General features: G+C 48.1%; 7 protein-coding genes across 9 annotated transcripts; 1 reads left to right on the top strand and 6 right to left on the bottom strand.

The window, feature by feature from the left end:
- Positions 1-9,305: 9,305 nt before the first annotated feature.
- si:ch73-389b16.1 (coiled-coil domain-containing protein 18) lies at positions 9,306-11,424 on the bottom strand. The gene is made up of 2 exons (XM_049721151.2): positions 10,579-11,424; positions 9,306-10,066 (listed from the first exon to the last, which is right to left on the bottom strand). Exons 1-2 carry the CDS (start codon positions 10,733-10,735, stop codon positions 9,849-9,851), a joined length of 375 nt encoding a protein of 124 aa, XP_049577108.1. The 5' UTR covers positions 10,736-11,424; the 3' UTR covers positions 9,306-9,848.
- Positions 11,425-11,558: 134 nt separating this feature from the next.
- Positions 11,559-14,983, top strand: LOC125969215 (ras-related protein Rab-3A). Of its 2 annotated transcripts, none has more exons than XM_049721071.2 (5): positions 11,559-11,968; positions 12,823-13,060; positions 13,645-13,763; positions 13,936-14,060; positions 14,524-14,983. In XM_049721071.2, exons 1-5 carry the CDS (start codon positions 11,712-11,714, stop codon positions 14,709-14,711), a joined length of 927 nt encoding a protein of 308 aa, XP_049577028.1. In that variant the 5' UTR covers positions 11,559-11,711; the 3' UTR covers positions 14,712-14,983. The 2 variants fall into 2 exon arrangements, with proteins under 2 accessions (XP_049577028.1, XP_049577039.1); XM_049721082.2 differs by having other exon boundaries at positions 11,819-11,968; positions 12,836-13,060.
- Positions 14,984-16,893: 1,910 nt separating this feature from the next.
- LOC125969057 (nardilysin) lies at positions 16,894-25,445 on the bottom strand. The gene is made up of 31 exons (XM_068652119.1): positions 25,084-25,445; positions 24,049-24,228; positions 23,724-23,961; positions 23,416-23,497; positions 22,880-23,033; positions 22,524-22,597; positions 22,358-22,453; positions 22,157-22,279; positions 21,891-21,948; positions 21,759-21,832; positions 21,572-21,641; positions 21,423-21,500; positions 21,210-21,330; positions 21,054-21,112; positions 20,931-20,985; positions 20,650-20,754; positions 20,443-20,566; positions 20,209-20,295; positions 19,999-20,118; positions 19,877-19,928; positions 19,578-19,728; positions 19,363-19,490; positions 19,087-19,249; positions 18,980-19,011; positions 18,471-18,609; positions 18,337-18,384; positions 18,066-18,118; positions 17,907-17,990; positions 17,459-17,666; positions 17,274-17,360; positions 16,894-17,195 (listed from the first exon to the last, which is right to left on the bottom strand). The coding sequence occupies exons 2-31, from the start codon at positions 24,216-24,218 to the stop codon at positions 16,965-16,967; spliced, it is 3,264 nt and encodes a 1,087-aa protein (XP_068508220.1). The 5' UTR covers positions 24,219-24,228; positions 25,084-25,445; the 3' UTR covers positions 16,894-16,964.
- Positions 25,446-27,943: 2,498 nt separating this feature from the next.
- On the bottom strand, positions 27,944-32,797 carry pde6d (phosphodiesterase 6D, cGMP-specific, rod, delta). 2 transcript variants are annotated; one of them, XM_049721140.1, is made up of 5 exons: positions 32,462-32,797; positions 29,926-30,014; positions 29,721-29,846; positions 29,356-29,461; positions 27,944-29,195 (listed from the first exon to the last, which is right to left on the bottom strand). In XM_049721140.1, exons 1-5 carry the CDS (start codon positions 32,509-32,511, stop codon positions 29,192-29,194), a joined length of 375 nt encoding a protein of 124 aa, XP_049577097.1. In that variant the 5' UTR covers positions 32,512-32,797; the 3' UTR covers positions 27,944-29,191. The 2 variants fall into 2 exon arrangements, with proteins under 2 accessions (XP_049577097.1, XP_049577089.1); XM_049721132.2 differs by having other exon boundaries at positions 27,944-29,172; positions 32,462-32,796.
- A 4,786-nt stretch (positions 32,798-37,583) lies between these two features.
- lonp1 (lon peptidase 1, mitochondrial) lies at positions 37,584-46,990 on the bottom strand. The gene is made up of 21 exons (XM_049720794.2): positions 46,457-46,990; positions 46,198-46,286; positions 45,984-46,103; positions 45,709-45,844; positions 45,520-45,627; positions 45,262-45,323; positions 44,981-45,110; positions 44,787-44,870; positions 44,638-44,706; positions 44,383-44,534; positions 44,134-44,272; positions 43,870-44,048; positions 43,702-43,789; positions 43,284-43,406; positions 43,095-43,211; positions 42,855-42,995; positions 42,493-42,658; positions 42,301-42,384; positions 38,342-38,469; positions 38,106-38,270; positions 37,584-37,991 (listed from the first exon to the last, which is right to left on the bottom strand). The coding sequence occupies exons 1-21, from the start codon at positions 46,946-46,948 to the stop codon at positions 37,842-37,844; spliced, it is 2,922 nt and encodes a 973-aa protein (XP_049576751.1). The 5' UTR covers positions 46,949-46,990; the 3' UTR covers positions 37,584-37,841.
- A 264-nt stretch (positions 46,991-47,254) lies between these two features.
- Positions 47,255-55,294, bottom strand: rsph4a (radial spoke head component 4A). Its single transcript, XM_049720944.2, has 7 exons — positions 54,890-55,294; positions 54,056-54,281; positions 49,716-50,003; positions 49,005-49,454; positions 48,711-48,852; positions 48,523-48,640; positions 47,255-48,322 (listed from the first exon to the last, which is right to left on the bottom strand). Exons 1-7 carry the CDS (start codon positions 54,976-54,978, stop codon positions 48,088-48,090), a joined length of 1,548 nt encoding a protein of 515 aa, XP_049576901.1. The 5' UTR covers positions 54,979-55,294; the 3' UTR covers positions 47,255-48,087.
- A 465-nt stretch (positions 55,295-55,759) lies between these two features.
- On the bottom strand, positions 55,760-62,889 carry dohh (deoxyhypusine hydroxylase/monooxygenase). Its single transcript, XM_049721097.2, has 6 exons — positions 62,733-62,889; positions 62,336-62,442; positions 61,804-61,971; positions 61,631-61,707; positions 61,173-61,428; positions 55,760-57,877 (listed from the first exon to the last, which is right to left on the bottom strand). Exons 2-6 carry the CDS (start codon positions 62,439-62,441, stop codon positions 57,567-57,569), a joined length of 918 nt encoding a protein of 305 aa, XP_049577054.1. The 5' UTR covers position 62,442; positions 62,733-62,889; the 3' UTR covers positions 55,760-57,566.
- Between the last annotated feature and the right edge of the window lie 5,008 nt (positions 62,890-67,897).

Raw genomic sequence — 67,897 nt, 5'->3', positions numbered from 1 at the left:
TCAAAACAACAGAATTTGATTACACATCAACTGCGACTGATTTATAGGATGCATATTTCAGCTTGAAGGGGTGAGGGGCCATAAGAAAGTTGGAATTCTGGATAGTCAGCAAAATAGTAATACAGTAGGGCTTTAAATAACTAATACAATGACATGACCCTTGCGACAATTGATTTAAATGGCAATTTATGATAGGCACTTGGGGTTAGGATTAACAATCCATCCATCCATCCATTACTGGTGCGGCTTGTCCTTACGAGGGCCACGGATGATTAACAATAATAACTAGAATTATTCATTTCTGTAGAAATTGCGTGTGAAAGCGAAGACGCTGAATAAAAATTCGGGGAAAGCTACAAGATTATGTTTAAATTTGGAACGTGTTGAATTGGTTAGAAAATTGATAAAAATATAGAAAGAATTTTGTAAAATTGGGCGTGAATTTTAAAGTTGAAAATTTGAAATTTTCCACAAGTGAGAAGTTTTGGAATAGGTAGTCATAAGATGAACAGTTAAAAAATTTAAATGGGTTGAGTCAGTGGAAAAAAAAAAAAAAGAAAAAAGGAAAACTAGAAGAAATTCGAAGGGAAAAAATGAAATTTTGCAAAATTTTACCGCAATGTTGGAAGTGAGGATGTGAAATTTGAATTTGAATCTAGGAGGTTAAAAGTGTAATGGAATAAATCAAATGAATTATGTGGAAGTAGTTAAGATAAAAATAAAAAAAAAGGAAGAAGAATGCAGAAGAAGTTGAATAATAATAAAGTCAAGGCAATTCAAATTTATTTATATAGCCCACAAGCAAGTCTCAAAGGGCTCCAAATGTACAAAAATTGCCAATTTAAAATACAAGAACAATAAGTGTGAGGGCCACAATGATGATCATGACAGCAAAAATATTTCTAATTGGTTTTGATAGGTACAAAGGGGGAACATGGAAGAAGGTTTTCAAAATTTGTGATATAGCGTGACTCAATTATCAAGTGTAAGTATTTCTTTTTAAGATTCAAGATTCAAGAGATTCAAGATTCAAGAGTTTTTTATTCGCTATGTTTGAGCGTGCCAAACAAGGAATTTGACTTCGGTAAATCACAGCCTCTGTTCAACATTTAGGTGACTAACAACAACACTCAGGACATGTGAAGAACGAAAGATATTCTCAAACACCCCCTGATCTTAAACTCCCAAGAGGGCAAGGAAAAACTCAAAACTCCAGCTAGGGGAAATGAGAAACCTTGAGAAGAGACCACAGATGGGAGGGTCCCTCTTCTAGGATGACCAGGCTGCAATGGATGCAGAGAGGACACATAGTACAAACAGTGTAGACAAAAAAGATGTGGCAAGCTGGATGTTATTGCACAGTAATGACTCTGAGACTCTAAGAGTGGTGTGAGTTCATCAGAGCGACAGCCTGGGGGAAGAAGCTGTCTCTGTGTCTGCTGGTTTTAGTGTCCAGAGCTCTATAACGGCGTCCGGAGGGGAGTAGTTCAAACAGGCTGCAACCTGGGTGCGAAGGGTCTGTTGAGATGTTACTTGCACGTTTCCTGGTCCTGGACAGGTACAAGTCTTGGATAGATGGGAGGTTGATTCCAATTATCTTTTCTGCAGTCCTTATTGTCCGTTGCAGTCTGTGCTTGTCTTGTTTGGAGGCCGATCCAAACCAGACAGTGATGGAGGTGCAGAGGACAGACTGGATGATGGCAGTGTAGAAGGTCTTCAGCAGCTCCCGTGGCAGGTTGAACTTCTTGAGCTGTCTCAGGAAGTACAGCCTCTGCTGGGCCTTCTTCCGGACAGAGTCTATGTGGCCGGTCCATTTCAGGTCCCGAGAGATTGTGGTTCCCAGGAACTTGAAGGCGTCTGATGAGAGAATAGTATTACTGCGGATAGTGAGGGGTGAAAGTGGTGAAGGGCCTCGCCTGAAGTCCACTGTCATCTCCACGGTCTTGAGCGGGTTCAGGTCCAGATGGTTTTGGCTGCACCAGTGGACCAGCCGCTCCACTTCCTGTCTGTACGCAGTCTCATCACCGTTCTGGATCAGTCCGATGAGAGTGGTGTCGTCTGCATACTTCAGGAGCTTCACGGAAGAGTCACTTGCGGAGAAATCGTTGGTGTAGAGGGAGAAGAGCAGTGGGGAGAGGACGCATCCCTGAGGGGCTCCAGTGTTGGTGGTCAGGGTGTCAGATGTGATGCTCCCCAGCCTCACACGCTGTTAATTCTAAGAATTGGCATTAACAAAAATGAGAACGATAATCCAAGGTGATAGTGTAAGTGGCAGGAGGAAGCTGTGTATACTTTTAAACATTATTTCAGTATCATTATTTCTTAGGAGGGTCAGTAATGCTTGTGAGGAGATGAATGAAGGAACAGGGCAACAGTGAAAGGGAGTGCTCTAAAAATTTTTGGTTCTTTGCCAGAGGTAGTTATTTGGAGGGATGAATTTAAACTGAAAGCAAAATGGAACTGTTTAGTGGAAGAAATATGGGAAGGTGGAAATATTGAAGTTACAGCTCAACACAAAGTGTCAAATAGTCTAAGCGTGAGATGTGAGCAAACCAAATGGGGAGTTAAATCATGTTCTAGTATTATGCATATTGGCAAACGATGTGAGGACAGGAGACCAGACAATTAGATATTAATTTTGGATTTAAAATAAAAAAGGGACATTTTAATTGAGGAAAAAATTTTGCGTAGGGAGGGTTCTTTTTACAATTTAATATTGTATGTTTTATGTGTGTGTTGTGGGATGACAGTTTGTCTGTAATGCTGTATGAATGTCAAGTCTGTACTTGGGATGGGGTTTGTGTATTGTGAATGGTTAACATGATTCAAGGTTGGGGTGATGTGATCACAGCAGAGGATAACATTCCTCTCACCTGAAAAATATAGAGATACTACAGATTTGAAAAAGCAAGATTGATCAGGGCTCATTTTGGACTAAATATGGGTTTAGGATTACTCTGGGGCACCATTGACAACAAAAGACTTCAATGGAGAAGGCCCATTTCAAGATTGTGACCAGACGTGACTATACCAGCATTGACAGTCAAGACTCTGAGCCAAGACAGTGTATGACAACAACTCTGGACTTACCTGACAATGTGACGAAATGTATGTGACGGAATTTGTGATGACTTGCTTTGTTTTGATGTTTTACCTAATTGTATTGCAGCCTCTAACAGCAACCCAGGGAGCAGATTGTGCTTTATTTGTTAAACTTGCATTTACTTTGCAGGTTGTCAACTGCAGTCTTGGAGAATTTTGTGTCATGTCTGTGAACATGCATTAACAACTAACCCCTTACTTTTCATAAGGAGTTTGTAAATGTGATCGGTTTCATGACAGGCTCGGCAGGCTCCAATTTTCTATTTCATGCGTTTGACATGCGCCCGTGTGTGGATTATTATTTTTATCATTATGAATTTTATTTTTTGGTATTATGGATGTTTATTGTACGGAGAGCTGCATGCGCACCTACAGGTGGGTGGTGGCTTTTGTTCATACAGCCATGTGAGATGCTGCCAGTCGAGTTTCAGGGACTGAGAATTGGTGATTCCAGGCTAGGATGGCATCTGGAGGTACACCGAAGTCCAACTGGCGATGGGTATGTCACCATGGACATTGTTATTTTTACTTTTTAACAATGTGTCAAAAGGGGGAGGTAGAAAAACAAAACAAAAAAAAAAACAAAGGGGGGAATTGTGAGATTTTAAGTGTTTTCAGATTTGATGGTTTTTAAGTCTTCGACATGCTGGACGGAGGAGAAGAAGCAGCTTGGCAGAAATGAAGTGAATGGGAGACAACATCATGAGATGGAGCCAAAGCCTGGTAACAAGTGTGAAGAGTTTCAAAATAGCTTATAATAAACTGTAGACCTTCACAAGATAGGATCAAATAGGTGGGAGAGTATTAAATGTAAAAAATTAGAACAATAACATACAGACTCCAAACAAATTGGGAACAGGTGGATTATGAACGTTAAAGTTTGAATAACACATTATTCACGTGATTCATTTGCAGGATAAACAATGGAAGGGATTGATAAACTGAACAAATTTAAGATGATTGCGGAAGTATTATGTCGGGAACAAATAGATTCAACAAGTTTTTTCCCTATAAAATGGTGCTGTTTGGGTTTGAAGAACATAGTCGCTTCAAAGGAGGAAAAGCATGATTTAAGATACGTGATTGACCAATGAGAAGGCTATCCCTTGTACCAGGGGGGTCAAACTCATTAGTTCACGGGCCGCAGTGTAGTCATAGCTTCTTTCGGAGGACCGGTATGACTGTCCTACCCAAATAAATGTGTGAGCACCTCACATTATATAGAGTAAAAGCTACAAAACAAACTGGCAAGTAACTTGCTTTCAAATCAGACAAATAAAAACTGGTCTAATATTTAAAAATCAAATATTATTAAAAGTGAAGACAATTTGCAATTCGAGTAATGACACGTGAATAAAAAGCACAATTTGTCTTCGCGGGCTGCATAAAATCATGTGGCGGGCTGTATCTGGCCCCCAGGCCTTGAGTTTGACACCTATGCCTTATACAAAGGTAAAGTAGGATTAGAATTTGATAAAACAGATATGGACATCATCATATTCCATTAGAGTTCAAATTGCTTGCAATACAATTACAAATTAGTTAACACCTGATTGATTGATTGATTGATTGATTGATTGATTGATTGATTGATTGATTGATTGATTGATTGATTGATTGATTGATTGATTGATTGATTGATTGATTGATTGATTGATTGAGCGATTCATTGAGCGATTCATTGAGTGACTGACTGAAGGGCTGAGTGACCGAATGGGCAATCGTTCGATGTCTGTCTGTCTATGTGTATGTAGTATATATGTATGTATGTATGTATTTCGTTATTTGTTTATGTATTTCTCTTGCACATTTTCTTTCTTATCTTCCACTTCTTTCGGCTGCTCCTGTTAGGGGCCGCGACTGCAGAGCGATCGTTTCCATATCTTTCTGTACCACCAACCATCTGCATGTCCTATCTTCGTCTCTGCCACACTCTCCATTATTTTGGCCAGTAGATTTCCAAGCCTCGCTTCTAACATTCTTTCCGATAACTTCATGCTTTGCTTAATCAACATAACAACACCTCTGTAGCTACTACAGTTCTGCGCATCGCCGTGGTCTGAAATAAGGAATACAAGTCAACACCTTTCCGGGGAACTTCTCGCTTTTTAAAAATCTCCCCTGCCATCTCTCCTTGATAGTTCCATGCTGTCGCTGGAATGTCGTCTAGGCCAATTGCCTTTCCACTCTCCATCTTTTACAAATGTCTGGGTATGAATTTTATCTATATTTATTTTTCTCACTCATTGGCGGCTCCACAGAGGGACGTGGTGTGCCAACAGAGGGACCCTGGTGGCATCAACGATTTTGGTGACCTCAGTTAAACTGAGGTCAACAGAGGGAGTGAAGGAATGAGGTCGAAATACAAAAATTCCTGCCTCGCTACAAAAACAGATATGCTCAAACCTCATTGAATAAAGTACATAAGCAGACAAGTATATTCACATATTAAATAAATAAATAAAAGAAATATTTTAAGCATATAATTATACCTACACACCAAATCAATAAAGAAGACATAACTAGACATTTTTGATAAGTGGTGATGAGAAAGGTTTTTATAACTTTATGATCTGATATATTTCTGAGGACTTTGAAATAACAAATGACTTTTGATATATTACCTAAATAGCTTAATGACCCTTAAGGAACTGTGAAATGCATGCCTGATGTTTTTTCTCTGAATCATGGACACAGCCAGAGTCGTCTTGACCGTTCAGTACTTGATTGTATCTTGTGTTTTGACTAATGCTAGACGCCAGTTTTTGATTACTAGTGAACGTTCTGCACAGAGGGAAATATTTTGGCCTAACAAAGAAAAGATACGGTTGGAAACATGATTAAACTAAGAATATAATGACGTAAGCAAAGACATGAAGTATCAAAAGCACAAACTTTACATAGTCAGGTAAGAGCAATAGATTAATGATGTCACAGCCAAAAGCTAACATAAATTCACACAAGATGACACAATTGGAAGAATGAGGTACGATAGTCTATGTCCAAGATTGGAGGAGAATGTTCACAGGAAGGTCACGTGGAGATAAAACCAGCAGGTGCCAGAAGGAGCCACCCGAGAACTCGGCCAAAGATGATCGCCAAGGCCGAAAGACGGGAGGGAAGACAACAGCCCCCACCCGAGAACTCGGCCAAAGATGATCGCCAAGGCCGAAAGACGGGAGGGAAGACAACAGCCCCCACCCGAGAACTCGGCCAAAGATGATCGCCAAGGCCGAGAGACGGGATGGAAAACAACAACCCCCTCCACACACACACACACACACACCAACAGCCCCCCACCTACACACCGAATCGCCCATAACCAGCACCACTCCCATGGAAGCAGACTCTCCTTCGAACTTGCCCCACCCCGAAGACTCATCGCCCATCAATCCCGGCCCACAATGTGCTACTGAATATAAAACTGATCTACCGTATTTGTCGGTGTATAAGTCGACTCGGTGTATAAGTCGACCCCCTAAAATTCGACGGAAATTTACGATTTTATGATATATCCTTTGTATAAGTCGAGCTCAATTGTTGCATTATATTAAACTTCAAAATTCAATATGCGAAATTTATTGACGAAATGTGTTCAAATTCCGGGAGGCCGTGCGCATGCGGCTGTTTATAAGCACCGCGGAGGAGATCGCGGAGCCTCATTCGACTTCCAGCGGCCGGCGAGCTCGCGCACGCCGCCCGGCACCACCGGGAGGCCGGAAATAGCTCCAAGCCGAGCGGATCGGCACTTTATAAGCACCGCGGAGGAGATCGCGGAGCCTCATTCGACTTCCAGCGGCCAGCGCACTCGCGCACGCCGCCCGGCACCACCGGGAGGCCGTGCACACGCGCCAAGTGGCCGGAAATAGCTCCCGCCGAGCGGACCGGCTCTTTATAAGCACCGCGGAGGAGATCGCAGAGCCTCATTCGACTTCCAGCAGCCGGCGAGCTCGCGCACGCCGCCCGGCACATCCGGGAGGCCATGCGCACGCGCCAAGTTGCCGGAAATACCTCCCGCGGAGCGGATCGGCTGTTTATAAGCACCGCGGAGGAGATCGCGGAGCCTCATTCGACTTCCAGCAGCCGGCGAGCTCGCGCACGCCGCCCGGCACAGCCGGGAGGCCGTGCACACGCGCCGGGTGGCCGAAAATAGCTCCGGCCGAGCGGATCGGCACTTTATAAGCACCGCGGATGAAATCGCGGAGCCTCATTCGACTTCCAGCGGGCCGCGCACTCGCGCACGCCGCCCGGTTCTAAAGTGTTCGCCTCGGCTGGTTCCCCATGTCGGCCACCACAAGTGAAAATTCGGCCTCTTCCCCTGGAAGTCCGGCCAAGTTTGGCGAATATTTTCTAAGTGCCAACGACTCAACCGCCGTAAAGTGTCCGCCTCGGCTGGTTCCTCCGGTCGGCCAGAACAAGTGAAAATTTGGCCTCTTCCCCTGGAAGTCTGGCCAAGTTTGGCGAATATTTTCTAAGTGCCAACGACATTCATTTAGACATGGCGATTGAATGTTTACGTACCGGTAGTTATTGTCGTTGCTTGACGCGCGATGACTCGCACATTCGCTCAATACCCAGTACTTCCCCCTAGCAGTCATCGTCGCTGCCTGGCTTTCGATGTCCGTTATTGAGGTGAGAATATTTGAAATTGTTGCTGAGGATGCGTGTTAATGCGACGAACGCTTTATAATGATTCAGTTTCTCGCTGTTTGATGAGCCTGACGGACGCACACCCACGCACAATGAGATGCATGAGAAACAGCCTTGGTTACCATCACATTTGAAGCGATGAATACGAAGTTAAATTTTATGACTCGGTGTATAAGTCGAGGTCGATTTTTTTCGGTCGATTTTGGATCGAAAAAGGTCGACCAATACACCGGCAAATACGGTAACAACCTTGGACTTTGCCTTTTCTGAATGGAGACTTTCCGCTCTTGAAGGGCCCAGCGCTGTATTGTACTTTCCTGAAAACAGAGCTTTTTGAACAAGAATTGTGATTGAACTCAACCAATCTGTCTAAGTCTAATTTCTGCTTCAGTGTCTTTGCATTTTCCTAAATCTGAAAAAATCAAACGAGCACGCAGTGAGTAAATTGGATAACAGGTGATTGGCAAAGGCTTTTGCCGTGAGGCGCAGATAACGCGCTCCCTAAATTGTGGACAAAATCCAACAGCATCTTGCCGATGTTACGAGCTGCTTTGTGTCGTGTGCCACAAGCCGCTTTCAGAGAGTTTAACCCGTTTGGACCAAAGGTCACGCTGACCGTCTCGTGCAGGAGGTTCTGCCGAGCCACCAAACAGTAACCGGGCAGGGTGGCGGGATATGAACGCGACAAGTTGGCTCAAGTCAGGACGGAAAGAACTGTGCTCGAAAACGTGGTGCAACACATACACATGGGTCACGGCGAAGCCCCGAAGAAACGGCGCTTATATACAGAGAATGAAATGACAAAGGTGAAAATCTTCGGGCAAAGCAGCAGGAACACAGTGTTGCGGTAGCCTGAGCCAGCAATCCTGTGACTTTTGTGAAATGATCTCCATTGAAGAGGCTTCTGTGTTTTCCGCTTTCTGCTTTCCCTCTGGCTGCTCAGACTCAAATAGATTATCAGAAATAGCGCATGAAAGCATTCCACCCAAACAGAACATGCAGATGACTGACCACAACCTCAAGACACTTAGAACACGCTCCCAGCACACACGCTAACAAGAATCAAACACGAGAAAAAGTCAAAGGCACAAAATAGCAGCAACAGGTTAGCAACCAGAAAATGGTCGCAGCCAAACTAGCGAACCTGCTCGAAAATACACAAGCTAATGGTCAGTTTATGACAACATTAGGAATTGTGCTCCAAAAAGGTTAATAGAAGTGCAGTGCATTGCAAAAGTTTGGTTATTTTGATACACTACAATCGCTAATTTAGCTAATACTTCAAAGATTGTAATGTAACAGAATGGGGATGAGCACTTTTATAAGGCACTACAAATGCACTGAAGAATTTGAACATGTACGAGCATGTTTTAGCCAGATGATAATGAACAATCACGCTAACAGAGTGTACAACACAACAATCTTTTTTTTTTTGATGAGGCTAAGCCAATGATATAGCCAAAGCAGCTAACAGGCTAACAACTGAGCAGCAATAGCAAACTGCTTGATAAACATCAACAATGTCAACAAAAACAACATGGAGAAAGGCAAAAAATGTTTTCATTTTTATTCCAATGAAATTGTGCAGGGATAAGAGTAGTCATTTAGTTAAATGTATCATCTAGTTTTATCTTGTCTAGTTGAGTCTAGTCTAACTACACTAATCTAGTCTAGTACAGTCGACTATTCTCGTACATACAATGTAGGCCTAGATTATAGTCTACAATAATCTAGTCTGGTATAATCTATCTCAGAGTAGGTGAATCTAGTTCTTCCAAGTAGAATCTTGTCAAGTCTGGTCAAGTTTACGTAGTTTAAGCAGACTAATGGAAGGTGGTTTCACTATTCACTTGCAATTTCATTCAGTCTACATCATCTTAATGTAGTTTACACTTGCATAGTTTAGCGCAACGTAGTCTACTCTTGCCAAGCAGAGACAAATCCAGTCTCGCAGAGCTGATTTACTAGCATGTCGCACAGTCTGGACCAATAAAATGTAGAAGGAGGAGGAGGAGGAGGAGAAGAAGCAGCTCGTGATCATGCTTTCAGTCTGGGCCTGGCTGGGGTTGTGCTCTGTGGTCCTGGTGCCCGGGCGTTCACCTGAGTCCAGCTGCCAGCTTCTCCATGGCGGCCTTGCGCTCCTCAGCTTTCTGCTGCGAGCGACGCAGGACATTGCGCAGTTCCTGGAGGTGGTCCAAAGTTCCCTCCAGCTCGCCCTTCACCGTCTTCATTTGACTCTCCAGCATCTGAGTGTGGTGCAGAGAGTTCCGCCGGTGGCGCCGACTTGAGCGCACCTTCTCCTCCAGGTCCTCCACTGCGTAAACACACATCAGCGCTCACAACCAAGCTCTGCCAAGGAAAACGTTTGTCATTTCCACAGAAACACTGTGTGATATTTATCCATCACATCCACCGGGGAATCATGCTTGCTTGCTTTGTTTGTTTGCTTTGGCCACCAACCCTACAATCTGCCTTACCCGCAGCAGTAAACAAAGCGTTTCTTTGACACAATAAAGCTGACAACATGCATGCGCTTGTTTTTTGAAGCAGCAACAGCGTCAACACGGCATTTTGTTACTTTACACAGCGACACTGCTTCGGATTCACCTCCACCAAGAATGAACGCTCTTCATTTGTTTACGTGACATCAAGCAACAATTAACAAGACTACTTTGGTGCGCTACCCTCACCAAGGAAATGACCGCTGCATTTCGCTGCCACACCTTCCGACGTTACCGCCACCAAGGAACAACTACTCTTCGTTCACTTGCTCCATTTTGCAGATTCGGATGGCTCGCCGGAGGTCTAAAGAGAAAGGGGACGCACCCATGTTTTCCTGGACCTTGTCCGGCTCACTGCGCTTGTCCATCAAGTCTTTGGTCTGCTGCATGAGCTTCTCCATCTTGAGCAGCTGCGTGGCCTTGCTGTCGCTGTCCCGCCGGATCTTCAGCAGTTCTCGTTCTCTTGGGCTCAGTTCATCCATCACCGCTGACCAGGTCTCCGCCGAGGCCGCTCACACATGTGCATGCATGTTCTTTAGCACTTCACCCTTTTATAAGCGTGGCTCCACCCCCTCACATGTCCCCTCGTCCCCGGGCCCGAGAAGACAGGCGGTGCTCAGTTCTACTCTATCACGAGGTAAGTGCCTTCTTCCTTGCAAAAACCGACCGGAACAAGAATGGCCCAATGACACGTCGCAGTTTTTCACGGCTCCTGAATGTCCCTTCACGTTGCATCAATATTCCCGAGTTCATAAGGGTTCTTGTATATTGGAGATAATTCCTGAAAGTCTTCCAAAGTTCCCAAATTTCACCAACTGTCCTGAAAGGGTTCCTGAACATTCCCAATTTTTTCTGAATGATCCAAGTGGTGCCTCGAGGTTCTCAATGTTTTCAACCGTCCCGGAATGTTTTTGACGGTTCCTGAATTTTCTTGGCTCGTTCTGAAATTTGTGAAGAAAGCAGGCGAAAACTTTTGTCGTTGACTGAAATGTATCGAATGCAACAGCAGTCAACAACATGTGGAGGTTTGTCTGACTTCAGGGTCAAACTAAGTAATCAGTAGATGGATTTCACACCTGCAAGACTTTAAAGACGAACGCCCAGCAGTTTCTCCTGAGAATTACTCTTTGCACATTTGCACTCTTATTTTCTTTTTCGTTTCATGCAGTGTTGAGTACTGAAACCCCTCTGTGGTATCCAGTTCATTTGTTTTCCACAGGGGGACGCCGTTCAGCTCTCTGTTGCTCTCTCACTGGGATCTTCTGTTTGGCCACTTTATTAGGTAGACGAGCATGGCGAGATCACTATGGAAACATCAGCAAGGAAAAAGCCGACCATTGTTATTTTCGATTCCTTTGAATTGACAGCCGTGTTAGACACGTGTTACCAGCACGCGGCCGTTGCTCTGCACGCACCTCACGCGCACGCAAGAATGAGTCATACGCGCAGGCGCGCACGATGTTCCGCCCGGGCGGGGAGTGTGTGCGTGCTCGCGCGCGCTCGTGCAGTGACAGTTTACATTCGCGCGTCACTGATGCGTGCGCGCGACCCTTTCTTGTCTTCTTGCTTCGGAAGCTTTCCCGCCCTTTCGACGTCGCCGCTGCCGCGCACACTTTTAACGCTGTTGTTGCCTTCAAGTACCCGAAAAACAGACCAGAAACGGACGGACAGACGCCTCATCGGACACGCGCGAGCCCCAGACCCGCCCAGCAGAGGTAAGCAAAGGTGCACGCGCAGATGCGCGGTGATAAGCGTGATCATCTTCATCGTCGTCATCATATATGAGTTAGTATCATGCTGTCATCATGTAAGGCGATGATGATGATGTCATCTGGGTTATAGCGGCATTTGGAAGAAGAGCCTTAGCAGGTGTTCTGTTGCCATGGAGACACTATAGGCTGTCATCAGGCGGCAACAGCACACGCACACACACGCTTGCACGTAAAGCTACACGCCCATACACACAAACAAATTCAATCAAAACACACACACGCATTCACACAAAAAACATACAAACACACACATGCGCGCGCACGCACGCCCATACTTAGAAACAAACTCACGCATAATCAAACACACTACACACACGTACATTAACCCTCAGAAACCCACTGTCATACACGCACTCGTGCAAGAACCTTCACTCACTCGCAAAAACACGCGCACACGTTTGCGCGCACACATTTTCCGAAAATAAAACCTAACACACTCACATAAAAACAGACACAAAGTCATGCTCACAAAAACACGCACGCAACCTACACATTTATTCCACATATAAAGAAACACCAAAGGCACAAACTCAAAGACACGCACAAATTCCCAAAGAAATACACAAGGTAAACTCACACTTTTGTCATCATCTGAAACGGTTACCGAACGACCGTGCTAGCTGCAGGCTAATTTGGGCCATTTTTATTTGGAATGAAAAAAGACGTCAGGCACAGGTGTCAAAATCGAACCCTGGGGATCGGAGGCTGGATCATTTTATATGGCGCGCGACAAAAATACTTTTGACAGCACTGACTGATCCAAGACAAAGTAGCACAGATGACCGGAGCGAGCGCAGCGTTTGCGTTCAGATGGCGAAAGCGGACCAGCGCTACGGCCAGCGGGACGGCTCGGACCAGAACTTCGACTACATGTTCAAGCTGTTGATCATCGGCAACAGCAGCGTGGGCAAAACCTCCTTCCTGTTCCGATACGCCGACGACTCCTTCAGCAACTCCTTCGTCAGTACTGTGGGCATCGACTTCAAAGTCAAGACTGTCTACCGCAACGACAAGCGCATCAAGCTGCAGATATGGGTGCGTGCACACGCACATGTGCGCAAGCTGTCGACGTGAGACGCTGTGACGTATTGCATAATCTTATGTTGCTCTTGCGTGAAACTTTGCCAATGTTGCCGGGATCATTGGCAGCGCTCGTAACGCAAACCCAAAACTTCTCTGTAACATTCGTCGTGGTGCGTCGCTAATGTCGCAATGACGACGTGCAAACCGTGCTCGTTTTGCTAATGTTGGTAATGCTGCTAAAGTTGTGATGTTGCTAACTTTAGTAGCATACGAAATGTCGCGAAGGTAACGTCGGTGCAGCCATTTCAGTAACACCGGCAGCGGCACCGATGTGACATGGCGATGACGACCACGAAGTCGACACGGCCACCATGTTGTCCATCGCTGGATGACGAGAGAAGCACGTGTTTTCTTCATTTGCAAACATACCGTAAACTTCTGTCAGCAAGAAGACGAGGCTACGCGGGTCCTATAGCACATAGTTGTGGCTAAGTGACTGGCTGCTAAGCAGAAGAGGACAGCTAACGTAGTGATATCACCGCCGCATCGAGCATCAACAAGGACGAACAAACACGCATGAGCTGGTCTTTGCGCAGGACACGGCGGGCCAGGAGCGCTACCGCACCATCACAACGGCATACTACCGCGGGGCCATGGGCTTCATCCTCATGTATGACATCACCAACGAGGAGTCGTTCAACGCTGTGCAGGACTGGTGCGTATGTGTGCACATATTAATGTTGCAAAACCTGACATGCAAATTGTGGCAGGGCCTGCTTCTTACACTTGTGCACACACGCATGAGCGCACACACGTGAGCATACACACACGAGCGCACCCTGTTGCCATCTGTGCTGCTCTATTCTCTTGACTTTTTTGTTTGTCAGGGCCACTCAGATCAAGACGTACTCGTGGGACAACGCACAGGTCATCATGGTGGGCAACAAGTGCGACCTGGACGAGGAGCGAGTGGTTGCGCTCGAGAAAGGAAAACACCTGGCGGACCAACTTGGTGAGCATATGGGAGTGAGGGGTGGGGGTTCTATTCTTCAAATAAGTTTATTGACATTCATCTCACTACTTTGTTTCCTAAAATTGGTTGGTGAAAATGTATTTATTCATTTGGATTCATTATTTAGTCACTCTATCTCATGACACGATTGCTCGATTGATTTTGTTCAAATTATGATCGCAATCTCAATTTTCACGTTGACTTTGCAATTTGCCGAGGGGGAAGCCGTTTGCGAGGGAAATGTTCTGTTTGTCAAGTGGGAAGAAGAAAGTTCTGCATGCAAATGGACAGCAGAGTCAAACCCTGCCCTGGGCCTGAGAAGAAGCTCACAGACTTTTTTCTTGAGATGTGCATCACCAACATAAGCCAAACAACATAGCGCCCCCTGGAGGAGATGGCTCGTTTTCCCACCGTAGCCACCTCATGCGGTTCACTTGCCATCGGCGTCTTTGTTGTGCGTCAGGGTTCGAGTACTACGAGGCCAGTGCCAAAGAGAATGTCAACGTGCGGCAGGTTTTCGAGCGCCTGGTGGACATCATCTGTGTCAAGATGTCAGAGCGTGTGGACGTGGAGGCGCCAGCGGCCTCCGGAACCAAGACCGCCAGACTCAGCGACAAACCGGCTGGCCAGCTTCCTCAGAAGTGTTGCTGATAGGCCGGCCACATTTACTCTTGAAAAGTTGGAATTTGGAGGATTTGGACAAGCTCAACAGGGTCTTGAATCAAGTCATTGATTATGGAAGTATTTCTCCCTTGTTTAGAAAAGGCATTAGTTGTTGAGAAATTGTGGCCCCTCTATTTGCCATTTGGATGACCTCGACTGCTGACGTTTTTTGTGACCATCCGACATTTTGGCGACCGACGACGTCACAGTCGCGAGTACGACGGCCGCTCACCTCCATGAGCGCCACCTGCTGGGTTTGTTTCGCTTGTGCACACGTAGCGAATCCGTCCTTTAGGCGTCGACGTTTCTTCCCCATTCTGCGTGTGTGTGTTACATTTGATATTCATGCTATTCTGTGTTGTGAGTGCTTTTGTGTTTGTGTTTGCTGTTTTGGAGCCAAATGTGGCATTTCCAGATTGCGTCAAGGCACGACGCACATGTTTGGGTGCGTGCTAAAAATGAAGGGAAGTCACACAAGTGCTGTGCAGTCGTGCTTTTTGTGCAAGGTCGACGACGACCTGCCAAATGTTTGTAAAGCGATGGCAGCCGACCGCCGTTTTGTGTGCACCTGATCCTCCGCCCGCCCCCCCACGTGATGCCATTCTTGACCTCATTGATGATTTGTTAGTGACTTTGGATATGATTGCTTTAGAAGTTAGGAAGTGTGACATTTTTCATGTTGACAGATTAGACTTGATGTGAACTCGCTGTCGTACACTTCACTGTTTGGAAAAGCACAAAGTGATTGTACAAACTGTTGTCAATCTTTGTATTATCATAGATGCAATTTAGTATAATAATAAAAAGTAATGATTAAAAAACTGTCTGTCTGATTTTACACATCATCATGGAAATTTAACATTGGCTGCGAATCGTGCTCAAGGCAGGTGGAACTTGCCCAACGATGCCATCGGAGCGTATCGTTCGTGACATCGGTCAGACAAAAGGTTTTGAAGTGTTCTTGCATAATTCATCTTTGCAAATGAATCAAATGTCGTCAATCTAAATCTCTTGTTTGAGAATGGAACCTGTTAACTTTAAGTCAGAAACGCTTCACGAGTGATATGGATGACTTGATAACAACAATGCGGAAAATCTTCAATTTGTGTCATAATGAAACTACAGAAAATCAGCTGATAGTATGACTGATCTGCGATTGGCTGGCAACCGGTTCAGGGTGTCCCCTGCCTATTGCCCAATGACCTCTGGGATAGGCTCCAGCATGCCCGCAACCCCCGTGGGGACAAAGCGGTACAGACAATGGATGGATGGATGACTGATTGTGATGACGTCACGTTTTCAAGCAATCTTATCGATCACGGGTTGTCTTTTAAGCTCTCTGACGTCAAGCATCACATTCACTCACACGAGGCGGGTTGAACGTCATAGCTGATACGTTACGTCGCCGCTAAACACGTCTTCGCCTTGTCTGTTGAGGTGCGTTCATTGTTTCTTACGGCGACAAGAAGGAATTTTCATCTTGCATTGTCATTTGCTTCCCGCACATGCGTGTGCCCCTTTATGCAGTCGACCTGGAAAGACGAGCTTGAGCTTCATCGCCTTTTCTCCTTGCAGATAGCCGATGTCACCAGTCAAAAAAAATAAAAATGAAAGAGCAAAGTTCATTGCTCTGTCGAACACAAATAGTGACGATGACATCGAGGGTGTTCGTCAAGGCGCCAAGTGCCAAACATCTTAAGGTCCCTTAACTCTATTGGAAACATGTGGCACTTTTCTTTTTTTTTTTTTTTTATAGGAACATTCAGGTGACATTTGACCTTAGCCAAGAATTGCCACGCCTCCCCACCGAAATAAAAGCTGTTCAACTTTTCTCTTGAATATACACTGATCTTGACAGAATTGTATGCGAGAACAGTTAACTTTTCTGTGTTTTCTGTAAATTTAGGAAAATGTTTTGAAACTGCTGGTTTTTACCTAAAAATTTGTTTCCAGAAAATGCTATCCATCAAACATCTAAAAGCAAAAAGTCCAATATTAAGAAAGCAAGTTTGTTTTGTGTTCTTTATCAGATTTTATATTTTTTGCCTTGTTACGTTACTTCGTATACTAGAAACCAGTATCTTGTAAAGGTCCCTTCAATTTTGCTGTTCCTGCAGTTTGTCTGTTGTTGAGGCAAAAGTGGGAGAAAATGGGGACAGACAGCAGCAGGAAAGAGCGAGAACATAGAGCCTTTTAATGGTCTGCGGGACAACAAGATGAGCGACGACGCCAGAGTGCCACCTAGCTGAGGACTTTGTGGTAGGGGTGAAGGGGGAGGGCGGAGGCGAAGGCTCGGATGTCGCAGATGGGCGTGGCGGAGTCCCTCAGGGTCGGCGAGAAGAGCGGCAGGAAGTTCAGCGAGCTGACCTCACCGTAGGACGAGGTGGCAGCGGCTGCAGGGGCTTCCAGGTCGCAGGCCAAGTCAGGTTCGGGTCGCGGGGGGTTGCCCTCCTCTGTGCCGAAGCCCACCACCTGACCCACAACATGCTCATGTCAGACACACTGAAAGAAAGTACCTCAAGACAGTTTGTTTTGACTTGGTTTTCTTACGTGCACGCTCAACTTCCTGGCGCTGTCGCGATGCTTGGTGAACCAGGAGAGCAGATCCTCGCGCGTCAGATCTTTCAGTGCCGAGATCTGCCGAGAAGAATGCACAGCGCCGGATGGGCCTTTTGGCCTTCCGGGCCCGCGGCGGCGAGCCTGCTCGACTCTGCGTGAATGCGGCGGCCGCTCACCTCCATGTTGAGCCTCTGGAAAAGGAACTGCCTGGTGAGCACCTCAAACCAGTTGCGGTCCACTTCCTCACCCAGGTGCGCGTCCTCGCACTCCTTCAGCTTGATGAGCGCCGTCACCTGCGTGGAAAAGGCCTCTTCGGTCAGCGCCCACAGACGCTCGCCAAACGAGTGCAGGAACTCCTCCACCTTGGCCTCCACAAACTCAGTGCTGAAAAATTTGAGCAAGTCACAGTTTATGGGGTGGGCCTTAGCCTTTTAACAACCAGATGAATATTGACCAAAAAAAAAATCTTATTTGAGACAGCTGCATCATTTTTGGGGGATCTAAAAGGCGTTCTTTGAAAGGGTTGGATTTTCCAGCCAAACTTCTCAAGTAATAAGAGATCCAAACAGTTTGAGCTTACTGGTCTCAGAACCAGGGGCCACGCGGCCGGGGATGGGCGCTCACCTGAACTTGGTGGCCTGCGTTTCCACGGTGACGGAAAAGCCCAGGACGCCCGAGGTGTTCCTGCAGGTGGCGTAGACGTGGTAGCTGAAAGACAAACACGCAATGTCGATACTACGGCCAAGCAAGACGCAAGATGGGATGCCCACACTGCCCACTCACCCCAGCGTCTCTTTGGTCCGAAGGAAGTCGAAGCACGGCTCCTCCATGTGCATCTGAGACGGACGGACGGACACAGACACACACAAATCTTGCCTCTCAAATCTTCTTTCTCCATTGAAATGAAATTCAATGTTTGGAATGTGTGTTGTTATTTTCCAAAGTAAAAGAAGCCGATGGTGACATATTTTTTGGAGGGTATGAAAGGCATTTGCTAATTTTTCATGCGCTTTGCGGGAACGCAGTGGTGTCGGCAACATGGCACTGAACTCACCACCAGCAGCTCCATCAGGGTGTGCTCACGCAGCTTCTTCAGGCCCGACTGACACACACAAAAACAAGCACACACACGAGCTCACTTGGAGGCGCAATCGGGAGGTTTGCTTCTCTTTGTTTTGCGGGGTGGACCTGGTAGTAGACGGTGACCTCCGAGTTGGCGTCGCCCTTGTTGAGGGACTTGACCTTGCACAGGTGATGAGCGACTGGCAGCTCTGCCACCCGGAAGGATACAGGGACCTCAGCCGGCAGGGGCCGGAAATGCAACTGCCTGTGGGAGGGACGGCGTCAACGCAATTTCTCACACCGTGACTTGTGATACATTCTGATCGCTTGAAGTCGTGCGGCTCCTTGAACGTTAGCGGTGGAACACCGCAATCAAAGCAGACGTTTAGAAAATGAGCAAGTGACACTTTCTGCCTTTTGCACTTCTTGAGTTGCTGCGCGATAGTACAGAGACGGCGCAAGGCAACATAATCACTGCCGGAGTGCGTTGACAGCACTTGGAAACGGTTCTTGAAACAAGTCGCAATTTGAACAGCCTTGATGTCGCCGGGCACTCAGATCGGAAAGTTGCCCTGCCTGGAGCTGGAGCGCATGCCCCCGCATGAAAGGAAGACCGCGACGAAGCGGCCACTCACTCAGTGAAGTAGTGCAGGAATTCCTTGGACTCCTGCAGCGGAGGAATACACGCTTAGACACAACCGGTGGGTGCCGGAGTGGACAACGTTTGACAGCGAGAACTGACCGTGCTGGTGAAGTTGCCCTGCACCAGGCCCTCCACGTAGAGCTCCGCCTTCAGCTGGCCCGCAAAATCCAGCAAGTCCTGCAGGCTCAAGCCGGCTACAGCGGCCCGGTACTTCTCGACCAGTGACCAGCGGGCCTGCTCCAGAATCAGCAGACGCACGTCCCTGTGCGCAAGCAAAGACCCAGGCTGCATCCGAATGCGAGATGCTGCCACATGCGATTTGGCAAAGTGCTTGGCCAAGCTCGGCATTAGCGGCACGCGGACGTACGCACGCACTTGCCGAGCCGTTCTGGCTTGATGAGGATGTTGAAGTAAGTTTTCTTCAGCTGCTCCAAAAACATGGCAAAGACGCCCTCGTCTGAGGTGAACTCAGCCAGGTGCTCCACCAGCAGCTTCAGCAGCAGCTGCACGGGCCCGGGGGAAGCCAAAAAGAAAAGAACGAGTGAACACATGAGCGGGCGACTCATGAACGCCAACGTGGCCGCGCTCACGGGAAGCTTGTGGTTGAAGCCTTTGAGGCGGACGACCAGGCCGTGCTCGCCGGCCACCAGCTTGTACTCCAGCTGAGCCACGTCTGCCTCGTATGCCGGCTCAGCCAGGTTGTGCGCCAGGATGTTGACTAACAGGTCGAACAGCACCAGACTGGACGAGGACAGGCTGACGTTACGACTTTACAAGCCATCAAATCATCAGATCATAACATGAAGACAAACAGGCAAACAAATGGACAGCGTGTGGAAGAAAGTGGAGAAAGGAGACCATCTCTCCATGCTTGTGTGCTCTTGCTTACTTCTCTGGACTCTTCTGAATTACAGGCGAGATCAAATGGAAGCGAATGTACGCTGAAAGCAAAACCAAAAAGAGACTCAATGGAGAATAGGTCCACGAGATGGTGCTGTCGCTTGTGCTAACCTTTGGGGATATTGAACTTGTTGTCCTTCTTGTACCACAAGCAACCCAGCTGGTTGTCCAAGATCTTGACGGGAAACTCCGAGTCTGAACAGTCAGATGGTCTAAGAGTGAAATCCGAAGCTGACGAAGGCAGAGAGGAAAAAACATATATTAATAAGGGCGTCACACAAATGCAAAGGTGTGTGGCTTTTTTGTTTTTAAATGACACACCGATGAACTTGTTTTCAGCGGGAAGGTGAAGTTCGGGGTTAAGTTCAAAGTCGGACGCCCAGCGTTGAGCCCACTCAGCTGGGATGTCTGGCGACAAAATGGGATGCTCAACTGGAGAAGAAAATCTGCAAGAGGATTCGCTCGCATGTACCAGTGTGTCAGTGCGTGTGCGTGCAGCAACTCGCAAGTGTGTGCGTGTCCGTTTGACTTTGTGTGCGTGCATGTGTGTCCTACCCTCCACAGTGTAGGAGGTCCCAAACCATTTCTCCCTGAGCTGGCAGTAGCCTTCGTGTTCCGGAGACAGGAGCAGCAGGTTGGCTCGCTCGGGAGTCAGCGAGGACAGGGCAGCGCCGATCACCTGACGGACACGCAACGCATAACCCAGCCAGCCGTCTTAGGCTCCGCCCCTAAGCAAGAACCTTGGGAGGTGGCGGCACTGACCTCAGTATCAAAGTGAAACATGAGCTGGTCTCCGGTCAGGAAGTCTTCTTTGGGAAACAGCTGCATGTTCTCGCAAATGTTCTCCACAAATTCGATGGGATCAGTCTATGGAAAGAAGGAACGCTCAGTGGGTGCCGATACTTCCTCTCAGCCCTTGAGTCAACTCCACAGGACTCCTTCGCAAAAGAGGTATTGAATCTCAAGGGAAATTACTGCTATGTGCGCCAAAATCGCTAAAATTAGCTAAAATCGCTAAAATTAGCCTTGGTTTGCTTGCTTGCCTGCTCCTGATAGTGGAACTCATTATTTTCAATCTTCTGAATTTCCTCGTAGATCCTGAAGAGCAAATGAGGCTGTTGTCACCGCGTGTGCGTGTGTCCATGCGTGCATGAGCTGAATCAGACCTCTGCTGAGGCCCGAGAGTCTGCAGCATCTTCAGGTACTGGAACACCAAGTGGACCACCTGCTCACAGACGCAACATGAAACGGACAGCAAGCACCAAATCAAATCCTGACTGAAGGACAAACGAATGTGAACTTTTGGATGGGACCAAGTTGACCTGCCAGAAGTAGCAAAAGCCCTGGTCGGTCAGCGTGATGGAGACGGAGAAGATGGAGTAAGTGGTGTTCTGGTCGAAGCCCGTCTCGCTGTTCCCCCCAAACAGAGCCAGCGCCCAGCACCTGAGCACGCGAGGCAGCACCCACGTCAGTCACACTTAGGCGGAACCACCGCAGGCAGGCGGACAGACAGATGGAGGGACGGATGGCCTCACTTCTTGCGCAGCAAGGACAGGATGCTACCACTGCCCTCGTGTCCGATGAGCCAGGAGATGTAGTGGAGAGGCTTCACTCTGACGCCAGTGACACAAGGCGTTAAGTGCTACCGCTGCGCAAATCAGTATCTCTAACACTCAAAAGTCACCTGTAGTGTTGGCCCTGAGGCGGCAATGCCCAGCTGATGGTCAGAGCGTGCACCTTCCTCACAGGGACCACTGCAAGACACACATAGAAGACGTGCTCTTATGTGTTCCTGAAAAAGCAGTCTACTCTTTTGAGGAAAAGTGGCACGCTTCCAAAAACCTGAAACTTCCCATATGCCTTTTTGTTACCTCGGTAGAGTTTGTTGAAGGCCGGCGTGTCGAACGGCCTCGGCAGATGCGAAAAGTCCACCGCTGGTTCAGCGCTGAAACAACAAAGCTCAGAGGGTGCCATCTTGTCTCAGATGACGAGGAGGAGCTTACTTATTGGGGATGTGGATGAAGATTTCTCGGACCCACTGCTCCAGGGTGTCCAAAGTCTCTGACCAACAAGGAGGAGAAGAGCATGTGGGGAGGGAGGATGGATGGAAGGATGGGGGGATGGAAGGAAGGAAGGAAATAAGGGAGGGAGGGCAGTCGTCAACTATATCCAAAGTGGCGTTTGTGTCGTGATTGCGCGCAGGGAGGGATGGAGGGGAGGAGTCAAGTGTATCCAAAGTGGCGTTTGTGTCATGTTTGCGCGCAACAACCTTTGGACTGGACGGCGAGCGTCATGTAGTGAGCTGAGTAGAAGCGCGCCCAGAATTGCTGCAGGCATTGGTAGGTGTTGACACCTCGCTCTTTGGGATCGTGCTTCAACGTTTGAGCGTTTCCTGCGGGGGCGCCAACAAACAAGGTCAAGAGCACGCTGGCACGGCAGCCACTCTTCCTGAAGACGGCTCGGCCCCCACCCCAGCAGAACTTGCTCATGGGATGTCCTGGCACGGCCAGGCTGCCAAACAGCATCTCCTTGCGGTGGGAGTCCGAAGGCTTCGCCAGCTGGTACTCTGTCGCAGAACAAACGGAGACAAAGAATCGGGTCCGGGTCAGGAAAGCACCGGTGGTGGCGGCTCTTACCGCTGTCGACAGCCTCCACCTCTCGGTCCACCGCGTCCTCAATCATCAGCGGACAGATGAAGAACTGGGCCCACCTGAAAGTTGCGCTAAAATCAGTCCGGCCTACCAAACATCTGTTGGCGGACTAACTCGCTGTGTGAGCAAAGCAAGAAAGCAACCCTGAGCAAAGCGACAACGTAACCCAATTAGCAAACTCGCCTACAAATTCAAAATTGAAAACCAAACGGGCTCACTGGCAAGCTCACAACGTCTCATGAAAGACTTTTTGGGAAGTGACAAACTTTTTCTTCGTACACTAACTCCTCATGGAACTAATTGACTTGAAAGGAAGAAATACTTTTGGCAAACGGGCACACCTGTCGAGCGCCTCCCTGAAGTGTTTCTTCTGCACATCGAACTGGAAGACGGTCCTCTCACAGTCGGTGGAGGCGTTGTCGCTGCCGCCGTGCTTCTTGAGGAAGACGTCGAAGCCGTTCTCGGCCGGGTACTTCCGGCTTCCCATGAACACCACTGTGCCGCGCCAAAGGGCCGTCGCCGTGACAACAAGACACGCTTGTCAGTCAGTCGTCCGGTCAGGACCTCGGGCCGTTGAAATGAGCGCAATGAAAATGTCGCACAGCTCTTTGAAGAGCTCCGCGCGTTTCGCTTTGGTGGGAAATGGGGCGGTGTTTATGCAAGACCTGGCCCGGCGGACCGGACCCGTCATTTCCAATGAATTTGGTTTTCTTGGCGTCCGTGGGGTGGCAGACACGAGGCCGATGCTGCACTGAGTCTAGTCTCAACTCGTGCGCATTTGCGGGAAATGATTGGTCCGCCAGCGCCAACGGAAAGATTGCAAACAGGTTTGGGTTGGCCACTTTTGCAGCAGCGGCTCCAGTTGGCCAGGACTTACTGTGCTCCAGGAAGTGGGCCAAGCCGGGAAGTTCATCGGGGTCGCTGAAGCTACCCACACTGATGCACAGGGCGGCTGCAGCCTTCACACGCACGCACACACACACACACGCAATTGAATAAATTGAAAAACCACATCAGATAGTGTGCTTGAAGGAGAAATGTATTCAAAGCAAGACAAGGTGGGCTTTTTTGCATTTTCATAAAACTTTTTTTCATTTATTACATTTTAAAAAGAAAGCGTTGCTGTTGTTATTTTTTTTAAATTGTGATATAAAGAGGCTTTCCCGAAATTGTAAATGTCAGGACCTGCTTTTCGCTGCTCTTCTTCTTCTTGGCTCCGTTGTCCTCATCCAGCTCTTCAAAGTCACTGTCCTTCTCTTCCTCTTCGTCGTCCTCGTCGTCATCGTCTGAGCCCTCACCCGAATCTGCCACGTCTTCGTCATCTCTATTATCTTCATCTGGGCCAGCGTCTTCCATCTTGCCATCAGCGGCATTCAAGTCGGAGATGAGCAGCGCCCGGAGGCCGTTGGTCAGCCGCAGGTACCTGAAGCAAACAAATTGACATGAGTCTTTCGCTATAAATATGTCACAGAAAAAGTGCACGTTTGTGCCAAAGGACAGGTGAGCCCACCTGTATTTTTTGGGGTCACTGGGCGACTTGATGATCTCGGGGTCTTCCAGGTCCTCAGCAGAGTCCTGCGAGGTGGCGAGGTCTCGTGTGGGCGGCGGCTCACCCTCATCCAGGGCGCACACCTGACCCGAAGCGTTGCCTGTGCTGACTGACTTGCTGGTCTGAGGCATGACGACGATGCTGGCGGGACAACAAGTAGCGTCCTTTTTTCTTTATTCTTGGTCCCAACATGGTCCCGGAAAACACAGAGCGACACACTACCAGTTTCACTTGGCTGCACTGCTCTCAACTTGTGGACGTTCCATTTTTGGATCCATTCGCACTTAAGACCAGTACAGTTTAGGTCACCAATCTAATCTGCCTTTGCAATCGGTCTAGCTGCTCCTCATCACAAAGCATCAAAACAATGCAAAATCGCAGCACATCATCTATGGCAATTTAAAACTATTTAGATGATAGAACCTTGAACAAATGAATAACAAATAATGGCCACTGCAGATTAAATATTGATAGACGCAGCATTGGTCGGTAATGGGCCCTGAGCAGATTCGGTCTACATAGCAATAAAAAGGGGTTGAAATCTTACTGGACCAAAAATCCACATTCACGTTCTGCGAGCAGAGTAACAAAGACAAACAAATACAATTTCTCGGCATAGGTATTGAAATGTGGCTGGTAAATGTAGGTGCGCGTTTGTGATAGTGTTTGAGGAGGCCTGAGCGACAACCGCCGAATTGGGTCTTGTTCGCCTGCTGAAGGCAACTCAAGTTTCGCACACCGCATCGATGGCGACATAAACAAAAAGATGTCAAAATAGTCAGACCGGCCAGCAGACTCTTTGACAAGCGCAGTCTTGCAATGTAGCGACCGGCCGGAAAGGGTTAGCATGCAGCCACTAATCCGGTTCGTTGAGCTCGTCTGCGGGTTCGGCGGTTCGCCAGTCCGGCAACCCGGCCGGTAGGCCAAGGACTCTCTCCGGAAGACCATACGCTGAAATGTTAATGGTTTAGACGCAAAAGTTTAACGGCCACTTACTGGCGATAGTTTCAGCTTTAGCCCAGTTAGCACAAGTGGCGACTCTGAGAGGGTTGCAGGTCGCAGACGAAGTAACGCCACACCACGTAAAAACGCACCACCGGTTACACTCCGCAGACAGTTACGTTCTAACTATGGACGCGAGATGCACACGACAATACGACCCTGTACGTAATACGCACGTTTTTTATTTTACGGCGAGCTTGCAGTGGCTCCCAAAACAGGTCCGTGTAGGAACATCAAACACGCGTGACATTATTCCGCTTCTCTTCTTTGGTAAGTAATGGCGGTTTTCACGGAGCATTACAGCTACCATCTTAAATACATAAAGTCCAAGCCATAGCTCTATATTCTGTGTAGTAGACCCGTAGTTCTCAGATACCTAGGTAGGTGTAATAAATGCCTCTAGTCCCAAACGAAAGTGTGGTCTGTCGGGAAATGACCACCTGTCTTTCTCGCAGCAGAGCGAAAAGTAGTTGTCTAGCATGATGATAAGTTGGACAATTCATATTAACGTGGTCTACGGTCGCTTGAGCGCCACCACATAGACAGGAACCATCGGCATGTTTTTTTTTTTTTTTTTTAACTTCCATACATTGAGCGATTCAGCGCTGTGTGGCCAAATCTCGAGAGGACATTTTCAATTGCAGTATTTCTGGTGGTGAACCTTCCCCTACCAACTGTACCCTGGATGTTATGGAGAGGACCTGTATTTCCACTATTCCACAAGCATTGCCACTTTCATCTGGCTCCAGCCTTGACCGTACTTATTTCCGCCTTACTGTGTCCAATCTCAATATCCACAGAAGCCCTATTTGCAGCCTACTTGGCAAGCTTATCAGCCAGCTCATTGCCTCTAACTCCCACATTGTTGTAGCTTTATGCTCTGATGAACTATTGTAGTGTTGTCACTTATAGTGGGTTGCTTATTGATTGCTCAAATAATAACACACGGAGGCAAGGATGCAGTGCGAGCCGATCTTTACTGGGTGCTCTGTTACGACTACACACAGACCTGACCACCCGATCCCTGAACCTGCCAGTATTGACAAACACAGTCGAGCACCGAGTGGTCGAACCAATCTACCCACACACATGGGCTGGGACCCATACATAAGACAAGCACCAAAGTTAGTGAGGGTATTAGTCAGCAATATCTTTTAAACTAGATTTTGTCAAGTTTCTGAATGCATGGATTTTAGCCTGGTTAAGGCTGTACTGGAGTCTAACACAATCACCATTTTCGCCGTTTTACTGTCACTCACCCAGCGTACTGCCTGCCAAATAGCCAGCAACTGTGCTGTATAAATTGCCAGACCATCACTAAGATGTTTAGCCTCCGCAATCCTTAGGCTAGGAATAGCATAGGCTATTCCCACCCTAAGGCCTAATTTTTTCGACGCGTCCGTCCGTACAGACAACAGTTGTGTCTGCGTATTCTCACATACAAAACCCAAAGCCCTACCCGCATCAACAGCACAGACCGGCTTCTCTCCCAATAGCTCCAGATCAACATTTAGGCATGAAAACATCCATGGGACTATTGTTGGAAAGACTACAGCAGGTGAGATCTTAGGGTGTATTCAGACCTGACTGTTTGGTCCACTTTAAAAGTACCAGGGTTCGATTGTAACGCTGGTCCGGAACTTTTATGCAGGTGTGAATACACTCAAACAAATCCAGGTGCAGTTTAAAAAACCGGACCGAGACCCACCGACTTTTTAAAGTGGGGTCGGTTCGCTTCCAAACGACCTCTAGTGTAGTTCGCTTCAGGCGTGAATACAAACAGCGTAGATCCGAACCAACAGCACAAATATCCAGAGCAGGAATGCAGCGCGTAGGACTCGGATGTTTGCCTCCATTTCTGGGTCTGTGCTCTGTGTGCCGCCCTGGTCATTGCTGTCCAATGGGAGCACAGATCGTCACAAGCGTGGATGTGTTAACAAAATATACTGAATTTACAAAATGTACACTCTGGCCTAAGGCTCTACTCTTGTATTGTAGCTAGGGCTTCCTGCATCTTAGTCATAATGTAATCTATATTTATACCCCTTTTCCAAATTGCCCCGTCATCTGCAAACAACGCCAATATAGCTTTGAATGTCCTTGACCATCCCGTTAACCATGATGGAAAACAGTAAAGAGCTAACAATACTCCCTTGCGGGGTACCATTATCCACTCGATAGCAATCATTCAAGGTCCCATCCACTTTCACCGTGATCAATCTATCAGACAGAAATGCCTTTACCCACTGTAGCATTCACCACTTAATGCCCAACTGGTGTAATTTAATTAGAAGCCCATCCGTCCACAGCATGTCAAACGCCTTTACAATGTCCAAGAACACTGCTAACATCCATCCATCCATTTTCTATACTCTGTTAACCTGCGCCTTCCTCTGGACAAACATTGGGGTCCGTGCAAGGGCGTAGGTTTGGTCTAAGCCATAACTTAATCGTATATTACGTGTACACAACCAGACACACTCATACGCAGCATATTCACATTTGTTTCTTTGCAGAGGAAGGACGTCAGTTTGTGGCGCTGCTTTGATAAACACCACCGATGAGACGGTACATGAGGCATTGTCATGTTTTTCCTCGTTGGCAGGTCATGTGGAGAGCAAATGTCACGGTGTTTTTTGACAGTGAAGTGCAGTTTATATAAGGAATCGTGCTAAATATATACTTTGGGTGCACAGGATGGTAAAGAAAAATTACATTCAAACGCATTTCGATGAGGAAAGATGATTAGAGGGACAGGCATGGGCACTTTTAACTTCAACACCACCATCAATTTAAAAAAAAAAAAATCTTTTGACTTTTTCATGCATAAAATAAGGAGCAAAGACATGTGCAATGACATGTATTACAACAAGATGGTTTTAATCCACAAGTTCAGTCTTATTAAAACAAGTCTATATTACATGGATAACGTAGCAGCTAAGGAAAAACAAAACAAAAGAACAAACAATGACTGGCTGGGAATGGAGCATAACAACACTATGGAACATGGCGATCCAGTCCGGGTCATATGGATGTGTCATATGACGAGAGAACACAAATTGAAACCCACACCTGGCTGACAAAAAAGGTCACTTTACATTGGATTGGCCCTAAACCTCAAGGACACATCACACTTCACAAGTTTCCTCAAATATTTTGTTTTGTTCATCATATATCAGGTGTGGGCAAATTTTAGGGCTCTAGAAAGACACATGGGTCTCATCAAAAGATCTCCTAATGTTCCTAATAAATAAACATGAACAAATACAGTATTGGGTGGATAATAATTTGAAGCCAGGTGTTTTCCATTTATAACTGGAAATAATGTGCCCACTCTCACCCAAAAAAAAAAATCAGTAAATAGCCAAATTTGCAAGCACAAAGTTCACCTCTACTGCAAATAAGCGGGGAGTTTAAGGGGTCCTTACTTTTCTTCATATCTTATTGCTTACATTTTAAAAAATTAATATATACACTTCTTTCTACTCATTTTTGGACAAAGAGTACATGGGATGATTGAATATTATCAGTCAGCCAGTTGTGCTTTTCAAAATTAAACGTTCAATTACACAAACAGAAACAAGCATTTTCATTTACTAATCTGAGGAGCGGATAGCAAAACTATACGCGGGCTGTGCATTCTACGCCCCCACGCCCGATGTTTGCATGGTGTCTTGTCTTTTCCAGAAGGAAACAAATCACAGAGCCACCCCAGCAGGTGCACTGATCTACAAGATGCGGGACGAGCTCCGAGAGGGTTTGTGAAAGCATTTTGATTCCTGAGTGAATGCGAACAAACACAGAAAGCTTCGTTTGTTGGTTCAACGCACAAGAGGAGCGAGCGGCTGGCTGACTTGGGATCAGTGCTCGTGTAGTTGCGGTCACAAACAGACGCCGCTTGCACTCCCCCGGTGATGGTCGGGTCCGCGTCGCAGAGCGTGTGGCCTTCTTCCTTGGCGGCGGGGCGGGACGAGACGACGATGGCGGGACTGCGGAGGACGTCAGACGTAAAAGAGGCGTACCCGCGACGTGCTCACGTGCAGGTCGTTGTCGAAGAACTTGGTCTCGATGATCACGTTGCCGCTGGGGGGGGAGGGGTGAGTCACCTAAGGGCTTGCCGCAGTACATTTCAAACAGGTTCTGTGGCATCAAATACTTTCTCGAGCAGTAGTCATCCGACCAACAGGGGGAAAGGTAAGCAGTTTTGTTTGATGTCGTTTGGATGAAGGAACGGGAAGTGCTCGTGTGATGACATCACAGACTCACGTTAAGACGTTGGCAGGCATCATCTGCGACTCGGGCGCCGCTTCTATCAGAGACTGCCACGTGTTGGTCGAGTTGGGGATGACGAAGCCAAACTCAAAGAACCACTCTGGACACGGAAACACATATTTGAGTCTTTGTATCTAAATGAAAAATCTCAATTTGTCTCAATTTGTCATTTTAAATCTGTTAAAAATGTGTAACAGATAAGCGCAATCAATGCCATGGAAACATTTTGGGGGATTGGCTTCATTTCAATATGAACACAATTAAAATGTTTGATTATTTGGGGGAAAAGTAAGAAAATTACACAAGCACATTTCTTGTCCTGGACTGAGGACAACGAGGTAGCTCAGGCTGAAGTGCACCTTCTAGACACTGCCCCTTGAAGAAAACCTTCTGCTCCAGACGGAACTTCTCCAGCTTCTCCGAGGAAGAAAAGTTGAGCTCTCGGGAAACCGCTTTGCACTTGAGGATCTTTTTGGGGACGCGAGCTGGAGGAGCAGCAAGACCAGGACACAGATGAGCATGTGAAATGAGACGTGCACTTTCAGGTGCAGACCGAAAGCGCACCTTCGTGTTCCACGCCGGGAATGGACAGGTCTTCGGTTCCCTGCCACAGAACCTTACCCGTCTCGGCATCCCGGAGGTTCATCCAGTTTCTGACAGCAGAAAGTTAAGCGCTGTGCACGCAAAAATATAGGGGAAAGAGTCATGTGGAGACAACATAGAGTTTGGCCAAAAATATTGGAACACCTCAAGCTGGCCACCATTTCTGATGTGCCAGACCCTCCTCAGCCACTTGGGCGTCCTGTCACCTTCAGACGGCACTTGGTGTCAGGCGCAGCAGACCTGAACCGCAGCTGCTGGGCCCTTCGCGGACCCTTACCACCAACAAACAAGCGGTTCCACACCGGCTGGGTTTGACACACACACAAAAGCATCTGCTCAACTGCCGCGTGGGCTGAATATGGGTTAATAGATTCAATCAATTAAGTCCATTTGGCTAATTCTTTCAAAATGAGTCTTTAAAAAAATAAATAAATAAATGTTTTCAGTAAGTGGAAATTTCATTGCTATTTGACTTCTTTGCTTTGGTAAAAGCAAACAGTGAAACACTTGAAATCACCAGGTTGTCGAAATCCTCTCAAGTGGGGCTCAAGCCATTATGCGGTGGCCGCAAAGGGCAAAACGTCTCGTTTGATTGACGGGCGCCCAACTCCCAGACATGATTTCTGCGATTAAGACAACGGCGATGGGGTCTTTAGAATGTTCAACGATGGCGGCTCGCTGGGGACTCATTAACACTGTGGCAGCGCGCGCATGCACTCTGGGGAGGTGACCGTGTCGGGGTGCAAACACGAGGGACGAGCTTGCGGGACAAAATAAGAACAACTTTCTTGATCTCCAGGAAAGAAGAAGAAAGCAAATCGCTTGTCAAAGTCACACCAAGACGCTCACCTCAATTGTGTTCAATTTCATGGCGCTACGTTCGTTAAACTGGGAAAGGATGTGAAAAATACTCAAGCGTGGCAAGAAGCACCCGGCTAACTTGATTGTCAAATCAAAGATTTCTGACACCTCGTTTAACTTGAAACTGTCCAAATGGTCAATTTCAGGACAAAGTATTCTCTCATTTCTGTCATTCTCCACAAAAGCAGACCGGCCACGCTTGTCAACAGCAAATTTGAATCAGAGACAGATTTTTGCATCTCTTCATGCATTTTTTATGCTTATTACTAAAATGCCTTTACTTTTTTCCCACGCCTATCATGTTTTTGAGATGTTCTTGTAGGCGCTAAATAAATCCTGTTCCGCTGGATTTAAGTATTACCTTGCTGCCTGCATCCACAGCTTGACCTCGCTAACACACACCCACGCACACATTTGCACTGATCCGGGTTCAGTTGCTGCGCTTCAGGCACCCAAAAGCAGGAAATGAACGGAACTTTCTCAAGTGAGAGTTCGCGCCAGAAATGTTTCTCGACAGCCGCGCAAGGCGGCATCAGGTAGAGACATTTGGGCGTGCGAGTTCATTTAAAGATGAGGGGGGGGGGGGGGGGGGGGGTGTAAAATAGGCCCTGTAAAAAGAAATTTTAATATTTTAATAATGAACTAATGAAACAATTCTCTAGTGAAATAGGTAGACCACCTATACTCAAATTTTTTTTCATGACTATTATATGGGGAAGCCCCCATATTATCGGTTAACATCCATATTACAACACACATGGATATGCAAATTATAATTGACGTACTGTGCTTATTATGCCAGCGAGTCTCAAATGCAACCTATCAGAAACGCAACAACACCCGAAGTCCAAAAAGTACAATTAATCGTCACCTAAATTCATGCTGACCTCAAGCTCTGAAAATATTACAATAGCTGGCCCAATATTTCAAACTTAAGCAAGTGCAAGTGATAAGGCCACAGATTGGCTAGCATTTTCGTTGGAATCCCATTTATCCTTTACTGACTTCTGTTTACGCCACACATGAATATTTTTTATTCTTAGTTTTCGTAGTGAGCGCTTAATAGACTGCAAAAGTGTTACTAAGGCAATAACTCTAAAGTAGATAAACGTCATTTGAATTCATGGTTCATCTGCCTTCATTTTGGCGTAAGACAAACCTGTAAGACGAAAAAAATATGTATAGTAAATCTGATTCGTCTAGAACAAAAGTTTAAGGTTTTCTCGCGTCTTTATAACAAAAACACAAGGGAAGAAGGAAACAAAGTAATCGCATATTAAATTACTTTGATAATATGCAGGGAGTTGGGGATGGAGGGGGGGTCGCGATCAGACTCGTCTTTCAAATCGTTTAGCCATCCGTAAAAGTGGCGCTACAGCAGCACTTGTCACGTCATCGCTCGCGGAGAGGACAACAGGACCGGATTCGGAGGCCCCAAAACGAAGCGGACACAGTCACCAACCTCAACCATCTGCCCGACTGACCACTATTCCAGTCTTCGTTCTCACTTATGCACTTTCGCATCATGGCTAACTGGCTAGTTAGCTTGCGGCTAATCCAATTCAAACGCGAGCCCTTCCCGCGCGATGGCATTTAACTTGACGTCAGTCTATCTGCTCTAGAAGGAAAAGGATACAGTTTGAAACCCTTCAGAATCTCCTTTGCCCTGCCTTCGTCTGAAGACATGGCTTCTCTGTGGCCTCTCTCCCACTCGTTCGCTGTCTCCCTCTCTGGCGAATCGTCCCGCGAAGGTTTCAGAAAATCTCGGAGGACAGAGGTGCTGTCTGTGTTAGGTACCCGTGACGTTAGCTAGCCAGTAGCCGGGCGGCCGCTCGCCTGCTCGCTGATGTCCGAATGTGGCCGAAAACGAGGTTGCACTGGAAATGCGCTTCTGTACACTTTGGCGTGCGTCGCGGCGTTTGGCTCACTGTAGCAGCAGGCTCAAACCTGAGCTGATAATGCAATCAGCTAAATATAGCCCATCCACTTGATCGACGGCCATTCTGGCCAATCGTAGGCGGCGCTAAACTCTATCCGGCCAATCGGGCCCCGAGTGGCAACACAGTGAAGGGGCGGGGGCGAGCGAGCTCGAGACGCGTCACCAGGGGCAACCGCACACGCACGCGCTTATACGCGCTTTTCAGGCAGTGCACTATAAAGGGAAATGTACCAGGCACGTGCACTCATGGGAGGCAGGTGAGGCAGTGCTTCACTTCGCCACCAGGGGCGGTAAAGGGCTCAACATGGTTTCCTCAGCTGTCACCATAAGTTGTTAAAAAATGAATAATATAATAAAACATAATATAACATCTGTCCTGTGGTCTATGCTTTTAATACAATTTTGGTGTGTTTCCTATACATTTGGATCATTTTCATAGTCAAAATAGCTGTATTTCTTGTTCAAATAACAACGGGAGACGAGAATTAGAGAGGCTGAGGCAGTGACGGGTAGTGCCTCTCAGGGCGTGCATGTGAGCGTGTGCACTACTCACACATTGTACTGAGCGCGCGCAAACGGCGCGTGCTTGCAGTCAGCGGGAAAATATAATAAAACATAATATAACATCTGTCCTGTGGTCTATGCTTTTAATACAATTTTGGTGTGTTTCCTATACATTTGGATCATTTTCATAGTCAAAATAGCTGTATTTCTTGTTCAAATAACAACGGGAGACGAGAATCATAGAGGCTGAGGCAGTGACAGGTAGTGCCTCTCAGGGCGTGCGTGTGAGCGTGTGCACTACTCACACATTGTACTGAGCGCGCGCAAACGGCGCGTGCTTGCAGTCAGCGGGAAAATACGGGCCTTGAGGCAGCCAGTACTTTTGCCTCAAAGATGGGGCGATAGTGAGCCTGCGGCTAATAGTTCACGACACGAGTAAATGCGAGTGTATATTAAGAAGAAAAAAAAAGAAAAGAAAAACAACCAACAACATTCGGTGCTAATGCGTTGCTATTTGGCTTTATTTTCCCTGAAAATGGAGGATATAATCTCGAAGATAAGAAATTTTTCAAAACTTGACTTTCAGTCAAAGCAAAAAATCATAAGTAAGGGAAGACCAACGCCAGATTTGCGAGGATTAATTCAAACCGGGACGGACTACAACACGTTCGTTTCAAAAGGATTGGTACTCTAAAAAATACTTCATTTACAAGTAAAGGTAAGAAAGAATACTGCAGGGATGTGTTTAAATGTATAGTGGTGTGTTTAAAATGTTATTAAATTTAATCAAGAATGGGATAACAACCATGTATGCTTGTAAATCTGACTTGTGAGTCAGTGCCTTAGCGTCATACAGTACGTTTGTAAATCTGACTCTGTCAGTGCCTCACCAACCCCAACCCTCACCGCACGTCACTGAAATGCACGCTATTTTAAAGAACACTTTTGTAGTGTGTGGATTGTATTTCGCAATGATTATTTCTGTGTTGGATCATGTTTATTATTATACATCTGTTATGACGATAAATAAAAGAACGTGTTCACAATTAAAGTTAAAAAGCTTTATATTGGACTGATTAATTGGCATTTTACTGTCTGCCATAGGTGTACTAACAATGTGAATGGTTGTTCGTCTCTGTGTACTGGCAACGATTGGCTGGCAACGTTTTGAGTGTCCCCCGCCTACTGCCCGATGACCGGTGGGAGAGGCTCCAGCACGCCCGCGACCCCCGTGGGGACAAGCAGTATAGAAAATGGATGGATGGATTAATCGGATAAAAATCACTCAATTTTCCCACCTTTACTGAAAAATAACAATATTTCACATTAACTGCACAGAGAATGCACAAATCTAAATAGACTATGATTCAGTTAATAGTTTGGTCAGAAATCAATTTTAAGTTCAGCAACGGTGCCAAACAATTAATCCCTTGTCAAAGTTGTTGTCTATTAATGTAATAATGATTAGTTGTTGACCCGCTGGTCTGTCCTTTCCCGTCGCACTTCCTAGTGGTGCCGCACTTTTGTTCTGTGGCGTCAACTTGCTGCAAATGTCTTTCTTGCCATGCAACTGCTTTGGGTTTGGGCATGGTTTTGCGATTTGCAACCTTTTTCTTTTGCATCTTTTTTGTGGTTCGTAGGTTTGCTTCCACTTCCTGTTTGTCATTGCAGCCTTTCTTTCTTGCAGCAATGGCTATTGTTTGCATTTCTATCTGAAAATGTTTAATTAGTGTGAAGGCGAAGAATAATGTTATTCTACACATTCACTTTATTATTAGTGTAAAGACGAAGGCCTTCACACATATGTCATTCTACAGTGTAGAAAACTACATACAGGTATGGGCAAACTACGGCCCGCGGGCCACATCCGGCCCGCGGGACCGTTTAATCCGGCCCGCCAACCCTAAATAAATTGTATTATTAAACTTTTTTTTTTTCGGTCATTTTGCCTGCAATGACTGCGTTTCCCCAGTAGATAGGGAACCACTCGCCTGCGCATTTACTACCGGAAGCCGTGTCAGAAAGCTCGGTGCACACTCACAAGTGCGTGTACGTACTCAGTAGTACGGAAATGGCGCACTCGCGCTCTATTTGTAGCAGTGCCGAATTTAGAGTGTGGGCTGTGACGACAGCATTCTTGTAATTTGCGCGCCGAGTTTTCGGATACAGTTTTACGCTAAAGCCACCCACAAACCTTCCCCTGGAATCCTTCCATTAAAATGAGTCGCCCAAGGAAAAGCAAGGTGGGCACTGAGTGCCGAGTGTTTAAAAAGAGTGGCCAATTTGGCTCGACGTACGCGACGTGACGTTCAGCCACATGAACATCTACATCAAATGAACACTGAAAATGAAGGGGAGGCTTTCAAGTTTGTTGTAAAAAAATGCATTTTGAATATGATCTGTACAAATAGCAGGGATTGAAACTAGCGACCATTCTCATTTTCAAACAATGCAGGATGCTCAAGGACATTGATCCACCATCTGTTTGTAACTAATCTTAACCTTTAAAGTTCATAAGGCTTACTTTAAGGAAGTGTTTTCCGTTTCCTCACCTCTGTTACCAGGTGTTTGTGAGTTAAAACTCTGCTCTGATTTTCAGATACCCCTCACCGTGTTGCCGTTTTGATTACTTTATTTGGATGTATGCTTTCACCGATTCTTCAAGATGATATATTTGGTCAAAATGTTTGCCGTTTGATGTGATCTCATAAGATAAACATACATCTTTCATTAATCTGACCTGCAGACACTGAAGTGATGGAGACTGTTATTCATAATAACAGTGTCATATTTTATGAGAATCACTGATAGCAGTTTTTCATGGATGTTTTTTTTTTTAATGCTGTTAATAAATGCATTTGTTTTCAAAAAACTTTTTTTGAATATCCATGCTTTACTACCTACTAAAGGCCAAAACCTTTTATGCAATGACCTTTACAGGTCGTTTATATTACTTCACACAAACACTACATCCATCTGCTCCTGGTTCGGCCCCCCGGTCAAAATTTTGAACCCAATTCGGCCCGCAAGTCAAAAAGTTTGCCCAGTTAGGAGAGATCCGAGGTGTTGGTCCGTTTACCTAGATCTGTGACGGGTTGATGTTGATGTTCATGTGGCTGAACGTCACGTCGCGTACGTCGAGCCAAATTGGCCACTCTTTTTAAACACTCGGCACTCAGTGTCCAACTTGCTTTTCCTTGGGCGACTCATTTTAATGGAAGGATTCCAGGGGAAGGTTTGTGGGTGGCTTTAGCGTAAAACTGTATCTGAAAGCTCGGCGCGCAAATTACAAGAATGCTGTCGTCACAGCCCACGCTCTAAATTCGGCACTGATACAAATAGAGCGCGAGTGCGCCATTTCCGCACTACTGAGTACGTACACGCACTTGTGAGTGTGCACCGAGCTTTCTGACACGGCTTCCGGTAGTAAATGCGCAAGCGAGTGGTTCCCCATCTACTGGGGAAACGCAGTCATTGCAGGCAAAATGACCGAAAAAAAAAAGTTTAATAATACAATTTATTTAGGGTTGGCGGGCCGGATTAAACGGTCCCGTGGGCCGGATGTGGCCCGCGGGCCGTAGTTTGCCCATACCTGATTTAGCACATTCCAATCACATTGGGGAGGATTCTAAAATTTCCACGTCTAAAAAAAATTTCACCTTAAAATTTCCCGTATTATTTTACTGAATTTAATTTTTCTCTTCTAATTTCGAATTTCAACCGATTTAACCTGTTCCAACTTTAAATTGTTCATCTTGTGCCAACCTATTTGAAAACTTACCACGATTAAAAATTTTCATTTTCACTTTTAAAATACGCGCAAAATTCCACAAATTTAATTTCTCCCTTCTAATTTCTACATGTTTCAACCAATTCAACCCGTTCAAACTTTAAACTGTTCATCTTATAACTATTCCAAAACTTCCCACTTACCAAAAATTCCAAATTTTCAACTTTGAAATTCACACCAAATTGTACAAAATTTTGTTTTTCCCTTCTTATTGCTACATTATTTGACCGATTCAACCCATTCCAACTTTATACATCATTCTGTATCGTTCCCCAAGTATTTATTCACCTTTTTCACCTTCACACACAATTTCTCCACAAATTGCAATTGTTTTTGTCATTCCTGTGTTGCCAGCGCGTGTCTGTGAATATTGTGAATAACCCCCTGGAAAATTTGTCTCCATTCTGAATGTGCACTATTTGTAATTAATCAGAAATTTCTTTTATAAAAGTGCAAGATCTTTAGGAAATTTGTTTAAATTTGTCAGTGACAGTGGCAACCTTGTAATAGAATGAGATTAGCATATATATATCATAAATTTTATATTGCATTTTTTACTCAAGCATACATTGACAATAATATAAAATAAAAATAATTATAATCATAGATCAAAGTGTTTGTCCGCAGCAAGCAACATGGCAGCCACGGCTGGCCAGGCTGGCTGGCAGCAGACCAGTGACATCCCCTCCTGTGCTCATCCCAGCTTGTCGTCGGTCCGTCGGTGGCGGGCGCTTCGGCCGTGGCACTGTCCGCCGAACCGGACCGAGTGGACGTGACATGCACTCAAGACTGAGGGAAGACCACCGGGTAGATCTGACTGTAGTGGTCCACAAAGTGAACCTCCAGGCCATCCGAGATGTAGTCCGGAAGGTCAGAGAAATCCTTCCTGTTCTCCACCGGCAAGATGATGCAGGTCACGCCAGCGCGTCGGGCCTGTCAGCAAACAAAGTCAATGTGTCCATGCGGCTATGCGATGGCGGCAGGGAAGCCGGCATGACTTGCTGACCAAAGGCAAACGTCATGCGAGCGTTTGAGCGGGGCACTCACGGCGATGGTCTTCTCTTTGATGCCTCCCACAGGAAGGATCTTCCCTGTCAGGGACACCTCGCCGGTCATGGCCACGTTTGGACGCACGGGCCGAGCGGTCGCCAGGGACAACAGGGCCGTGACAATGGTGCAGCCGGCGCTCGGGCCGTCCTTGGGCGTGGCACCCTAACGCAAGGAAATCAAAGATGAATGCAATCCGGCGGCGAGCTCTGAAACCTTCTTGCTTTGGTAGCCACCTCTGGAACATGAAGGTGCAGGTGAGAGTCGAGCAGGAAATGGTTTTCGGGTTCCCGCTGCATCAGGAAGGCTCTGGCGAAGGTCGAGGCGATTTTAGCGCTTTCCTTCATGACGTCACCCAGCTGACCTAAGGGAGGGAAATATGAACAGCCGGTTACGCTTCTCTTGGTGTCGAATCTTGAGACCTTCAGCCCACTGCGTCAAAGGATACAAAGGTGCATTTAACCATCAAAGAACAAAAGTGAAAAACTGAGTGGAGAAACCGCCCCGTGAGTCGTCACCTTATCGTGGTGGAGGGGTTTGCGTGCCCTTATGATCCTAGGAGCCATGTTGTCGGGGGCTTCATGCCCCTGGTAGGGTGACCCATGGCAAACGGGTCCTAGGTGAGGGGCCAGACAAAGCACGGCTCACAGAAGCCCCTTATGACGATTGAAATAAATGGACTTCGTTTTCCCTCGCCCGGACGCGGGTCACCGGGGCCTCCCTCTGGAGCCAGGCCTGGAGGCGGGGCTCGAAGGCGAGCGTCTGGTGGCCGGGCCTTCGCCCATGGGGCCCGGCCGGGCATAGCCCGAAAAGGAAACGTGGGTCCCCCTTCCCATGGGCTCACCACCTGTGGGAGGGGCCAAAGGGGTCGGGTGCAATGTGTGCTGGGCGGCAGCCAAAGGCAGGGACCTTGGCGGTCTGATCCCCGGCTGCAGAAGCTGGCTCTTGGGACATGGAATGTCACCTCTCTGGCTGAAAAGGAGCCCGAGCTGGTGTGCGAGGCAGAAAAATTCCGACTAGATATAGTCGGACTAGCCTCCACGCACAGTTTGGGTTCCGGTACAAGCCCTCTCGAGAGGGGCTGGACTCTCTTCCACTCTGGAGTTGCCCACAGTGAGAGGCGTCGAGCAGGTGTGGGTATACTTATTGCCCCCCGGCTGGGCGCCTGCACATTGGGGTTCACCCCGGTGAACGAGAGGGTAGCCTCCCTCCGCCTTCGGGTGGGGGGACGGGTCCTGACTGTTGTTTGTGTCTATGCACCAAACAGCAGCTCAGAGTACCCACCCTTCTTGGGGTCCCTGGAGGAAGTGCTGGAGAGCGCTCCTTCTGGGGACTCCATCGTTCTACTGGGTGACTTCAATGCTCACGTGGGCAATGACAGTGAGACCTGGAAGGGCGTGATTGGGAGGAACGGCCCCCCCGATCTGAACCCGAGCGGTGTTCTATTGTTGGACTTCTGTGCTCGACATGGATTTTCAATAATGAACACCATGTTCAAGCATAAGGGTGTCCATGTGTGCACTTGGCACCAGGACACCCTAGGCCGCAGTTCGATGATCGACTTTGTAGTCGTGTCATCGGATTTGCGGCCGCATGTTTTGGACACTCGGGTGAAGAGAGGGGCGGAGCTGTCAACTGATCACCACCTGGTGGTGGGTTGGCTCCGATGGTGGGGGAAGATGCCGGTCCGACCTGGCAGACCCAAACGCTCTGTGAGGGTCTGCTGGGAACGTCTGGCAGAATCTCCTGTCAGGAAGAGTTTCAACTCCCACCTCCGGCAGAGCTTTTCCCACGTCCCGGGGGAGGCGGGGGACATTGAGTCTGAGTGGACCATGTTCCGCGCCTCCATTGTTGAGGCGGCCGACCGGAGCTGTGGCCGTAAGGTTGTTGGTGCCTGTCGTGGCGGCAATCCCCGAACCCGCTGGTGGACACCGGCGGTAAGGGATGCCGTCAAGCTGAAGAAGGAGTCCTATCGGGCCGTTTTGGCCTGCGGGACTCCGGAGGCAGCTGACAGGTACCGGATGGCCAAGCGGAACGCGGCTTCGGCGGTTGCTGAGGCAAAAACCCGGGCGTGGGAGGAGTTCGGTGAGGCCATGGAGAATGACTTTCGGACGGCTTCGAGGAAATTCTGGTCCACCATCCGGCGTCTCAGGAGGGGGAAGCAGTGCAACGTCAACACTGTTTACAGTGGGGATGGCGTGCTACTGACCTCGACTCGGGACGTCGTGAGTCGGTGGGGAGAATACTTCGAAGACCTCCTCAATTCCACCTACACGCCTTCCATTGAGGAAGCAGGGCCTGGAGACTCTGAGGCGGATTCTCCAATCTCTGGGGTCGAAGTCACTGAGGTAGTTAAAAAACTCCTCGGTGGCAAGGCCCCGGGGGTGGATGAGATCCGCCCGGAGTTCTTAAAGGCTCTGGATGTTGTGGGGCTGTCATGGCTGACACGCCTCTACAACGTTGCGTGGACATCGGGGACAGTGCCTCTGGATTGGCAGACTGGGGTGGTGGTTCCCCTCTTTAAGAAGGGGGACCGGAGGGTGTGTTCCAATTACAGGGGAATCACACTCCTCAGCCTCCCTGGTAAGGTCTATTCAGGGGTGCTGGAGAGGAGGGTCCGTCGGGAGGTCGAACCTCGGATTCAGGAGGAGCAGTGTGGCTTTCGTCCTGGCCGTGGAACAGTGGACCAGCTCTACACCCTCGGCAGGATCCTCGAGGGTGCATGGGAGTTCGCCCAACCAGTCCACATGTGTTTTGTTGACTTGGAGAAGGCGTTCGACCGTGTCCCTCGGGAGGTTTTGTGGAGGGTGCTTCGGGAGTACGGGGTGCCGAGCCAACTGATAAGGGCGGTTCGGTCCCTGTATCACCGGTGCCAGAGTCTGGTCCGCATTTCCGGCAGTAAGTCGGATTCGTTCCCAGTGAGGGTTGGACTCCGCCAAGGCTGCCCTTTGTCACCGATTCTGTTCATAATTTTTATGGACAGAATTTCTAGGCACAGCCGAGGCGTTGAGGGGGTCCGGTTTGGGGACCTCAGCATCGCGTCTCTGCTTTTTGCAGATGACGTGGTGCTGTTGGCTTCTTCAGGCCGTGATCTCCAGCTCTCGCTGGAACGGTTCGCAGCCGAGTGTGAAGCGGTCGGGATGAAGGTCAGCACCTCCAAATCCGAGTCCATGGTCCTCGATCGGAAAAGGGTGGAATGCCCTCTCCGGATCGGGGATGAGATCCTGCCCCAAGTGGAGGAGTTCAAGTATCTTGGAGTCTTGTTCACGAGTGAGGGGAGGATGGAGCGTGAGATCGACAGGCGGATCGGTGCAGCGTCGGCAGTAATGCGGACCCTGTACCGGTCCGTTGTGGTGAAGAGAGAGCTGAGCCAAAAGGCAAAGCTCTCAATTTACCGGTCGATTTACGCTCCTACCCTCACCTATGGTCACGAGCTATGGGTCGTGACCGAAAGAACGAGATCTCGGATACAAGCGGCCGAAATGAGTTTTCTCCGCAGGATGTCCGGGCTCTCCCTTAGAGATAGGGTGAGAAGCTCGGTCATCCGGGAGAGACTCGGAGTAGAGTCGCTACTCCTCCACGTTGAGAGGAGCCAGATGAGGTGGCTCGGGCATCTTATCAGGATGCCTCCTGGATGCCTCCCTGGGGAGGTGTTCCGGGCATGTCCCACCGGTAGGAGACCCCGGGGACGACCCAGGACGCGCTGGAGAGACTATGTCTCTCAGCTGGCCTGGGAACGCCTTGGGATCCCCCGGGATGAGCTGGATGAAGTGGCTGGGGAGAGGGAAGTCTGGGAGTCCCTCCTAAAGCTGCTGCCCCCGCGACCCGACCCCGGATAAGCGGAAGAAGATGGATGGATGGATGGATGGATGAGTGGAGAAAGCCATCGAAAATCACATCACAAACCAAATGAGAACAAGTCGGTAGCGAATCAAGAAACCTGTCAACAAGCAATTGGGAAGAAGAACCCTGTCAGGAACCACATCAGGAGCCAACGAAGGATCGTCAAGAAGCAATTAGGAATGAGTTGAACGCACATCAAGAGCCAAGTCGAGAATCAAAGGGCAAAAAAGTCCCGAACAATGTCAAGAGAAAAAAGCCAAACATGTTGAAAACCCACAAAACGCCCATGGAGTGAAGAATGCAGAGAAGAAGCTGTCCCAGCTGCCAAGCAGCGATTGTGCTGTTTGCTGACCTGTTAGCTCCAGAGAACCTTCTCCTTTGCCATCTTTAGCCAAAGGACGACTCAAGGATGTCTCGATGAACAGAGTTGAGCCTCCTGCACACGCAACAACGTCGTCAGTGTGTATGTGTGTTTGTTTGTGTGTGTGTGATCGTGTGTGTTCGTGTGTGTGTGTGTGTGTGTGCGTGTGTGAGTGAGACTTACCCATGGCGGTCCACGCCAGCCCCATGACAACTCCCGGTGGCGTGACGTCATACATTCTGTCCACAGTGAAAAGTGGTTTCCCAACATAGTCTTGAAGGTTTTGTGCTGAGACGCTGACCACCTGCTGCTGCCTGCTGACGATGGCAAAGGCCACCTTACGGAAAACCTGGCCGACAGACATTGCGGGAACCACAAAAATGCTCCTCTTAAAACCTTCACGGAGGACAAGAACGGTATTGACGTCACGATAAATAAAACAATTATTTGTTGATTTAAAGACCTTGCATTTTTTTCAAAGTCGACGCGCGTCAATGACCTCTTGCCCTTTGAAAATGTTGGGCTACAATAAAGGGGCCACTGACCTTTTCCACTTGCTTCTGCAGGTTCCTGACGCCGGACTCTCTGCAGTACTGTCGGATTAGTAGACTGAGCGCTTCGGACGAGATGGATGCCTTCTCTTCGCTCAGGCCGCACAGCGAGCGCAGCTGGGGGACAAGGTAGCGCTGGACCACGCCGGGAAGTTATCATAATCATTAACATCATCAGGGGGTTTTCCAGGCTCAAACTGAGGCCAAGAGGATCGTCTACATCGCTGACATTACCTCGGCGATGGCCAGTTTTTCCTGAGCCACGTAACCCGACACGTTAATCATCTCCATGCGGTCTCGGAGCGGTTCCGGGATGGTGTCGGTCACGTTGGCCGTGCAGATGAACAGAACCTTCAACGTACAAACACAGTTTGAGTCAAAGGACCAGCGGTTATCTAGAGATGTGAGGCGACACTTTCCCACCTTGGAAAGATCCACGGGAACATCCAGGTAGTGGTCCAGGAAGTTGGCGTTCTGCTCGGGGTCCAGAAGCTCCAGCAACGCAGAGGACGGGTCGCCCTGATAGCCGCGGCCCATCTTGTCCACCTAGTAACGACACGGTATGAAAATGCCATTCTGTCTCCACAGCAACTGCAGCATGTTGGCGCTTTGGGCCGAGACCACCTCAAAGTGGTTTTGGTCCGCTCACAAGCGAACTGTACCCCTCAGCAAAGAGCTGAGAGGAAGCCCTGCCTGAAACTTATCAAAGTCGACAGAAGACCCAGCGAGTGGAGGAAGAGGCCCAGGAACCTCTGATTCCTTTTCAATCCAAGAAGTACCAATAACTAAAACGCTGTGAAACTTTAGATGAAAAGACATCTTCAGTCACTTCAGTACTGACCTCATCTATGAGAACCAGTGGGTTTTCCGTTTTGGTTTTCTTGAGGCACTGGATGATCTTCCCTGGCATGGCACCCACGTACGTCCTCCTGAGCACGCACAGGAGCACGCATGTTCGAGAAACGAATCCAGCTGCCGTTGTGGCTGTGACACTTAAGGCGGCTTCCACCTGTGTCCTTTGATTTCAGCGACGTCCGTCATGCCGCCCACGCTAAACCTGAAGTACTCGCGGTTAAGGGCACGGGCAATGGAGCGGGCGATGGATGTCTTGCCCACCCCCGGAGGGCCGTAGAAGCACAGGATCTTGCCCTGCGTGGAGCCTCGCAGCTGGCTGACCGCAATGAACTCCTGCACAAGGCCATCGAGGCCCGCGCGCGCAAAAAAGGTCAGGAACCGTGTCAACATGCATGCTCACGTGCATGCGCGTACTGACCAATATACGCTTTTTCACATCATCCATCCCATAATGATCTTCCTCCAGAACCTCCTTGGCTCTGTCCAATGCCAGGTATTCCTCACTGTTGATGCCCCAGGGCATGCTGGTGAGCCAGTCCAGGTAGTTGCGGGTCACACTGAAGATAAAAAACACACAGGTGCGCGTGTGCGCGCGCAAGCACACACGCACACGAGGATGTTGGCCGTGTTCCGTGGGGTCCAGACGAGAACGTTCAAATTCACCCACTTGAACTCTGATGAGTGGTTGTCGAGCAAGGCCATTTTGGTGAGTTCCTCGTTGATGACGTCCATGATGTGCTGGGGGATAGTCCTGTCCTTCAGACGCTCGCGGAACTTCTCCTCGATGGCTTCCTTGTCCTCCTTTTCCAGGCCCAACTCCTGCATGTGCGTCAGTGCAAACGCATTCAAGCCGCGGACCGTGTCGTACGTTTGAACGTCGGCCAGTTGTTTTAATGTGCAATGTGAAAAGGGAGCGTGTCACCTTCTTGATAATCTTGAGTTGCTCCTGCAACAGGTACTTGCGGTGCGTCTGCTTGATCTTCTCTTCCACCTGCGACGCGCAACAGACGTGGCGATGTTTCGCATTAGAGGCGAGCGGGCAAAAACGCCTTTTCCCCTTAGAGCGCTCACTTCTCGGCCCAGACGTTGCTGCAACTTGCTGAGCTCAAACTCCTTTTTGAGCAGCGACAGAGCTTTGTACAGACGCCTTGGGATCTGCGCCCACACACAAACAAAAGTACATGAATACGCATACAAGTACATGAAGACACGCTGGAGAAATTCGGATATGATGCGGCGGTGTGGAGATTGGCGGCAGCGCGCACGTTGGTTTCCTCAAGGACGTCCTGCAGCTCATGTGACTCCGCCCCCGTCAGCGCGGCGCCCATGTCACTCAGGTAGATGGGGTTGTCCACCACGCGTTGGCCCGCCTGCATCATCTGCAGAACAGACTCCCTAATGTGGAGGCAAGCAGGCACAGGCACGCAGATTAGGTGGGAGGCAAAGACAAACACGCTAAATATGGTACTACACAACCATAGAAGGACAAGAACACCCAGACACACTCACGCAAAAATGTCAAACACGCACATGCACACAAAGTGACCTGTAGAGGGGGTTGAGCGCAATGATGTCACGGATGGTCTTGACAATTTCGGCCGTCAGCGCCTGCACACAAACGTTTTTGACAATAAGGAAACACTTGAACTTTCCAGAAAAAACATCAACCCAAATGAGTGAATGTGTGTGTGTTTGGATGAGCCTAAAACTGAGTTAGATCTACTGTGGTGACTCCTAAGGCGAGCTGCCCAAAGAAGAAGATTCGGATGCTTTGCTTTGCATTGCATGTGGCGCGTGCATCGACCTTGACTTCCTCTGTGACGGTAAACTGCTCGTGGAGGACGTTGTCCACCTCCACCATGAGGATGCCGGACGAGGGCTGCAGTTCTGGCATCAGGTCAGCTTGGGCGATCTGGTGGTCCCCAAAAAAAGCACAGAAAGGCAACATGAGCCCGGACGGCGGCGCAGAGCGAACAAGCACAAGCGGAGAGACCTTGTCCTCTATCCGCTCCTCCCGCCGATCGCGCTTGGCTCGGCGTCCCGACATGGCCTTGCCTTGCGACTCAGGCGACTCCGCCATCGCTTCCGCCTCCTCGGGCTCTACCTCCAGATGCCGGGTGATGCGGATCCTGCGAAACGGCTCGTCAGGCAAGCTTGCACGGCCGTTCCCCACTACTTTTATGTTTGCGCTCCAGTAATGTGTGTTGTGTAGTGTTGCGTTTGTGCCGGGTGTGCCCCACTTGCGCAAGCTCGCCTCTTTCTCCTGACCTGCGATGACCCATGACGATCATCCTTAGCTTGTCCCCAAGGTCCTGCATCTCGTGGATCTGCACAAAGGTTCCCGTGGCGTAGACGACATCCAGGGACTCCACTACGTCTGACTCGTCGCTGCAACACACACACGCACACACATTAGTCAGCACCGGTGCTGAGGATGCGATGGGGCGGATGGGGATAGTGTCACGACACGGGCAGGACGTACTTGTCGTCTTTCTTGAGGAATACTCCGGCGTAGGGCTGCGCCAATCGAACCTTCCTCCTGAGGAGCTCCATCAGGCTTTTGTTTTTCACCTGCCGGAAGCACGTCATGGGTCGAAAAAAACCACAAAGAGATAAATTTGTGAGTAGCAAATAGACCAAGCCATATTGCAAATTGTCATATCAAGTCATCAAATGAGGGATGCCACCCAAACATTGCACGGCGGTCCTTCAAAGTTGAAACATTACATCCTTCTCCTCACTTCGATGATCTTGATGAATCGAGGAAACACAGGGTTCCTGCTCACGGCAATCAGTGGCACATTGGGGAAAACCTCCGGCACCATCATCGGGGTCAGAGCTGTTATCTGAGCTCCAGCGTACGCCGCTCCTCCGTCCTCGCCGCCACCGGACTCCTCTCCTCCCGAGTCACCGCCGCCGCTCTCCGCGCCATCCTCCCCGTGGAAGCCGGCACCGCTCGCCCGGTTTCCGAAGGCTCTGGGGCGGCAGGGCGATGACTCGAGGAGGCCGAAACGGACGCCAGTCACCCGCATCCAGCGACGAGGTCCAGCTGTCATGTTAGAGGCGTGAACCGAGCCGCAACTATTGTACAGGTGAACTAAGCGGCACCCGCCCGGTGTGTCGGCCCGCTGTATGCCGAATCTGAAGCACCCGGGCGAGTTGGTTTTGACCATGTGAGCTGCTGTTCGTTGGAGAAATCCCGCTGCTCTTATCATTTTCACACACGTCGCCATGTTTGTCTGGAGCTTTCCACGGCGCGTGTCCCGCCAACTTCCGGCCAAGCTTGATGACGCCACGATTGTCATTTGGAACATACAAAAGTCAAAAGCTGAAGCGGCCTTCGTTCGTGGAAAAGATGGATAGAGGAAGGCGAGCAGATTTCTGCATATTTTTTCAGATTAAAGAAACACAGATCTAAATGTAATACCATTCATAACTTAATATAAATAGTACCGTTATTAATGATTCCAAAATTATCTCTCTTTAATCTAACTATAATTAAAAAGTTTCAAACCGATTTATCAATCTTGTAGACGATGTAAAAATGATAAAACAATCAGACAAACTTTATTGTGAGCGCTCACTCACTGAAAAGGAGGTTCTAAAATATATTGAGCTCCTTAAAAACAATAAGGCTCCAGGAACAGATGGTTTGGTTGCAGAATTTTAAAAATCCTTCTCTTCTCAGTTAGCTCCATTTTTTCTACGGGTTTATAATGAAAGTACTGAAAAGGGCACTGTTCCACCGAGCATCACTCAAGGGTTTATTACCTTAATTCCTAAGACCAAAAAGGATTTACTCACCATTGATAATTGGAGGCCAATAAATCTCTTAAACAATGTTTACAAAACAATAGCCTTATTGCTAGCCAGGCGAATGAAACAAGTTTTAGACACCATTATAGATGCCAATCTGGATTTATGACAAATAGACACATCCCCAATAACATCTGACTTATCTTGGACATTTTGGACTACTCAGATCTGGTAGTTGACAATTCATGTGTCCTTTCTACAAAGCCTTTGACACAATTGAGCACAATTTGTCACACTCCAATAATTTGGTTTTGTGTTTTGCAAACACACAAAACACAAGTCAGCCGCCAATCGCCCTACAACTTATTGACGATTTCTCTAAAGCTTCTGGTTTAATATTAAATTTAAACAAATGTCGGTTATTATCTGTTAAAGATTGTAACGACCATAGTATCTGTAATATGCATATCAGTTCATAAAGAATTAAGATATTTAGGTGTGTCTATTTGTAAAAATCTAAAAAGCGAACAATTTAAAATTTTACCGCCATTATTAAAAAAAACACAATCAAAATTAAACCAATGGTTGACGTTTGCGACGTTTAAGTGTGACGGCCTCAGTCGTCCTCCTCATCCTGCTCCTCGTCCGAGTCTCCCTCCTCAGCCTCCTCGGCCGCCTGCTTCTCATCCAGCGCGTCCTGCAGGGCCTGCTCCTCCTCCACAGTGGGGTCCACGTCCTCGGTGATCTCGGGGGCACTGGGGTACTCACTCTGGGGCGCGGGTGGGAGTAGTGGGCTGTAGCCGTCACCCGGGTACTTCAGCCCCCAGCCCACGTAGATGTTCTCAAACTTCCTGCATAAGTACAAGGGGCAAAAGCTTCGGTGAATGTGGTGGACTCCAGTCGTGTATTCGACTCGAGTTTGCCGATGTTTCCACGGTTGACGAATGGGGATTATAGAAGCAAGGCACCCCGGGCCCTCCTTACGGCTTAAGCAACTTCCTGCCACCTCGGGTTGGCGGACGGTCAGATGGCAGCGGCGCAAAGAACTTACTTAGCGTAAGCGTAGGCACACGCCCCCGGCCAGCAGTTGGAGCGCATGATGGCGATGGCGTGCTGGGAGGTGAGCGTGGACGACAGGCTGGAGCTCCAAGGAACCGTCTCAAAGATTTCTGCCGAGATAACCCAACGTGAGGAATGGTTCCCTCTGCGTGCCGCTGAGAGGAAGTGGAGTTGACTGACCTGCGTCCTGGGAGAGCGGCGTGAGCAGTGGGGGGCCCACCTCGGGCTCGGGCTCGTCGGGGTCCTCCTCGACCTCCTCGCCCTCCTCCTCGTTGGACTCGTCTTCCGTCTTCACGGCCAAGTTCACCCAGGTACAGCGGCCCTGAAACGTCGACAACCGAGGGCGCCGTGGTCTAACTCACAAGTGAAGGACTAAACATTTGCACTATGCGAAACGAAAGCAGCCATTACCAAGTGAAGGATGCTGTGGTGGCACTTTGTAAATCATCTACAGCAAAATACAAAAAGCGGTACCTGCTGCAGGATGTGCTGCGTGTGATGCACCCACGAGGACAAGGAGTCTACCAGCTCCCCAACGGGGACACCCTCGTACTCGGGGTTCTCTTCGATGCCATCCTCAGAGGAGCCCTCCTCCTCGGCGCCTTCCTCCTCGATGGCCTGGTAGAAGCCCTGCGGGCTGATCTGCGTGCCAGCCGAGATGCGGGCAATCTGCGCCCGCAGGTAGTTGGCCTCGTTGCCCGGGAAGGGCGGGTAGCTAACGATGGGGGCATCCAGCCTGCCCGTGAAGAACTTGCGGATCTGGCGAGCCACCGTGATCTGGGCCGGCGTGACGGATGGCAACTTGGTCCACGGTAGGCCCGCCTCGTTGCACACAAAGTACACAAACTTGTTCGCTCCGGTTCCTTTGGCCTCCTTGGGAACCACGGGGGGAGCTTTGTACGTCGACTGGGGGAGGGGATCCATCTAACCGCATGAAAATTTAAAAAGTCAGCTGGCCCATCTTTCCATTTTAAAAATCAAATATTGCTAGTCATCAATACAACGCTATGCTATGTCACACTGTATAGTCACCGATAACGTTACCCTATGACATCACACGATGGTGTCATCTTCAATATCACACCAAGCGTCCCCTGGATGAAGAGCCGAGGTCACGTCCGCATTTGACACCACACTATGCCGTGTCCTCTTTTGTCAACGTGCAGATTGTCGTCGGCCACTCACCTCACGCTCGGCTTTTTCCTTGGCGTCAACCTCCCGGGCCTCGTCGTCAGCCACCTCCTCGGGCCCATCCTCGTCCTCCTCCTCGCCCTCTGCAAACTCAGCCTCGGCAATGATGTAGCTCCTCTCGATGCCCAGAATTTTGCCCCACAGGCGACACCGCTGCATCGTGTAGGACGACACCAGCTGCTTGAGGGCCAGGAACACCCGTTGCATCTCTTCACGGCCCAGGCCCACGCCCGCCTGCTCCAGGAAGTATGCGATCTCGCTCACGTTAGGAAGGGCCGACTCCTGACAAGCAACAAGTCACACCAACACGATTCGACCCCTTTTGTGCTTATGGAAAGACCTTTGGACGTTCATTCCACATCCTACAAGGCCCATGTTGCAGTGAGACACGTTAACAGTGATGTTAAAGTCTGCTTCTCACACAGAGGTACCTTGAAATACAAGTTGAATTTTGTTCCTGCCCCCTCCCCCCCACAAAAAAAAAGTTGTTTAGCAACAAATGTAAAAACTTCCTCCTCATATACTTTACACAGTACACTGACATCGTTAAATAAAATTCAAAACAATTCAATTAAGTCACTTGAACAGACAGCGGTTTCTGGGCGCCAGGATGCCACAGGATAGTGGAAAAGTCCAAAATTTTGACTAGTGTAAAAATGAATTTCCTCAACTCACTTGAACATAAACTAAGGTTTATAACTTCCTACAGGTGTCCCTGGGTGGCGTCAAAGGACTATTTGTCAAATTGGAACCCTTCAGCTTGCTAATTTCCATTATCATCAAACACTATTTTTTTCCAACTGAAACTCCACAACTCACTTCACCTTAGTTCCTTGCATGCATGCATGCATGCATGCATCCATCCATCCATCCATCCATCCATCCATCCATCCATCCATCCATCCATCCATCCATCCATCCATCCATCGTTTATCCGGAGTCGGGTCACGGGGGCATCAGCTTTAGGAGGGACTCCCAGACTTCCCTCTCCCCAGCCACTTCATCCAGCTCATTCCGGGGGATCCCAAGGCGTTCCCAGGCCAGCTGAGAGACATAGTCTACTGCTCTACTGCGAGTCTCTCCCAGATGACCAAGCTTCTCACCTTATCTCTAAGGGAGAGCCCGGACACCCTGCGGAGGTAACTCATTTCGTCCACTTATATCCAGGATCTCGTTCTTTCGGTCATGACCCATAGCTCATGACCATAGGTGAGGGTAGGAGCGTAGACCGACCGGTAAATTGAGAGCTTTGCCTTTTGGCTCAGCTCTCTCTTCACCACGACGGACCGGCACAGAATCCGCATTACTGCTGACGCTGCACCGATCCGCCTGTCGATCTCCCGCGCCATCCTGCCATCACTCGTGAACAAGACCGCAAGGTACTTGAACTCCTCCACTTGGGGCAGGATCTCATCCCCAATCCGGAGAGGGCATTCCACCCTTTCCCGACTCGGATTTGGAGGTGCTGACCCTCATCCTGACCGCTTCACACTCGGCTGCGAACTGCTCCAGTGAGAGCTGGAGATCACGGCTTGAAGAAGCCAACAGCACCACGTTATCTGCAAAAAGCAGGGACGAAATGCTGAGGTCCCCAAACCAGACAACCTCAATGCCTCGGCTGCGCCTAGAAATTCTGTCCATAAAAGTTATGAACAGAACCGGTGACAAAGGGCAGCCTTGGCGGAGTCCAACCCTCACTGGGAACGAATCCGACTTACTGCCGGAAATGCGGACCAAACTCTGGCATCGGTGATACAGGGACCGAATCGCCCTTATCAGTTGGCTTGGCACACCGTACTCCCGAAGCACCCTCCACAGAACTTCCCGAGGGACACGGTCAAACGCCTTCTCCAAGTCCACAAAACACATGTAGACTGGTTGAGCGAACTCCCATGCCCCTTCGAGGATCCTGCCGAGGGTGTAGAGCTGGTCCACTGTTTCACGGCCAGGACGAAAGCCACACAGCTCCTCCTGAATCCGAGGTTCGACGGACCCTTCTCTCCAGCACCCCTGAATAAACCTTACCAGGGAGGCTGAGGAGTGTGATTTCTCTGTAGTTCAAACACACCCTCCGGTCCCCCTTCTTAAAGAGGGGAACCACCACCCCAGTCTGCCAATCCAGAGGCACCGTCCCCGATGTCCACGCAATGTTGCAGAGGCGTGTCAGCCAGGACAGCCCCACAACATCCAGAGCCTTTAAGAACTCCGGGCGGATCTCATCCACCCCTGGGACCTTGCCCCGACGAATTTTTTAACTGACGTCGACCCCAGACATTGGAGAGTCCACCTCAGAGTCTCCAGGCCCCGCTTCCACAATGGAGGCGTGTCGTTGGAAGTGAGGATGTCTTCGAAGTATTGTCCCCACCGAGTCACGATGTCTCGAGTCGAGGTCAGCAGCACGCCATCTCCACTGTAAATAGTGTTGACGGTGCACTGCTTTTCCCTCCTGAGACGCCGGATGGTGGACCAGAATTTCCTCGAAGCCATCCGGAAGTCATTCTCCATGGCCTCGCCAAACTCCTCCCACGCCCGGGTTTTTGCGTCAGCAACCGCCGAAACCGCGTTCCGTTTGGCCATCCGGTACCTGTCGGCTGCCTCCGGAGTCCCACGGGCCAAAACGGCCCGATAAGACTCCTTCTTCAGCTTGACGGCATCCCTTACCGCCGGTGTCCACCAGTGGACTTGGGGATTGCTGCCACGACAGGCACTGACCAGCTTACGACCACAGCTTCGGTCAGCTACCTCAACAATGGAGGCACGGAACATGGTCCCCTCGGAATCAATGGGAAAGCTCTGCCGGAGGTGGGAGTTGAAGTTCTTCCTAACAGGGGATTCTGCCAGACGTTCCCGGCATCTTCCCCCACCATCGGAGCCAACCCACCACCAGGTGGTGATCAGTTGACAGCTCCACCCCTCTTTTCACCTGAGTGTCCAAAACATGCGGCCACAAATCCGATGACACGACTACAACGTCGATCATCGAACTGCGGCCGAGGGTGTCCTGGTGCCAAGTGCACACATGGACACCCTTATGTTTGAACATGGTGTTCATTATTGACAATACGTGTCGAGCACAGAAGTCCACCGCTCGGGTTCAGATTGGGGGGGCCGTTCCTCCCAATCACGCCCTTCCAGGTCTCACTGTCATTGCCCACGTGAGCATTGAAGTCACCTAGTAGAACGATAGAGTCCCCAGAAGGAGCGCTCTCCAGCACTTCTTCTAAGGACCCCAAAAAGGGTGGGTACTTTGAGCTGCTGTTCGGTGCATAGGCACAAACAGTCAGGACCTTTCACCCCACCCGAAGGTGGAGGGAGGCTACCCTCTCGTTCACCGGGGTGAACTCCAATGTGCAGGTGCCCAGCCAGGGGGCAATAAGGATGCCTACACCTGCTCGATGCCTCTCACCGTGGGCAACTCCAGAGTGGAGCCCCTCTCGTGAGGGCTTGTACCAGACCTCAAACTATGTGTGGAGGCAAGTCCGACTATGTCTAGTCGGAACTTTTCTGCCTCACACACCAGCTCGGGCTCCTTTCCAGCCAGAGAGCTGACATTCCATGCCCGGACACCAGTCGCTCGCCTTTGAACCCCACCTCCAGGCCTGGCTCCAGAGGGGGGCCCCGGTGACCCGCGAGGGAAAACTAGGTCCATATATTTTATTCATCATAAGAGGTCTTCTGAGCTGTGCTTTGTCTGGCTCCTCACCTAGGACCCTTTTGCCATGGGTGACCCTACCAGGGGCATGAAGCCCCAGACAATATGGCTCCTAGGATCATAGGGGCACGATAAGGAGTTGGCAACAAAATAATATTTTTAATCGTTTTGGCACAAAAATATAAATCAGGTAATTTCAAGTTGCATCCATCCATTTTCTATACAGCTTGTCCCCACGGGGGTCGTGGGCATCCTGGAGCCTTTCCCTGCAGTCATCGGGCAGTATATGCAGGGGACACCCTGAACTGGTTGCCAGCCAATCGCAGGGCACACAGAGACGAACAACCATTCACACTCATGCCTAGGCACAATTTGGAGTGGTCAGTAGGCCTACCATGTATGTTTTGGGGATGTGGGAGGAAACCAGAGTGCCCGGAGAAAGCCCATGCAGGGAGAACATGCAAACTCCACACAAGGAGGTGCCGGAGGTGGAATCAAACCCGCACCCTACTAACTGTGAGGCGGACGTGCTAACCAGTGCGTCACTGATAATGTCAATCGATAAAAAAAAGTTAATTCAATAAATTCACCAATTCTGAGTCACGATTATGCAGGGTTCTCTGCATTCTGTCGCTTTGTTGTGTTGAATGAACGCAATGAAGAGCTAGCATGTTGATCGTACCAACTCGAATTCATGCTCAGGGGCGTCCTCAGGCCTGACAAAGAGAACCTTTTGCTGCTCTGCCAACTCCTCGGCAGCGGTGGTCTGCTGGAGGTCCTGGAGGCTGCTCTGCTTGTCCTGGTAAAGGCGCAGCTTCACATCGTGACTTAGGTCCTCCATCACGTCCACCACATCGTGAGGACGCTCCTCGATCACACGCATCAGCAGGCGAGAAAGGTGGTCGTACCTGCCAAATTGGAGCATGGGGTGAGATCCAGTCGTATGGATTTCATTTGAGTTAAAAAAAAATCACACTAAAATTACAAAAGTAATTGTCTATGGAAGTTCATAAATCTGTGATTGTCTGAGTTTGAACTTTTTATGGCAAAATGTCTGCCAATACCGAGGACAAGACTGGGACTGAGCAAAGTATGGAGCAGACGATCAACATTCTGACAAACATTTATTAAAGTAATAAACTTTTATCGTGGTTTATGCATACATTGTTGTCTGTGGACTTAGTATAACTACACCCGTTGTTGGCCAAAAGACCCAAGCCATGCATGCCAGCGGATCTAATATTAATGACGCCAGACTATTTTGATATTTAATGCCATTATCTCTGATCAACGGTAGCCGACAGACACCAAATTGCCAAATCCGGAAGAACACGCCGAAAGACAAATATAAATATATTAACGTGAAATAGTACGGTATGTGTCACTTACAATATAAATTGCATATGGGTATATAAAACGTGTTTTGTCTCTTCATACAATTGGACAACTTTTAAATTAGGTTTGATTCTTCGGGTAAGCAAACGTGAATAACAAAAGCACAAATGACGTAACTCACAGGTTTAAGTTGCTCTTGCTGCTGCTCTTCATGAGGAAAGCTTTGAAGGAACCTGCCACCTGCAGGCTGACCTGCTGCGTTCCGTCCATCTTGGCTTCCTTCCTTCACCTTGGACGGCAGCAAAGGGGCGACGCTTGACACTCGAACGCACTTGTCCTCTTAAACACAATGGAAAACACTCGCTTTCTTGCTAGGGGTAGCCGACAGGCACGGAAATTTAGCAGCGTCGCCAAAGCAAACGTAGACGCCACTCGTAAGCGCGAAGGAGGCAACCACCGGGGTGTTGCCATGGAAACAAAAATATATCAGTTGCGCGCGACTTACTAGCGAGCGGCACATTGCTCCCGCGGCTCATAAACCTGAAACTAGGCAGCTTGAGAAAAATAAATAAAATCTTCTTAGCGCTGGAAGCAGGGCCGGTTCTAAGAATGCACAGAAGAGGCGACAGTCAGAGATGTGAAGGGGGCATGTTCTGTTTTTTTTTTTTTTTTTTTTTTACACATTCTTAACACTGTTAGTGTTTTCTTCACGGCAGTTGTTAGCTGTGTATTAAAGGGAAATGTGCTTTCGGGAGTTTGCAAACATATTTTTTAAGATTGTGTTAAACTTATAATCATATTAATATCTGGTATTGGAGTGCTCGTGTGGATTGGTGGGTGGCGAAAAATGTGCAGGCAAACTGCATGAACTTGTTTTCTTTGAAGTGTTGTGGAATAGGCCCAGACAGGGAGTACCGGACGAGAACACCTCAAAGTCGGTGAGAAACGAGAACAACAGCACGTCTATGTGGTCGGGCTTCGGGGGGAAAACCCAACCTCCAGACCAGCGACACCTAGACGGGGAGGAGATGGCCATCAACCAATCATCTCACAATATTTTGCATGCTTTAATATTCATATTGTGTTTCTTCAAAACTGGGCAACCCGGAAGAATGTGTCGTCTTTTGGTGGTCACAAAAACTCACGAGTTTTAGTGTGAGGGACCCGGGACCCAGGCCTGTATTAGTGCGCTTTGTCAGGAATAAACAATTGGTAAATTTGGTCTGATTGATCTACTGGTCTTCTCTTTGACAGAACGAACTCGCAAAATTGTTAGGTGCGCCAGTGTGTGGATTAGGACTAAAGGGAAATGTGCTTTCGGGAGTTTGCAAGCATATTTTAAGGTTGTGTTAAACTTATAATCATATTAATATAATATCTAGTATTGGAGTGCTCGTGTGGATTGGTGGTTGGCGAAGAATGTGCAGGCAAACTGCATGAACTTGTTTTCTTGGAAGTGTTGTGTATAGGCCCAGACAGGGAGTACCGGACGAGATAATCTGAAGGTCGTTGAGGAACGAGAACAACAGCACGTCTATGTTGCCCGGCTTCGCGGGAAATTCCAACCACCTGACCTCAGCGATAGCGCCGACGCGGGGAGGAGATGGCCATCGACCAATCATCTCACAATATTTTGCATGCTTTAATATTCATATTGTGTTTCTTTAAAACTGGGCAACCCGGAAGAATGTGTCGTCTTTTGGTGGTCACAAAAACGCACGAGTTTTAGTGTGAGGGACCCGGGACCGAGGCCTGTATTAGTGCACTTTGTCAGGAATAAATAATTGGTCAATTTGGTCTAATTGATCTACTGGTCTTCTCTTTGACAGAACGAACTCGCAAAATTGTTAGGTGCGCCAGTGTGTGGATTAGGACATAGCAATTTATGTGTTAAGTGTTGATCGCAATTTGGAGTCAGATCAATAACTAGAATCCGTAACCTAACAGGACATAGCAATTTATGTGTTAAGTGTTGATCGCAATTTGGAGTCAGATCAATAACTAAAATCCGTAACCTAACAGTATCCAGATCTCAACCTGGAGGAGTGGATTGCACTCTTGTCAGGCCTCTACACTAAGACCTGTCCAGCTTGGGTGTCCCACCTGAAGACTTAAGCTTCTGCTGGTATAGCTCTTAGGGTCACTGAGGCACGCAAACCCCCTGACTACAATAAGGTAGCAATCCCTCAGGGGGGGGAACATATAATATGTTATATTAACTATTATTTGAGTTGTTGTTAATCATTAGTTATATCACGGGTCACTACGACGAGTTTGGTGGAGTTTTTACTGCTTCTTCCAACTCCTACGGCGCTGACTGTAACTTGACACTCTCTGGCTGCGTCTTGCCTCGTTTGCATACTCACAGTGATTGGATGTTTACGGAGGGGCGCGGAGTACTGACAGCAAGCTGTGTGAGGACACACACTGCACCGACATGAGAGAAGAGAGGGGGCTGATTAACGTGTGTTTCTATCAGCGGATTTTTCATTTCTAAAAGTTTGATTTGAGGGGGCAGGACATCTGTTAGAGGGGTCGTTGCCCCCTCTTGCCCCTGCGTAGACCCGGCCCGGCTTGAAGTCCTGCTATGCTCAAGGATTTAGGGGGCAATCTTGACAATCCAAACCACGTTAATAAAGTCGAGAACTAATCAGGTACCAAAGAAAAACAAAATGAATAATCTAGAATAACAATGAACCCCCGTTATCAACTAAATCAAGAACAACCAAAAAAAAAGAAGTTAAGATCAGAACATGAACAACAATCTTTAAGTAAAAAAAAATGTAATGTCCCAAGTAAAGAACTGTTCCAAAATATTTATTTATATACACATATCAACCCCCCCCCCCCCCAGTTGTTTATCCTTGCAGTCTGGCGAGCCCGTCGGCGTACTGGAACTGTTGGTTGTTCTCATAGTCCAGCATGTCCAAGGCTACTTCACAGCTCTCCTTAACCACGCGCTCAGCATCACCGCGGAAACGTTGCAGCACGGCCAGGCACTCGTCCTGGCCGATGGAGCCCAGGGCCTCGGCCGCCTCATGCCGCACCATGGCACTCTCGCCGCCGCATTCCAGTACGGCGCTGAGGGCCGGGACCGCCGCGGGGTGTTGCATCTGACCCAGGACGTAGCCGATCTCATGGCGGAACAGTGCGCTCGAACACTGTAGGCCTAAAAAACGACGTAATTATTACGTAATCATTTGCATTGTCATTCGACTACAAACGAGTCACAAACCAATCTAGAACTGAATCGGGGGCCAGTGGAACGAGTTCAGAACCAAGTCAAGAACCAGTCTACAATCAAGTCACAAATACAGTCAAACCTCTACATACAATTGCTTAAACATACAAATTTTTCAACATACGATGTGAAATTTGATCAAATATTTGACTCAACATCAGAAGTAATTCCCAACATACACGACATCGTGGTTAGCCCGCTAGACAGCGGCTCGTCGGGATGACGTCAGCGTCACGTAATCATTCCCAAGAAGGCTAACGCAAATGGTAGTAGCGGTGAAAAAAGGAAGGTGATGATTTCCTTACAATTACAGTATCTCACAAAAGTGAGTACACCACTCTCATTTCTGCAATGTTTTAATTATATCTTGTCATGGGACAACACTAAAGAAATGACACTTTGAGACAATGTTAAGTACCGTATTTGCCGGTGTATTGGTCGACCTTTTTCGATCCAAAATCGACCGAAAAAAATCTACCTCGACTTATACACCGAGTCATAAAATTTAACTTCGTATTCATCGCTTCAAATGTGATGGTAACCAAGGCCGTTTTTCATGCATCTCATTGTGCGTTGCACTTAGAAAATTTGAACCGGGCGGCGTGCGCGAGTGCGCGGCCCGCTGGAAGTCCAATGAGGCGCCGCGATCTCCTGCGCGGTGCTTATAAAGTGCCGATCCGCTCGGCTTGGAGCTATTTCCGGCCTCCCGTTGGTGCCGGGCGGCGTGCGCGAGCTCGCCGGCCGCGATCTCCTCCGCGGTGCTTATAAAGTGCCGATCCGCTCGGCTTGGAGCTATTTCCGACCTCCCGTTGGTGCCGGGCGGCGTGCGCGAGCTCGCCGGCCGCGATCTCCTCCGCGGTGCTTATAAAGTGCCGATCCGCTCGGCTTGGAGCTATTTCCGGCGTCCCGTTGGTGCCGGGTGGCGTGCGCGAGCTCGCCGGCCGCGATCTCCTCCGCGGTGCTTATAAAGTGCCGATCCGCTCGGCTTGGAGCTATTTCCGGCCTCTCGTTGGTGCCGGGCGGCGTGCGCCAGCTCGCCGGCCGCGATCTCCTCCGCGGTGCTTATAAAGTGCCGATCCGCTCGGCTTGGAGCTATTTCCGACCTCCCGTTGGTGCCGGGCGGCGTGCGCGAGCTCGCCGGCCGCGATCTCCTCCGCGGTGCTTATAAAGTGCCGATCCGCTCGGCTTGGAGCTATTTCCGGCCTCCCGTTGGTGCCGGGCGGCGTGCGCGAGCTCGCCGGCCGCCATCTCCTCCGCGGTGCTTATAAAGTGCCGATCCGCTCGGCTTGGAGCTATTTCCGACCTCCCGTTGGTGCCGGGCGGCGTGCGCGAGCTCGCCGGCCGCGATCTCCTCCGCGGTGCTTATAAAGTGCCGATCCGCTCGGCTTGGAGCTATTTCCGGCCTCCCGTTGGTGCCGGGCGGCGTGCGTGAGCTCGCCGGCCGCGATCTCCTCCGCGGTGCTTATAAACAGCCGCATGCGCACGGCCTCCCGGAATTTGAACACATTTCGTCAATAAATTTCGCATATTGAATTTTGAAGTTTAATATAATGCAACAATTGAGCTCGACTTATACAAAGGATATACCGTATTTGCCGGTGTATAAGTCGACTCGTTGTATAAGTCGACCCCCTAAAATTCGACGGAAATTTACGATTTTATGATATATCCTTTGTATAAGTCGAGCTCAATTGTTGCATTATATTAAACTTCAAAATTCAATATGCGAAATTTATTGACGAAATGTGTTCAAATTCCGGGAGGCCGTGCGCATGCGGCTGTTTATAAGCACCCCGGAGGAGATCGCGGAGCCTCATTCGACTTCCAGCAGCCGGCGAGCTCGCGCACGCCGCCCGGCACAGCCGGGAGGCCGTGCACACGCGCCGGGTGGCCGAAAATAGCTCCGGCCGAGCGGATCGGCACTTTATAAGCACCGCGGATGAAATCGCGGAGCCTCATTCGACTTCCAGCGGGCCGCGCACTCGCGCACGCCGCCCGGTTCTAAAGTGTTCGCCTCGGCTGGTTCCCCATGTCGGCCACCACAAGTGAAAATTCGGCCTCTTCCCCTGGAAGTCCGGCCAAGTTTGGCGAATATTTTCTAAGTGCCAACGACTCAACCGCCGTAAAGTGTCCGCCTCGGCTGGTTCCTCCGGTCGGCCAGAACAAGTGAAAATTCGGCCTCTTCCCCTGGAAGTCTGGCCAAGTTTGGCGAATATTTTCTAAGTGCCAACGACATTCATTTAGACATGGCGATTGAATGTTTACGTACCGGTTGTCGTTGCTTGACGCGCGATGACTCGCACATTCGCTCAATACCCAGTACTTCCCCCTAGCAGTCATCGTCGCTGCTTTCGATGTCCGTTATTGAGGTGAGAATATTTGAAATTGTTGCTGAGGATGCGTGTTAATGCGACGAACGCTTTATAATGATTCAGTTTCTCACTGTTTGATGAGCCTGACGGACGCACACCCACGCACAATGAGATGCATGAGAAACAGCCTTGGTTACCATCACATTTGAAGCGATGAATACGAAGTTAAATTTTATGACTCGGTGTATAAGTCGAGGTCGATTTTTTTCGGTCGATTTTGGATCGAAAAAGGTCGACCAATACACCGGCAAATACGGTATCATAAAATCGTAAATTTCCGTCGAATTTTAGGGGGTCGACTTATACACCGAGTCGACCTGTACACCGGCAAATACGGTAGTCACTGTAGAGCTTGGATAGCAACGTAAATGTATTGTTACTTCAAAGTAACCCAAAATACAACAATGAATGTGTAAAATGTTGGCAACAAAAGTAAGTGCACCCCAACTGAAAATGTCAAAATTTGACCCAAATGTCAATATTTTGTGCGGCCACCAGTGAAGCACTGGTGAACTCCATGCCTGGTGGCCACACAAAATATTGACATTTAGGTCCAATTTTGACATTTTCGGAATGAATTAAATTCATATGTAGAGGTTGGACTATACAGTTTCGAAAGGTCAAGAAATAGGTCAAAAAACAGGCTAGACTCCAGCAACAAACAAAAATCAGACTAGGCCCACGTCATTAAAAGGGGAGTACCAAATAACAAACTAGTACTCAAAAAAAGTTAACGCCAATTGAGAACTAAATCTCAAACATAAGACAAAACCAAACCGGGAGCCCATTACAAATTCAATCAAAGTTCAAAGCTGGGTTTCTACGACATGGTTGCGGTCCCGGCGTCTTACCATCGCCCAAGGCGAGGACGGCTTCCCGGCTGCCCAGGTTCCTGAGCGCAAACATGGCCCGGTAGCGCTCGAAGAGCGGCAGGGTCTCGTCCAGCAGGTGTTGGCGGAGCTGTAAAACGCTCGCGCTGGCGGCGGCAGGCGCCGGATCCACAGAGCCGTACGGGTTGTCGTCCACGTTGCCATCTTGCAGCTGTTTGTCGCCGCCGTTCTGGAGCCACTCCAAACGACGCAAGGCCAATTGGCACGTCTCAGCCACCTGCCAGGACGTGAATAACGGAAATGTGGACTGACTCTTAATCAAAGCCACAAATGGAATTAAGAAGGGGTACACGAAACTTTAAAGATTTATCCCAAAATGTTTTTTTTGGGCCTTTTTCCTCAACTAGTGGCAGGTGTGTGATCCCCCCATTTAACATGAGTTTGAATGCAATAGTTTGGCTCAGTCACATCCCCAGTACCTCAATGACAGGGTCCTGGCTGTAGGCCTTCAGCAAGTCCAGAACTGAAGGGCTCCCGATGGCTCCCAGGGCTTCTCCTAGTATAACAGACAAAAGCGCCACTTTATTTCCAACGGAAACAAAGCGGAAACACTGGGGGACACCGAAAGTTTAGCAGAACTACTGCCGCTCACCCGCTTCATGCCGCACCATGGGCTCCTGGTGGGTGTCCTTGAGTACGGCGCTGAGAATGGGTATGGCGCGTTCGTCCTGCATCTGGCCTAAGCAGTAGGCCAGCTCATGCTTGAGCAGCACTGAGTCATCATTGAACGCTTTGCTGATCCACTCCACTGCCTCGGCGCCTCAAAATCACGGTGGGATGCACAATTAACACAAAAGAAACGCGCCGGGCTCAAGTATTAAATGGAAAGGTCTCATACTCAAAGCTAATTTGGCAGGTGGTCTGCTAGAAATTTACATTTGGTAGTGGTGACCGACAATTCCCTCGGTTGACCCCATGATTTTTTTTAAGGCCCAATGCTATTTTGACTTGAAATTTGGTGGGCATGTCTATGATGGCTCAACCCAGCAAAAGTCCAAAGAAGCCATGCATGAGAAGATGCGGGGGTCCAGAGACAAATGTGCATGTGAATACAACTACATTTAAATCTCACATAATCAAGGGATCGTTTCTAACACATTTGATTCAAAACCCTTGAAATGTACCTCCCAGGTTCTTGAGAGTGAATAGAGCTCGGAACCGCTGTGTCAGGTCCTGACGGGGGTCCACCAGAACAGAACCCACCGCAGCCAACTGCTCCACACTGGCCATCCTACGTACGCACACACGCGCACACGTTAGACGGACACGCACTGACTGCTCGCTCACAGTCAGACCTTACACGTGGTCATAACTAGCGTAATACATATACCCATCGGTAGTGATTTTGTTACTAATTTTGACGTTAGTGTTCTCAGATTAATGGAAGCTAGGCTAGCTCGCAACGTGTCAAGCAAAGCGGCCGTTACGTTAGCAGCTGCCGAGACAGTTAGCTCGCTAAAGTAACGCTTTTAACAACACAACAGCTAGCGACTAAAAACAATAACAATTCAAAAAACTCACCCGATGAATTGAACCAGTCAACTAGTCGAGATCAGTTTAACAACACCTCATAACGCGTATTAGCGAGGAGAGACCATTTGCCCACGTCGCGTTCAGAATTTCCGTGTACGTCACGTGACATCACGCGAAGAAAGCTGAAAACCGAATGTAAATGTCAATCACATCGATAACCAAATTATCATTATTGTTTTCAAACTCAATTTTGGTTTTGAAAAAGAGCAAGAACTCGTTTTTATTTTTATTTAATTATTTAGTAGGCGGCGGCTCGGTGGGGCACTGGGTAGCACGTCCGCCTCACAGTTAGGAGGGTGCGGGTTCGATTCCACCTCCGGCCCTCCCTGCGTGGAGTTTGCATGTTCTCCCCGGGCCCGCGTGGGTTTTCTCCGGGCACTCCGGTTTCCTCCCACATCCCAAAAACATGCTTGGTAGGCCGATTGAGCACTCCAAATTGTCCCTAGGTGTGAGTGCGAGTGCGGATGGTTGTTTGTCTCTGTGTGCCCTGCGATTGGCTGGCAACCGGTTCAGGGTGTCCCCCGCCTACTGCCTGTTGACAGCTGGGATAGGCTCCAGCACGCCCGCGACCCCCGTGGGGACGAAGCGGTTCAGAAAATGGATGGATAGTGAAGGAATGAGGTCGAAATACAAAAAGTCCTGCCTCGCTACAAAAACAGATATGCTCAAACCTCATTGAATAAAGTACATAAGCAGACAAGTATATTCACATATTAAATAAATAAAAGAAACATTTGAAGCATATAATTATACGTACACACCAAATCAATAAAGAAGACATAACTAGACATTTTTGATAAGTGGTGATGAGAAAGGTTTTTATAACTTTATGATCTGATATATATATTTCTGAGGACTTTGAAATAACAAATGACTTTTGATATATTGCCTAAATAGCTTAATGACCCTTAAGGAACTGTGGAATGCATGCCTGATGTTTTTTCTCTGAATCATGGACACGGCCAGAGTCGTCTTGACCGTTCAGTACTTGATTGTATCTTATGTTTTGACTAATGCTAGACGCCAGTTTTTGATTACTACTGAACGCTCTGCACAGAGGGAAATAGTTTGTCTAACAAAGAAAAGATACGGTTGAATGCGGTACGACAGTGTATGTCCAAGATTGGAGAAGAATGTTCACAGGAAGGTCACGTGGAGATAAAACCAGTGGGTGCCAGAAGGAGCCACCCGAGAACTCGGCCAAAGATGATCGCCAAGGCCGAGAGACGGGATGGAAGACAACAGCCCCCTCCACACACACACACACACACACACACACCAACAGCCCCCCACCAACACACCGAATCGCCCATAACCAGCACCACTCCCATGGAAGCAGACTCTCCTTCGAACTTGCCCCACCCCGAAGACTCATCGCCCATCAATCCCAGCCCACAATGTGCTACTGAATATAAAACTGATCTAACAACCTTGGACTTTGCCTTTTCTGAATGGAGACTTTCCGCTCTTGAAGGGCCCAGCGCTGTATTGTACTTTCCTGAAAACAGAGCTTTTTGAACAAGAATTGTGATTGAACTCAACCAATCTGTCTAAGTCTAATTTCTGCTTCAGTGTCTTTGCATTTTCCTAAATCTGAAGAAATCAAACGAGCACGCAGTGAGTAAATTGGATAACAGGTGATTGGCAAAGGCTTTTGCCGTGAGGCGCAGATAACGCGCTCCCTAAATTGTGGACAAAATCCAACAAATGGTGACCATCCGACGTGATTTCTTCAGAAGGAAAAGTGCATGCTCCACAAAGGATTCTTCGTTCTCCGCTCTTGCTCAACAGTATTGCAGTCCGATCGGCACAAAAGGTAAGGGGGAAACTTTTTTTCTCTCTCCCAGTTCAGCAATATTGTGGAGTGAAAGCGGAATACAAAAATTAATAATTTCAGCTCTGTGTTCAGGAATGGTGGTTGTATAGAAGTGTGTGTTTGTGTGGAACTTGGTAAAAGTGATTTGTGGAAAAAATTAAAAATACAAAAACAGGTGAAGGCGTCGCTGATATAGCAGTACGGATGCCGAGCGACTCCAATAGTGTGACCTTAGAACATTATAGGGCTGTCTAAGGCGAGGGACATCTGGGATGTCCGAGTCGTGGTGAATTAAGAGAAAGGTGGTGAGGACTTTGTCTGATCAGCAAAGGGCGCTCACACCGCTGGAACTTGTGGGATGCCAGTGACTAGCATATGGGCACCTGAGTGGCCTCAGTAGTAGACACTTAGGAACTTATACTGTTGCCTAAGGTCGGGGTCGATTGGATCGGCCAGGCCACCAATACGAGTCGGGGACTCGTGAAAAAAAAAAAATTAAAAAAAAATGGTGAAGGCATCGCTGATATAGCAGGACGGATGCCTGGCGACCTCAATAGTGCGACCTTAGAGACTTATATTGTTGTCTAGGGCGAAGGGTAACTGGGTTAACCAGGTCGCTACATAATTGTTGAAGTGTGTCTATGATGATATTGTGTGGAAAGCAGGCTTGGCTGTCAGATGGGACTGAAGAAGTGAGTGATTAGTTGTGGTGCTGTTCATGGGATGGAAGTGATGATTTGTGGTTCATGAAGAACAATAAGTTGATTTGTATAAAATTGTTGATTTTATTTTGATTTTGCATGAGAGTTGGAGTCAGAAAAATGGCTTAACAAGAATTTGATAAAGAATATATATTTAATTAGCATGAATGTTATATCCCATTGTGTGGTGGGGTTAAACTGTAACCATTTTTGTTTTCAAAAGGGTGCGGCTCTAAAATTTGGGCCAAACGGTCAGGTGGGCACAAATGCATATTTTGGACAGAGGTGGGGGGTTACATTGGTGGCGAGGCTCTCCGCACTTCAGTTGCCTCCCACCCCATCCTTGTTATCAGCTGGGAAGATTGTCATGTCTATGTTGTGGGCCCGTGTGTTTGTTTATGTGCATGTTTGTCTTTGTGTATCAGTTCGTTATAAAGGATGGAATTGCGTTAAATTGGTGCACGGAAACGGTGTGCTAGACAATGGTTTATCAGATTTGCATTGTTAAATGTAAAAATTAGAAATGATAGAATAATCTGAGGGTTGTGGTCAGAAACTCGTCCAACGAGGAGAGTGCCCAGCCCTCATAAAAATGTGAGAGTAAGAGAGAACATACATTGTAGAATTGGATAAAATTAAATTATGGTTGCAGATTTTAAATTTAGGAGGAATTATTGATTGGTTATGACATAAGACTATACAAGGACACATGTAAGGATAAGTCAAAGATTTGAATCACTTAGAGTTAAAAACAACAAATAAAAACGACATTGCAAGGGGGGCACTTTTTATCAAAAGCACACCAAGTAAAGTATTAAGTAGTGGGCATTCGTGATTGGGATTAAATTAAGGATAAAATTAGGTCAATGATTAGAAATCAATGGTGTTCTACACAAAAAGGCTTAAATTTTAATGGGGAAATATTTGGAGTACTGTGTTGGTCTACATAGGTCATGGGCCTAGTTTATTTGGTTTTGATTGTGGTTTGGGTTTATTTTGTTTATTGTTAGGTTTTCCTTGTGTTTATTGTTAAGGTGTTCCTTGTTATTCTCTTATCCCCTGCATTGTAAATGTCTACTTTATGCAGATAGGTCAACAGGCTAGGAATTTAGTGAGGAGATAATTGATCAATTGATGGGGGTTAATAATTGTCCAAATCCTAGTCACATGTTTTGAGGGACCACAGCAACAGCATTATATTTAATTTGCAGGCCATTATTTCGTATGTGATGACAGTGTCTAGATAAGTAGACTGTTTTATCAAAAATGTGAGAGTGAAGGAGGAGGTTTGATTTGTAATCTGGCATTTGGGTGCCACTTTTAAGAGTCTGTGCAGGAGCATAGATTGTTTTTGTTTGTTTTTAAAGATATATTTAACAGTTTATCTCGGTGCAGTAAGGATATCGCAATTTTGAAAGACTTAAAATTAAAAGCAAAATTCCATTTTAATTCTGACACATGCCAGCTAACATGAGGATGGGAAATAAATAAAGGAATGAATACTAGCTCAAATGTGGCATGTGTTTTAAATTGGGCGATAAGACATTCACTTCCAAGCGCTATCCTTTAGCGCTGCTGACAATAATAACTTATGAGATGTTAAATCAAGGAGGAGTGTCATATTTGGAACACCGGCGCTGTATGACCTATAGATTGAACAATAACATTCACCGCATATACAACCATGTTGGTAGATTGTTAAATTACATTACAGTTTATTACAAAGGATTTCGGAACTTTATTTGATGATAAACACTGGAACAAGGATTTTAGCCGTGTTAATGGGTAGGGTGGATGGATTACTCAAAAAAAAAAAAAAAAAAAAAAGCTTTTGATGAGGGCGGCTTGATAGTAAGATGATGAGTGTGCGCAACTGATAGGATACAATATGTTAATGGGAAGATTTGGGGTGTAAGGAACAAATACTACACAGGAAGATTGATAACACGAAGATAGTTTTGTGAAATTTGTGTCCCAGTGTGTTCTGCCCTAGCGCATGGCACAAGTCCTGAACTGAGTCCTTGTACTCTACTGGCTGCCTCAAAATCAACAGAGGACTGTCCCTGGTCATGAGACACCTTTGACCTTTGGGAGAACAACAGGAACTATTATCATGCTTGAAGGGGGCAAGCACAGCTCTTCACAGGACAAGAACCATATAGTTGGTGAAATACACCCAGTTGCAGATAAAAAAGAAAATGGACTGAAAGAACAAAGACAAGATGGACGCATTTGAGAATGGCGGACGGTCCAGCCCCGAATCATCATCATGAGAATCTAAGAGGAGAGGCTGCTAAAGACTTGCACGAGTCACATAAAGTCAAACTGGACACATTGCTAAAGACTGCTGAAGCATTACAAAGTTGGTGGAGTGTGGGACAAAAGGGATGGAAGTGTGTTTGGGTGCTGGGGCAGACATAACTGAGGAGTTTTGATAAAAGAGGGAATAATAAGGCTGCTTATTGACACTGAAACGGGGATAAAAAACTAAATACATAGATATGGAAAGTGAAGATGCACTGACAAATTATACGACAGCGTGATCAGAAACTTTGTAAAGTGGACATTGATCAATAGAAATTAAATCATTTGAATCATAAATTTTTATATGTAACTTAGCATTTCGAAGACATAAT

This window comes from Syngnathus scovelli, chromosome 10 (genome assembly GCF_024217435.2).
Source record: "Syngnathus scovelli strain Florida chromosome 10, RoL_Ssco_1.2, whole genome shotgun sequence".
NCBI lineage: Eukaryota > Metazoa > Chordata > Actinopteri > Syngnathiformes > Syngnathidae > Syngnathus > Syngnathus scovelli.
Note: the sequence above shows the minus strand (reverse complement) of the source record. Positions and strands in the feature narration are given on the sequence as shown.

What these genes read in the sequence shown, in the direction of transcription:
- si:ch73-389b16.1 (XM_049721151.2), bottom strand. Translation starts at nt 10,735, where the DNA reads ATGGATGAACTGAGCCCAAGAGAACGAGAACTGCTGAAGATCCGGCGG. An exon ending in CAAGGTCCAGGAAAACATGG is followed by an intron (nt 10,067 to 10,578) that starts GTGCGTCCCCTT and finishes GTGTTTACGCAG; the next exon opens with TGGAGGACCTGGAGGAGAAG.
- LOC125969215 (XM_049721071.2), top strand. Translation starts at nt 11,712, where the DNA reads ATGTTCCGCCCGGGCGGGGAGTGTGTGCGTGCTCGCGCGCGCTCGTGC. An exon ending in GCATCAAGCTGCAGATATGG is followed by an intron (nt 13,061 to 13,644) that starts GTGCGTGCACAC and finishes GTCTTTGCGCAG; the next exon opens with GACACGGCGGGCCAGGAGCG. An exon ending in ACACCTGGCGGACCAACTTG is followed by an intron (nt 14,061 to 14,523) that starts GTGAGCATATGG and finishes GTTGTGCGTCAG; the next exon opens with GGTTCGAGTACTACGAGGCC.
- LOC125969057 (XM_068652119.1), bottom strand. Translation starts at nt 24,218, where the DNA reads ATGCCTCAGACCAGCAAGTCAGTCAGCACAGGCAACGCTTCGGGTCAG. An exon ending in AAGCCAGAACGGCTCGGCAA is followed by an intron (nt 19,250 to 19,362) that starts GTGCGTGCGTAC and finishes GCTTGCGCACAG; the next exon opens with GGACGTGCGTCTGCTGATTC. An exon ending in CGGACCAAAGAGACGCTGGG is followed by an intron (nt 17,991 to 18,065) that starts GTGAGTGGGCAG and finishes TTTGTCTTTCAG; the next exon opens with CTACCACGTCTACGCCACCT.
- pde6d (XM_049721132.2), bottom strand. Translation starts at nt 32,511, where the DNA reads ATGTCTTCAGACGAAGGCAGGGCAAAGGAGATTCTGAAGGGTTTCAAA. An exon ending in ATTCTGAAGGGTTTCAAACT is followed by an intron (nt 30,015 to 32,461) that starts GTATCCTTTTCC and finishes TTCTGCTGTCAG; the next exon opens with AAACTGGATGAACCTCCGGG. An exon ending in TCCCGGCGTGGAACACGAAG is followed by an intron (nt 29,847 to 29,925) that starts GTGCGCTTTCGG and finishes CTGCTCCTCCAG; the next exon opens with CTCGCGTCCCCAAAAAGATC.
- lonp1 (XM_049720794.2), bottom strand. Translation starts at nt 46,948, where the DNA reads ATGGCGACGTGTGTGAAAATGATAAGAGCAGCGGGATTTCTCCAACGA. An exon ending in CACTGGTTCTCATAGATGAG is followed by an intron (nt 43,407 to 43,701) that starts GTCAGTACTGAA and finishes TGTCGTTACTAG; the next exon opens with GTGGACAAGATGGGCCGCGG. An exon ending in TGCAGAAGCAAGTGGAAAAG is followed by an intron (nt 42,659 to 42,854) that starts GTCAGTGGCCCC and finishes TCTGTCGGCCAG; the next exon opens with GTTTTCCGTAAGGTGGCCTT.
- rsph4a (XM_049720944.2), bottom strand. Translation starts at nt 54,978, where the DNA reads ATGGACGGAACGCAGCAGGTCAGCCTGCAGGTGGCAGGTTCCTTCAAA. An exon ending in AGCAAGAGCAACTTAAACCT is followed by an intron (nt 54,282 to 54,889) that starts GTGAGTTACGTC and finishes CCAATTTGGCAG; the next exon opens with GTACGACCACCTTTCTCGCC. An exon ending in GCCGCTCTCCCAGGACGCAG is followed by an intron (nt 48,641 to 48,710) that starts GTCAGTCAACTC and finishes TTATCTCGGCAG; the next exon opens with AAATCTTTGAGACGGTTCCT.
- dohh (XM_049721097.2), bottom strand. Translation starts at nt 62,441, where the DNA reads ATGGCCAGTGTGGAGCAGTTGGCTGCGGTGGGTTCTGTTCTGGTGGAC. An exon ending in CACTCTCAAGAACCTGGGAG is followed by an intron (nt 61,972 to 62,335) that starts GTACATTTCAAG and finishes CGTGATTTTGAG; the next exon opens with GCGCCGAGGCAGTGGAGTGG. An exon ending in GCCAGGACCCTGTCATTGAG is followed by an intron (nt 61,429 to 61,630) that starts GTACTGGGGATG and finishes ACGTCCTGGCAG; the next exon opens with GTGGCTGAGACGTGCCAATT.